Source organism: Delphinus delphis, chromosome X (assembly GCF_949987515.2).
Source record: "Delphinus delphis chromosome X, mDelDel1.2, whole genome shotgun sequence".
NCBI classification, from domain to species: domain Eukaryota; kingdom Metazoa; phylum Chordata; class Mammalia; order Artiodactyla; family Delphinidae; genus Delphinus; species Delphinus delphis.
The window spans coordinates 419,681-491,769 of record NC_082704.1 but is presented as its reverse complement, the minus strand read 5'-3'; the positions used below and the strand labels follow the sequence as shown (position 1 = coordinate 491,769).

The 72,089-nt window shown below is 38.0% G+C and overlaps 1 protein-coding gene across 1 annotated transcript; it reads left to right on the top strand.

Annotated features, from left to right (window-relative positions):
- The first annotated feature begins 37,215 nt into the window (after positions 1–37,215).
- SPRY3 (sprouty RTK signaling antagonist 3) lies at positions 37,216–47,047 on the top strand. The gene is made up of 2 exons (XM_060001707.1): positions 37,216–37,565; positions 43,094–47,047. Exon 2 carries the CDS (start codon positions 43,197–43,199, stop codon positions 44,061–44,063), a length of 867 nt encoding a protein of 288 aa, XP_059857690.1. The 5' UTR covers positions 37,216–37,565; positions 43,094–43,196; the 3' UTR covers positions 44,064–47,047.
- The last annotated feature ends 25,042 nt before the right edge of the window (positions 47,048–72,089 follow it).

The following is a 72,089-nucleotide window of genomic DNA, read 5'->3' as shown; positions in this document are numbered from 1 at the left end:
CATTTGAAAAGAAACTGAAATTATTTTGATTATCTGAAGTCTCCACTATCTTCTTTTTTTTTTTGCGGTACGTGGGCCTCTCACTGTTGTGGCCTCTCCCGTTGCGGAGCACAGGCTCTGGACGCGCAGGCTCAGGGGCCATGGCTCATGGGCCCAGCCGCTCCATGGCATGTGGGATCCTTCCGGACTGGGACATGAACCCGCGTCCCCTGTATCGGCAGGCGGACTCTCAACCACTGCGCCACCAGGGAAGCCCTCCACTATGTTCTTTTAATCTAGTTTAGTGAGGCTTTCGAACTTCCTGTTTCTGCCTTTGTCTCTATCTTTTTTTTTTAATATTTGAACTTTATTTTATTAAATTTTATACAGCAGGTTCTTATTAGTTATCCATTTTATGCATATTAGTGTACATATGTCAGTCCCAATCTCCCAATTCATCACACCACCACCCCCCTGCCACTTTCCCCCCTTGGTGTCCATACGTTTGTTCTCTACACCTGTGTCTCAATTTCTGCCCTGAAAACCAGTTCATCTGTACCATTTTTCTAGGTTCCACATATATGCGTTAATATACGGTATTTGTTTTTCTCTTCGAACTTACTTTACTCTGTATGACAGTCTCTAGATCCATTCACATCTCTACAAATGACCCAATTTTGTTCCTTTTTATGGCTGAGTAATATTCCATTGTATATATGTACCAATCTCCTTTATCCATTCATCTGTCGATGGGCATTTAGGTTGCTTCCATGACCTGGCTATTGTAAATAGTGCTGCAATGAACATTGGGGTGCATGTGACTTTTGGAATTATGGTTATCTCTGGGTATATGCCCAGTAATGGGATTGCTGGGTCATAGAGTAATTCTATTTTTAGTTTTTTGAGGAACCTCTGTACTGTTCTCCATAGTGGCTGTACCAATTTACATTCCCACCAACAGTGCCAGAGGGTTCCCTTTTCTCCACACCCTCTCCAGAACTGTTTGTAGATTTTCTGATGATGCCCATTCTAAGTGGTGTGAGGTGATACCTCATTGTAGTTTTGATTTGCATTTCTCTAATAATTAGTGACGTTGAGCAGCTTTTCATGTGCTCCTTGGCCATCTGTATGTCTTCTTTGGAGAAATGTCTATTTAGGTCTTTTGCCCATTTTTGGATTGAGTTTTTTGTTTTTTAATATTGAGCTGCATGAGCTGTTTATATATTTTGGAGATTAATCCTTTGTCTGTTGATTAGTTTGCAAATATTTTCTCCTATTCTGAGGATTGTCTTTTCATGTTGTTTGTAGTTTCCTTTGCTTTGGAAAAGCTTTTAAGTTTCATTAGTTCCCATTTGTTTATTTTTGCTTTTATTTCCATTACTCTCGGTGGTGGATCAAAAAAGATCTTGCTGTGATTTATGTCAACGAGTATTCTTCCTATGTTTTCCTCTAAGTGTTTTATAGTGTCTGGCCTTATATTTAAGTCTCTAATCCATTTGGAGTTTATTTTTGTGTATGGTGTTAGGGACTGTTCTACTTTCATTCTTTTACATGTAGCTGTCCAGTTTTCCCAGCACCACTTATTGAAGAGATTGTCTTTTCTCCACTGTTAATCCTTGCATCCTTTGTCATAGATTAGTTGACCATAGGTGCATGGGTTTATCTCTAGGCTTTCTATTCGGTTCCCTTGATCTATATTTCTGTTTTTGTGCCACTACCATAATATCATGATTACTGTAGCTTTGTAGTATAGTCTGAAGTCAGGGAGTCTGATTCCTCCAGCTCTGTTTTTTTCCCTCAAGACTGCTTTGGCTATTCGGGGTCTTTTGTGTCTCCATACAAATTTTAAGATTTTTTGTTCTAGTTCTGTAAAAAATGCCATCGGGAATTTGATAGGGATTGCATTTAATCTGTAGATTGCTTTGGGTAGTAGAGTCATTTTCACAATATTGACTCTTCCAATCCAAGAACATGATATATCTCTCCATCTGTTGGTATCATCTTTAATTTTTTTCATCAGTGTCTTATAGTTTTCTGCATACAGGTCGTTTGTCTCCCTAGGTAGGCTTATTCCTAGGTATTTTATTCTTTTTGTTGCAGTGGTAAATGGGAGTGTTTCCTTAATTTCTCTTTCAGATTTTTCATCATTAGTGTATAGGAATGCAAGAGATTTCTGTGCATTAATTTGTATCCTGCAACTTTACCAAATTCATTGATTAGCTCTAGTAGTTTTCTGGTGGCATCTTTAGGATTCTCTATGTATAGTATCATGTCATCTGCAAACAGTGACAGTTTTACTTCTTGTTTCCCAATTTGTATTCCTTTTATTTCTTTTTCTCCTCTGATTTCCATGGCTAGGACTTCCAAAACTATGTTGAATAATAGTGGCTTGAGTGGACATCCTTGTCTTGTTCCTGATCTTAGAGGAAACGCTTTCAGTTTTTCACCATTGAGAATGATGTTTGCTTTGGGTTTGTCGTATAAGGCCTTTATTATGTTGAGGTAAGTTCCCTCTATGCCCACTTTCTGGAGAGTTTTTATCATAAATGGGTGTTGAATTTTGTCAAAAGATTTTTCCGCATCTATTGAGATGATCATATGATTTTTATTCTTCAATTTGTTAATATGGTGTATCACATTGATTGATTTGCGTATATTGAAGAATTGGATAAATCCCACTTGATCATGGTGTATGATCCTTTTGATGTGTTGTTGGAGTCTGTTGGCTAGTATTTTGTTGAGTATTTTTGCATCTATATTCATCAGTGAAACTGGGCTGTAATTTTCATTTTTTGTAGTATCTTTGTCTAGTTTTGGTATCAGGGTGACACTGGCCTCATAGAACGAGTTTGGGAGTGTTCCTTCCTCTGCAAATTTTTGGAAGAGTTTGAGAAGGATGGGTGTTAGCTCTTCTCTAAATATTTGATAGAATTCACCTGTGAAGCCACCTGGTCCTGGACTTTTGTTTGTTGGAAGATTTTTTTTTTGCGGTACATGGGGCTCTCACTGTGGTGGCCTCTCCCATTGCAGAGCACAGGCTCTGGACACACAGCCTCAGTGGCCATGGCTTATGGGCCCAGCTGCTCCACGACCTGTGGCATCTTCCTGGACCAGGGCACGAACCCGTGTCCCCTGCATTGGCAGGTGGACTCTCAACCACTGCACCACCAGGGAAGCCCTGTTGGAAGATTTTTAATCACAGTTTCAATTTCATGACTTGTGATTGGTCTGTTCATATTTTCTTCCTGGCTCAGTTTTAGAATGTTATACCTTTCTAAGAATTTGTCCATTTCTTCCAGGTTGTCCATTTCTTCCAGGTTGTCCATTTTTTTGGCATAGAGTTGCTTGTAGTGGTCTCTTAGGATGCCTTGTATTTCTGCAGTGTCTGTTGTAACTTCTCCTTTTTCATTTCTAATTTTATTGATTTGAGTCGTCTCCCTCTTTTTCTTGATGAGCCTGGCTAATGGTTTATCAATTTTGTTTGTGTTTGTTACGTTTTTTCCCTGTAATTGATTTCTTATCTCATAGCATTGTGGTCAGAAAAGATGCTTGATATGATTTCAATTTTCTTAAATTTACTGAGGGTTGATTTGTGACCCAAGATGTGATCTATCCTGGAGAATGTTCCATGAGCACTTGAGAAGAAAGTGTAGTCTGCTATTTTTGGATGGAATGTCCTAAAAATATCAATTAAATCTATCTGGTCTATTGTGTCATTTAAAGCTTGTGTTTCCTTATTAATTTTCTGTTTGGAAGACCTGTCCATTGGTGTAAGTGAGGTGTTAAAGTCCCCCACTATTATTGTGTTACTGTCAATTTCCTCTTTTATATCTATTAGCATGTATTGAGGTGCTCCTATGTTGGGTGCATATATATTTATAAATGTTATATCTTCTTCTTAGATTGATCCCTTGATCATTATGCAGTGTCCTTCCTTGTCTCTTGTAACATTGTTTATTTTAAAGTCTATTTTATCTGATATGAGTATTGCTACTCCAGCTTTCTTTTGATTTCCATTTGCATGGAATATCTTTTTCCATCCCCTCACTTTCAGTCTGTATGTGTCACTAGGTCTGAAGTGGGTCTCCCATAGACAGCATATGTATGGGTCTTGTTTTTGTATCCATTCTGCGAGCCTGTGTCTTTTGGTTGGAGCATTTAATCCATTCACGTTTAAGGTAATTATCGATATGTATGTTCCTATGACCATTTTCTTAATTGTTTGGGTTTGTTTTTGTAGGTCCTTTTCTTCTCTTGTGTTTCCCACTTAGAGAACTTCCTTTAGAATTTGTTGTAGAGCTGGTTTGGTGGTGTGAATTCTCTTAGCTCTTGCTTGTCTGTAAAGCTTTTGATCTCTCCATCGAATCTGAATGAGATCCTTGCTGGGTAGAGTGATCTTGGTTGTAGGTTCTTCCTTTTCATCACTTTAAATATGTCATGCCACTCCCTTCTGGCTTATAGAGTTTCTGCTGAGAAATCAGCTGTTAACCTTATGAGTATTCCTTTGTATATTGTCATTTTTCCCTTGCTGATTTCAATAATTTTTGCTTATCTTTAATTTTTGCCAATTTGATTACTATGTGTCTTGGCTTGTTTCTCCTTGTGTTTATCCTGTATGGGACTTGCTGCACTTTCTGGACTTGGGTGGCTATTTCCTTTCCCATGTTAGGGAAGTTTTCGACTATAATCTCTTCAAATATTTTCTTGGGTCCTTTCTCTCTCTCTTATTCTTCTGGGACCCCTATAGTGTGAATGTTGTTGTGTTTAATGTTGTCCCAGAGGTCTTTTTAGCTGTCTTAATTTCTTTTCATTCTTTCTTCTGTCCTGCAGCAGTGAATTCTGCCATTCTGTCTTCCAGGTCACTTATCCGTTCTTCTGCCTCAGTTATTCTGCTATTGATTCCTTCTAGTGTATTTTTCATCTCAGTTATTGTATTGTTCATCTCTGTTTGTTCTTTAATTCTTCTAGGTCTTTGTTAAACATTTCTTGCATCCTCTCGGTCTGTGCCTCCATTGTTTTTCTGAGGCCTTGGATCATCTTCACTGTCTTTATTCTGAATCCTTTCCCTGGAAGGTTGCCTATCTCCACTTCATTTAGTTGCTTTCCTGTGGTTTTATTTTGTTCCTTCATCTGATACATAGCCCTCTGCCTTTTCATCTTGTCTCTCTGTGAATGTGGTTTTTGTTCCACAGGCTGCCGGATTGTAATTCTTCTTGCTTCTGCTGTCTGCCCTCTAGTGGATGAGGCTATCTAATAGGCTTGTGCAAGTTTCCTGATGGAAGGGACTTGTGGTGGGTAGAGTTGGGTGTTCCTCTGGTGGGCAGAGCTCAGTAAAACTTTAATCTGCTTGCCTGCAGATGGGTGGGGCTGGGTTCCCTCCCTGTTGGTTGTTTGGCCTGAGGTGACCCAACACTGGAGCCTACCTGGGCTCTTTGGTTGGGCTAATGGCAGACTCTGGGAGGGCTCACACCAAGGAGTACTTCCCTGAACTTCTGCTGCCAGTGTCCTTGTCCTCACAGTGAGACACAGCCACCCCCTGCCTCTGCAGGAGACCCTCCAACACTAGTAGGTAGGTCTGGTTCAGTCTCCTATGGGGTCACTGCTCCTTCCCCTGGGTCCCAATGCACACACTGCTTTGTGTGTGCCCTCCAAGAGTGGAGTCTCTGTTTGCCCCAGTCCTGTTGAAGTCCTGCAATCAAATCCTGCTTGCCTTCAAAGTCTGATTCTCTAGGAATTCCTCCTCCCGTTGCCAGACCCCCAGGTTGGGATGCCTGACATGGGGCTCAGAACCTTCACTCCAGTGGGTGGACTTCTGTGGTATAAGTGTTCTCCACTTTGTGAGTCACCCACCCAGCAGTTATGGGGTTTGATTTTATTGTGATTGCGCCCCTCCTACCATCTCATTGTGGCTTCTCCTTTGTCTTTGGATGTGAGGTATCTTTTCTGGTGAGTTCCAGGGTCTTCCTTTCGATGATTGTTCAGCAGTTAGTTGTGATTCCAGTGCTCTCACAAGAGGGAGTGTCTCTGACTATCTTAAAGCAGATTATCTAGGAAGTTTTCTACCTTGATCCTCTTCTAATAGCAGGTATGTTTTTTATCCTTAGGGTAGTTTTTTTCCTCCTGGTTATCAATGAGTGCCTTAGATTTTCAGCAAGTCTTGTTTTATTCAAGTCGGTAATAGCTTCTAATATTTCTTTCATAATGTTTTCATTTTGGTCCATTCCTATTATATCCTCTCTCCTGACCACTTCATTAACAGGCTTCTGTAATTTAGTTCCATGGGTGTAATGTTTTCTTGAATATCGTTGATAATATTATTTAAAACCTTTTCTAAAATGTTCTGTTTTACAGTGATCTATTTCATAGAAATATGTTTATTTACAAGATCCCCTTCTTTTCAACTGTCAAAACTTTTCATATGTCCCTGTATTTCTGTTTTCTCAGCTTTACTATAGTAGGCTTATTCTTGCATAGAATTGGGATATAAGACAGGTTTATTCATATGTTAAAGGTAGCCCTTTAGAATCTTTTAAACACAAATGAGGAACAGAGGACATCTTTAGAGTTACAGGAATTTTATATTGTCAGTTCAGAGATCCAGAAGCCTGGAGTAAGATGAAATGGTTGTAAGATGGTCAAGTGGAGTTAAAGTTGATGGAAGTCACAGAGATCTGTGCTTTAAAATTTCTTTCCAGTGTTTGCTGTGATTGTTAGGTGATCGCTAGGAGCCAAGCTCTCATTGGGAGGTAAAGGAAGAAGTGCTCCCATGCTTCAGATTAAGTCTAGGCAAGTTGGAAGTAAGCTCTTCCATATAGACTTTGTTATATCGGTAGAATTATAAAGGAAACTTCTTTTATACATGAGACCTCACAAGTATATTAGTTTTACCTTAAGTTTATCTGACAAACTAAAAAATTTTCTGGTATATGAATGGCACTTTCTCCCAGTTTCTAGGTTTAGTGTTCCATTGATCATGTTAATGTATGAATAGTGGGGGGTAGGGTAAGAGGAGTCAGATTGTGTGCTGAAGTCACCCCCCACCATTCCTATTTCCAATTTTGAATAAGTTATTTGCTTAATCAGGTTTTTAATAGTGCTTATTATATTCAAATTTTATGGGTTTTTTTTCTCATTTTACATGTTAGTATATTTCTAACATAACTGAACTTGCACCCCTTTGATAAAATCTATTTGATTATAGTATATTATTATTTTTAATATACTGTTCAATTTAAATTGCTGGTATTTTATTTTTTTATAATTTTAACACATAGATTCATAAGTAAAATTGATCTACAGTAGCTTTATTTGTGGTATATTTCTTAATGTTTCATGTCAGGGTTTTGCTAGCTTCATAAAACGGATGAAATATCTTTCAATATTTTCCTGTGTTCTGGGATATTTTTCATAGACTTTGAATTAACTGCTCCTTTGACATTTTCTAAAACTAATCCATAAAGTTTGTAGGGCTCAGAGCCCCCTTTTCCTTTCTTGGTTATTGGTCTTTACACTTTTTGTATTTCTTTACTTAGTCTAGGTAATTTATATTTTTACAAAGTATTGTCCCTTTGAGATTTTCAAAAGTTCATATTTTATATATTGTAATTTCCCCTCTGCATCTACTATGTTGTCCTCCCTTCCAATCAATATTTGTTTTTTATTGATTACATTTGCCTGAGGTTTGTCTATTTAATTGCCTTTTTTCTAAGAACACCTTCTTGGAATTATTTATAAAATAACTATTTTTCTGTTTTCTAATTTATTTTACTTTTTATATTTTCTTATTTTTGCTTTATTGTGTTCTTTTTAAAGCCTTTGGAGTTGACTTTTACATTTTGACTTTATGTCCAAATAGAGCTTTTGCAGTATTTTATGAATTGTTTAATTTTTTTTTACATCTTTATTGGAGTATAATTGCTTTACAATGGTGTGTTAGTTTCTGCTTTATAACAAACTGAATCAGTTATACATATACATATGTTCCCATATCTCTTCCCTCTTGCATGTCCCTCCCTCCCACCCTCCCTATCCCACCCCTCTAGGTGGTCACAAAGCACCGAGCTGATCTCCCTTTGCTATGCGGCTGCTTCCCACTAGCTACCTAATGAGAAACTGTTTTTGTGTGTGTGTGTGTGTGTGTGTATTTGTGTGAAGGGGAAAATAAGAACCTTCTGTACTTTCTGTGCAGTTTCTCTAAAACTCCTCTAAAAACTAAAGTCTAATAAAATATTTTAAAATTAAACTAAATTAAATTATAATTTTCCCCTTCACACACACACACACACACACACACACACAAACAGTTCCTCCTATTATTAATATTTTGTATTAGTGTGGTACATTTGTTATAATTGATGAACAAATTCTGATACATTATTATTAATAAGGTCCATAGTTTACATTAATGTTCACTCTTTGTGCTGTATACTTCTATGGATTTTGACAAATGCATAATATCATGTATCCACCATCACAGTATCATACAGAATAGTTTCACTGCCCTAAAGAAAGCCCCTGTGATCCCCAATTCATCCCTCTGCTCTCCCCTTGAACCCCTGGCAACCACTGATCTTTTTACTATCGCCATAGTTTCTCCTTTTCAAGAATGTCTTATAGCTGAAATCATACAGTATGAAGCTTTTTTCAGACTGACTTCTTTCATTGCTCCATTGTCTGGATGTACCACGGTTTATTTATCCATTCCCCTATTGAAAGACATCTTGTTTACTTCTAATTTTTGGTGATTATGAATAAAGCTGCTATAAACATTCTTGTGAAGGTTTTTATGTGGATGTAAGTTTTCAACTCATCTGGGTAAATATCAAGGATGCAACTGCTGGATCATATGATGAGAGTATGCTTAGTTTTGTAAGAAATCACCAAACTGTCTCTCAAAGTGGTGGTACAATTTTGCATTCCCAGCAGCAATGAATGAGAGTTCCTGTTGCTTTTGGAGTTGTCAGAATTTTGGATTTCAGTCATTCTAATAGGCATGTAATGATATCTCATTGACATTTTAATTTGCAATTCCCTAATGACATATTATGTTGAGCATCTTTTCATATGCTTATTTGCCATCTGTATATTTTCTTTGTTGAGGGGTCTGTTCAGATCCTTTGCTTATCTTGTAATTGAGTTTTTCTTTATTGTTGAGTTTTAAGATTTCTTTATATATTTTGAACACAAGTCCTTTATAACATATGATGTGTTTTGCAAATATTTTCTCCAGTCTGTGGCTTGTCTTTTCATTCTCTTAACAGTATCTTTCACAGAGCAGAAGTTTTTAATTTTAATGATGTCTGACATCATTTTTTCTCTTTCATGGACCATGTTTTTGGTGTTGTATCTAAAAAGTTATCATCAACCCCAAGGTCACCAAGATTTTCTCCTGTTATCATCTAGAAGTTATATAGTTTTGCATTTTTATTTAGGACTATGATCCATTTGGGGTTAATTTTTGTGAAAGGTGTAAGTTCTGTGTAAACTTTAGAATCAGTTTGTCAGAATCCACAAAATAACCTGCTGGGATTTTGACTAGGGTTGTATTGAAGCTATAAATCAACATGGGAAGAATTGACACCTTACTAATTTTGTCTTCTTATCCATAAATATGGACTATCTCTTCATTTATTTAGATCTTTTTAATTTCTTTCATCAGAATTTTGTATTTTTTTTTCTCCCCAGCTTTATTGAAGTATAATTGACAAATAAAAATTATATATTTTTAAGACATAACAATGTGAGGTTTTGATATATGTATACATTGTGAAATGATTACCATGATCAAGCCAATTATCATATTCATCACCTCATATAGTTACCTTTTTTGTGTATGTGATAAGAACACTTAAGATCTACCTCTTTTAGCAAATTTCAAGTATACAATACAGTATTATTAACTTTAGCCACAATAATGTACATTAGATGTCTAGAACTTTTTCATCCTGCATAACTGAAACTTTGTATATTTTGACCAACATCTACCCATTTCTCCCACCCCCAGCCTGTGGCAACAACCATTCTACTCCCTGCTTCTAAAAGTTTGACTTTTTTAGATTCCACATATAAGTGAGATCATACAGCATTTGTCTTTCTGTGTCCTTATATAGATATTGTACATATTGTGTAAGGTTTATGCCTAAACATTTCTGTTTTTATGCTAATGTAGATGATGTAGTGTTTTAAATTTCAAATTCCAATTGTTCATTTCTGGCATATAAGAATGCAGCTGAATTTTGTATATTATTAACTTGGTATCCTGAAGCCTTGGTATAATCACTTATTAGTTTCAGGAGGTGGGTTTTTTTCGGGGGGGGGTCAATTTTTCTACATAGGAAGGCATATCATCATGTACAAACAAAGGCAGTTTTATTTCTTCCCAATATGTATACATTTTATCTCCCTTTCTTGTCTTATTGCATTAGCTATGACTTCCACTACAATGTTGAATAGGAGTAATGAGGGGGAACGTCTTTATCTTGTTCCCTATCTTGGGAGTAAAGCATGCAGTTCCTCATCATTAAGTGTGATGTGAGCTGTAGGATTTTGAAGATGTTCTTTATAAAGTTGAGAAAATTCCCCTTTATTCCTAGTTTGCTGAAAGTTCTTATCATGAATGGGTGCTGGACTTTGTCAAATGCTTTTTCTGAATTTACTGATATAATCATATAGTTTTTCTTCTTTAGCCTATTGATGATGAATATCATTGATTTTTGAATGTCAAACCAGTCTTCTATACATGGAATAAATTTCACTTGATTGTGGTGTATAATGCTTTCTATACAGTCTTGGATTGAATTTGCTAATATTTTGGGAGGATTTTTGCTAATATTTTGAGGGGATTTTTACATCTATGTTTTTACATCTATATTAGTTTATAATTTTCCTTCCTAGGGAGGAAAAGGTCTTTGTCTGGTTTTAATGTTAATACTAGCCTTATAGAATGAATTAGGAAGTGTTATCTCTATTCAATGTTTTGGAAGAGATTGTAGGAAAATGGTATCATTTCTTTAAATGTTTGGTAGAATTCACCAGTGAAATCATCTGAGACTGGTGCTTTCTGTTTTGGAAGGTTATTAACTGTTGATTCAATTTCTTTAATTAGATGTAAACCTATTCAGATAAGCTATTTCTCCTTGTGTGTTTTGGTAGATTGTGCCCTTCAAGGAATTGGTCTATTTCATTTAAGTTATCAAATTTGTGGGCTAATGTTGTTCATAATATTACTTTATTGTCCTTTTAATGTCCATGGGATCAATTGTGATGGCCCATCTTTCACTTCTGATATTAGTAATTGCTGTTTTCTCTCTTTATTCTTGGTTAGCCTGGCTAGAGTTTTATCTAGTTTATTGATTTTTTTCAAAGAACCAGCTTTGGTTTCATTGATTTTCTCTATTAGTGTCCTGTTTTCTATGTCATTGATTTCTGCCCTATTTTTATTACTTCATTTCTTCTGCATTATTTGCATTAAATTTGCTCTTCTTTTTTTACTTTCCTAAGTTAGAAGCTTAGATTATTGATTTTACATCTTCTCTTCTAGTATATGTGTTCAATGTTGTAAATTTCCCTCTAAGCACTACTTTTGCTGTATCCCACATATTTTGATAAGTTGTATTTTCATTTTCATTTAATTCAAAATATTTTTAAAATTTCTTTTGAGACTTCATCTTACACCCATGTGTTATTTTAAAATATGTTGTTTAATCTCCAAATACCTTGAAGTTTTCTAGTTATCTTTCTGTTTAATTCCATTGTGGTTTAAAAGCATACACTGTATGGTTTTTTAATTCTTTTGAATTTGTTAAGGTGTGTTTTATGGCCCCAAATGTGGTCAGTCGTGGTGAATATTCCATATGAGACTGAGAATGTGTATTGCTGTTGCTGGATGAAGCATTCTATAAATGTCAGCTAGATCCAGTTAATTAATGGTGCTATAAGTTCAATTATTTCCTTACTGATTTTCTGCCTTCTGGATCTGTTAATTTCTGAGAGAGGAGTGTTGACATCTCCAACTATAATAATGAATTTATCTATTTCTCCTTGCAGTTCTATCAGTTTTTGCCTCGTGTACTTTGATGTTCTGTTTTTATGCACATATATATTAAGGATTGTTGTGTCTTAGAGCATTGATCCCATTATGTAATGCTCCTCTTTATCCCTGAAACTTTTTCTTTCTCTGAAATCTGCTTTGTCTGAAATTCATATAGGTACTTTTCTTTTGATTGGTTTTAGCTGGGTATATCATTCTTCATCCATTTACTTTTAATATATCTGTGGCTTTAAAGTAGATTTCTTGTAGACAACATATTGTTGGGTCTTGGTTTTTATTCACTCTGATAGTCTCTGCCTTTAATTGGAGTATTTGGACCATTTACATTTAAAGTCAGTATTAATATAGTGGATTAATATCTACCTTATTTGTAACTGTTCTCTAATCATTGTCCTTTTTCTTTGTTTCTTTTTTGGTTTTCCACCCTTGTTTTACCTTCTTTGGTTTTAATTGTGCATTTTACGATTCCATTTTCTCTCCCCTCCTAGCATATTAATTACACTTTAAAACAAAAAGTTTACATGGTTACCCTAGAGTTTTCAATATACATTCACAACTAATCTAAATCCACTTTCATATAACACTATACTGCTTCACTGGTAGTGTGAGTACCTTATAATAAAAAAATAGTTCTAATTTCTCTCTTGCATGCCTTATAACATTGCTGTCATACATTTCACTTATTCATAAGCTATAATCATCCAATATATTGTTGATATTATTATTCTGAATAAACTTTTTTGTTAGGTCACTTAAGAATAATATGAAAGATTTTATTTTACTTTCATTTATGCATTCTTGAACAATCTTCCTTTCTTTATAAAGCTCCAAGTTTCTGACCTATATCTTTTCCCTTCTCCCTGAAGAACTTCTTTTAACATTTTTTGCAAAGCAGGTCTACCAGTGACACATTCCCTCAATTTTTGTTTTTTTGTTTATGTGAAAAATTATTTCTCTTTCACCTTTAAAGGAGAATTTCACTTGATATAGAATTCTAAGTTGGTGGGGATTTTTCTCTCGACACTTTAAAATTTCACTCCACTCTCTTCTTGTTTCCATGGTGTCTGACAAGAAATCTGTAATTTTTATCCTTGTTCTTCTAAAAGTAAGGTGTGTTTTCCTCTTGCTTCTTTCAAGATTTTCTCTTTGCCTTTGATCTTTTGCAGTTTGACTATGATATGCTCAGGTGTATTTTTTTTGGCATTTATCCTGCTTGCTGTTTACTGCACTTCCTGGGTCTGTGGTCTGATGTCTGTTAATAATTTTGGAATACTCTTAGCCTTTATTACTTCAAATATTTATTATATTCCTTTCTCTCTTTCTTCTCCTTCTGGTATTTCTGTTACATGTATGTTACACTTTTTGTAGTTGTCCCACAGTTCTTGTATTCTGCTTTCTTTTCAGTCATTTTTTCTCCTTGCTTTTTAGTTTGGGAAGTTTCTATTGCCGTAACTTTAAGCTCACTGATTTCTTTTCTCAGCTGTGTTCAGTCTACTGATGAGTCCATGAAAGACATTCTCTATTTATGTAATAGTTTTTTTAATTTCTAGCATTTCCTTTTGATTGTTTCTTAGAATTTCCACATCTCTGCTTATATTAACCATCTGTTCTTGCATGTTGTCTACTTTTTTTCATTAGAGCTTTTAGCATATTAATCATGGTTATTTTAAATTCCTGGCCTTCTCATTCCAAAATCTCTGCCATATCTGAGTCTGGTTCTGATGCTTGCCCTGTCTCTTCAGACTGTGTTTTTTTGCCTTTTAGCACGCTTAGTAATTGTTGAAAGATGAACGTGATATAGTAGATAAAAGGAGCTAAAGTAAATAGGCCTTTGATGTGAGATTTTAGTCTTATCTGTCAAGGAGTCAGGCTGTGTTTACTGTTTGATGTAGCTGTAGGCATCAGAGGCTAAAGTTTCCCCTAGTGTCCTTGTTTTTGTCTTTTTTCTTGTTTTGAGTTTTCCTAGAGATTTCTTTTTAAAGAGGGTCTGAGCCTTATAGTTCTTTTCATCTGCCATCCCCTGTTATTATACAGGAGCCAGATTGGTGTGGTGAAAAGGTAGGAATGAGGGGAAGGGTTCTGTAGTCCTATGATTATTTCTCAGTCTTTTAGTGAGTTTGTGCTTCTGGGCTGTGACCTTCACAAGTGCTATAGGCTGGAATTGGGTGTTTCTCTTCCCCCACCTGGAAGAATAGAGGAGTCTGGAGTTGGATATTTCCCTTCCCCCAAATTATTTAGGCTCTGGTAAAACTCATATTAGTTAGGCTCCGGTAGTTTCTCTTGAGGGTTGGGCTTTGTTAAGGAGAATAGAACAATCCGGGTGTATTTCAAAATAGTTACTTTTCCCCTCATCCTGCTGGAAGCATGAGAGTATTTTTCTCTGAGAACATGGTAGGGCTCTAAGAGGTAAAACTCATGCAAGTGTTGGGGCTCCCCTAAGGCTGGACCTCCAGGATTTTTTAATCTCTCCAGCTAATCCATGCTCAGGGTCAAACAACTAGCCAATTACCCTTTAAGTCTTTCTAGCCCATACTGGCTTCAGTACAGTTTCTGCCCCCACTGAGCTGTGATTCTGTATATCCACCAAATGTTCCAAATATATTTGAAGAACTGGAGGTGATAGGAACTTACAGAAGTTCACTGTGGCTGGATTGTGCAATGTGACTGGGGGTGGGGGTAGAGGGCAAAGTGGCAAAATGTGAAAGCTTTTGCTCTGAATTAAGGAGTTTGGAATTTATTCTAAGATAAATTAGGAGCCATTGAAGACATTTAAGCAGGTGAGCAACATGATATGAATTGTATTTTAGAAAAATTCTTTACCTTTAAAGTGGAGAATGAATTGGAATAGTGAAACATAGGAGTGAGTTTAACCTTATATTATTGCCACCTCTAATTTCTATTTTTAATTAAATTTGAATTATCCAAGTAATATATGAATCCATTCACCTAAAAAAAGAATGAGTATCTAAACCTCACCGCTTATACAAAAATTAATTCAAAATAGAGCATAGACTTAAATGTAAAGTGGAAAACTGTAAAAAGTTTTAGAAGTTAACATAGGATAAAATTTTTGAGACCTAGAGATATACAAAGTGTTTGTAGACATGACACAAAAAGTGAAATCCATAAAATAAAAAATTGATAAATTGGACCTCATCAAAAATGAAACTTTTGCACTGTGAAAATAATGTTAAGAGGATTAAAAAGCAAGGTGCAGATTAAGAGAATATATTTGCAAACCACATGTCTGATAAAGGACTTGTATGTATAATATATAAAGTGGGCTCAAAACTCAACAATAAAAATAACTAAAAAATCCAAATAGAAAATGGGCAAAAGACATGAACAGACATTTCACCAAAGAGGATGAATAATATACATATGGTTAATAAGTACATGAAAAGAGGTTCAACATCATTAGCCATTAAGGCAATGAAAATTAAAACCACAACGTGACTGTATCAATTTACATACAGCAGAAACTAACACAACATTATACTCCAATAAAGATGTAAAAAATAAATAATTAATTTAAACATTAAAAAAAATAAAGTTTTCCCTGAATCTCAAAAAAAAAAAAAAACCAACCACAATGTGATATCATCACAGACCTATTAGAAAAGTGCAGATGAAAAATAGTGATAATACTAGATGTTGTTGAGGATACACAGAAACTGGATGTTTAATACATTCCTGGTGGGAATGCCAAATAGTAAAGCCAGTTTGGAAAACATTGTTGCAGTTTCTTATAAAACTAAGCATGCAATTACCATAAAACCAAGCATTTACCTTCCTGGACATTAATCCAGAGAAATGAAGACTTGTGTTCATATAAAAACCTTTGTAAGAATGTTAATAGCAACTTTATTAATAATAGAAAAATACTGGTAACAATTCAAATGCTGTTCAACAGGTGAATGGTTGACCAAACTATTTTACATCCATACCATAGAATACTACTCAGCAATGAAAAGGAATGGACTATTGATACATACAACTAGCTTGATGGACTTCAGGGTTTTTATGCTTAATGAAAAAAGCCAATCTCCAAAAGTTACATACTGTATGCTTCCATTTATATAACATCCTCAAAATGACAAAACTATAGAAATGAAGGACAGATTAGTGGTTGCCAGGAGACAGGGAAGAAGGTGGTGTGTCATAGGAGGTGAATAAGAATACACAGAGGTAACACAAGGGAGTTCCTTTATGGTGCTGGAACAGCTCTGTATCTTGATTGTGGTGAGGATTACACAAAATTATACATGGGAAAAAATTACATAGAACCAACACACACACACACACACACACACACACACACACACTCACACACAGATACAAACTTAAAAATGATGAAGACAATAAAGTCTGTGGTCTACTTAACAGTAATGTACCAATGTCAAATTCCTGGTTTTGATAATTGTACTACACTATATAAGACGTCATCATTGAAAGAAGCTGGAGGAAGGGTTCACAGGATTTTATAGACTATTTTTGCAACTTCTTACTTCAAAATTAAAAGATTTTTTAAAAAAAGAATTAAGACATTACAGATGAGTCTAAAATCCCTTTTGGTCACTATCCCTGACTACATTCACTTCTTCCCCACCCTAGAAGCCACTAATGCTGTGAGTTTAGTATGTATCCTTCCATAATTCTTTTTTTATGCACACATATGTGTACTCATAAAAATATATGTAAATATATAGTATTTTGTGTGCTTTTTTCTACATAAATGTTATATGGTGTGTGTGATTCTGTAACCTGTTTTTTTTCACTGAATTTTACATTTTTAAGATATTTTCTTATTGATACATATAGCTTTAATTAATTTATTGTGACTGCTTTATGGCATTCTATTGAATATATAATTTTTTGTTTAACTATTTCTGTATTGTTGGACCTTCAAGCTGTTTTCAAATTTTTGCAGTGTTGTAGAAAATATTCTTGTACATGTCTCCCAATGTGTTTTCTCCAAGGAAGAAATGGAATTGGTGTGTCACAGGTTATTAACATTTTCAATTTTAATAGAACTGCCAGTTTATATATGCTGATTGGCTGTACCAATTTATACTCCCACCATTTTCCTATACTCTTGATAAAATTAGATCTTATCTTCAAAATATAACCTATATAAAATCAATCCACCTATGGCAGTCCCAGCATGGAGTCATGTCCAAATAAGCATTTGTCTAAAATCCAAAAAGAAATGTAAAAAAATTACCTTTGTGTGTTGCCTTTCAAAACACACGGCAAACTATCTTTTAAAAAATAATTTTCACCCATTTACTTCCCCAAATTCCCACTTATTATGGCATAGCAGATACTCTAATCTCTTTCTGCCTCCCTCAGAATTACCTAAAACAGTCATATCTAGCCCAGGTTAATATTTTCTTCTTTTAGTAATTGTCTACACTTTCCAATGTAAGTCAAACAAATCCTGGCATGTTTCATTTCTCTTAACCATTATCCTGATCTTTGGAACAAAGTCCAGGAACAGAGTGTGCAAGGACAAAATTCTCTTTGGTGGATGTATGAGAAGTAGAGGTTGTAAATATTTTTATTTTAAGTCTTTTCTTATCTTACACGCTTATGTAAAATGCAAGATTAGTTTTAAGTTTGAACTTTAAGCAAGAAGAATGTATTCCCACAAGTGGAGTTTAAAAATTCCTCCCCTATGTACACAGTACACAGAGAAAAAGAAAAAGAAAACAGCTTTCAGGGAGAAAACAGATAAGAAGTGCTCAGATCAGAACAGTTGCAGCAAGAAGTATTAATAAAACACTTTCTAGTTATGATTACTCTACTCATACAGTTTCTGTTTCAATTATTCTGAGCCCTTCAGCAGGGCTTTAAACATTCCCATGATTGGTTAACAGATATTTCTAGAGTTCCTGCTGTGTGCAAAGTCCAATATTGTCTAGTTTGTGAGAAAGGTGGAGCAAGTGAAGATTAGGAGATATGGTGTCTGCTCTTAGGGACTTTTTAATTTAGTTTCAGAGTGTCATTGTGGTTAAGACACACAAACTGAGGTCAAACTGCATGGGTGACATGACTTCACCACCTATTTGTGTGATCTTGGGTAAGTTGTTTTAGCTCTCTGAGTCTCAATTTCCTAATTTATTCAAGTAATAATCATACCTATCTCATAGATCTGTTCCTGATATATCTTACATGAAGGGAAAATAAAAACATATCTTTTCTCTGATTCTCACTCACTTCTCTATCAGGGACATGCAAGTCAAAACCACAGTGTGATACCACTTCACTTCCACTTGGATGGCCATAATGAATATTTTTAATGGAAAATAACAAGTGTTGGGAGTTCCCTGGTGGTGCAGTGGTTAAGAATCCGCCTGCCAATGAAGGGGACACGGGTTCTATCCCTGGACCAGGAAGATCCCACATGTCATGGAGAAACTAAGCCCATGCACCACAACTACTGAGCCTGCGTACAGCAACTACTGAAGCCCATGCACCTAGAGCCCGTGCTCTGCAACAAGAGAAGCCACTGCAATGAGAAGCCTGCGCACCACAACCAAGAGTAGCCCCTGCGCAGCAATGAAAGACCCAACGCAGCCAAAAATAAATAAGAAAAAAAAGAAAATAATAAGTGTTGGCAAGGCTATGGAGAAATTGGAACCGTTATACATTGCTGATGAGAACATAAAATGGTTCAGCTGCTGTGGAGAACAGTTTGACAATTCCTCAAAATGTTAAACATAGAATTGCCATATAGCACAGCAATTGCATTCCTAAGTATACACAAAAGAAGTGAAAACATGTTTTCAAACAAAAAGTTGTACATGAAAGTTCATAGGATTCTTTTCTAAATTTAATTAATTAACTAATTAATTTTGGCTGCGTTGGGTCTTCGTTGCTTGTACATATGTGTGTGTGTGTGTGTTTGTGTGTGTGTGTGTGTGTGTTCCATGGTAATCCTACAGTAGAAATTCCGGCTAAATGCTAAGAGTAAGTAAAAGTGTTGGAGAAACAAGAACAGCATGAACAGGTGACATCCTATGACAATATATGTTTTTGCAAGGGCAGTCAGACACAATGCTGTCCAGAAGCTCTCCTGAGGTAGTTTGTGGTTAAGCAGCAGAAAAATGTCCCCTGCTTCCTGGGGTGACTGGAGTGATGTTTCCTTGCAAAAATCCTGCCATCTATATCTCTGCAAAGTGTGCTGTTGGTTTCACTTTGGATTCCAAGGGAGAGGGGCTTTTCCTGGCAAATGCAACTTAAAATGTTTCTCTCAGTGTCATGTTATACAGAAAACACTAACCCCACAGAGAGGATTAGCCACACACACACAAACACACACACACACACAAACCAGAGGAAAAAAGTACTACATGAGCACAGGCCAGGACACTAAAGTCAAAGAGACAGAGCCACAGCCTCACACAACCATTGCTCACGTTGTACAGAGCATTACTAGAGGGAAACAAAGTCTTCCACAGAAACCTCCTGTACCACTTTTAGGAATGGCTTCCTTTGGCTTGGCCTGGGGCCACTCTACCAGTGGATTATTTCATAGTAGCCTTTATAGGTAATACCTAGATTTTCAGACTCCCCCAATTCATTGGATTGAGTCTTAGGAGCTCTTTCTGATGTGTGTCTGATTCAAATTGTGTTTTAGGAAAACATGGAATCAAGGAAGAGTATGATGGTAAAGTACCAAGTGCAAAGCTCCTTTACAAACTTCCGATAGTGTCAGAACTCATATCTAAGGAATATAGGAACACCTTTCAATTCCTAGTCCCTTCCCACCACTCAAACATTCCTTATGGAGAACAGAGACCCAGTGCGACTTCAGTCCCAGGAGCAGCTCTAGAGAAAACTAAGCTGGAGAAATTCACCTTATCTCAGACCAACTCTAACTCCCTGAATTTTGTTTAAATCAAAGCTAGTCAATTAGAAGGGGTAAGGTAGTTAGTGTTCCATAGTGTTTAAGGTTTTCCTTGAAGCAGTAGTAAAGGTCCTTGACTTATTACTTAACTGTTTATGTCAGTAAGGGTGCATCAGAGAACCCCCTGTTGTGATTAAATTACATCACTACTAAGGAGCCCATAAGACTGTGGGCTGGTTCAAGGACCATCATGAGGTGCAGATACTGAGAGCCACTGACAACTTTTTAGAAGTGCAGCTTAAAGCAACCAGCAGTAATAACAGACAAAAACTTCTGTTGATGGGAGTCACCTGTGAGGGCAGCAGCTAAATGTTCAGGCTTGGGTGATCTTACTGTTCTACAGTACCTGGCTTTGTCTTCTAAACAAAAATCATCCTTCACATCAGGAAAGAATATTGATATCTAAATAGTCTTGTAATTGAGCAAATAGAGTAATTTGACCTTGAGCAATTTTTTTAACCTCATTGAGGATCAATTTCCCCATTTGAACATAACAGTACTTACCTCATAGGTTTGTTGTGAGACTTAATTGAGACAAAATATGTAATTAACCTTGCATAATACTTAGTACATAGTAAGCACCAATAGTTATTAATATTATTATTTTCACTAGCAAATTTAGTAGGGCTGAAGGCTCTGGAACACTGGGTAGGAACTTGAGCCAGCCATAGAGACCTTGAATTGTAACCTGGCCTTCAGATTTCTCATCAAGAGGGTGGGACCAGGAATAAGAGCTACACTTGGCACAAATCCAAACTGCATGACTGCACAAACACTGTAACTGTTCTGTATTCAGACACATTTGAAAGGATTTTTCCAGCATAAATTTCTAAATGTGCTGCTTGTTTTGTAATTCAATCTAGGGCAGCAGCAGCAGCAGCATTGCTATCATTATTTACATTTCTGCCTCTCAGTCTTGGATCCAAGATATTTGGAGCAGTATGAATTGGTGCATAGCAAAACTCTTCTCTTTTCCTAAAAAAGTATTTCAGATTACTTTCATTTATACCCATACACAAATAAATATTAACAATATTTTACATTGATTTGTTCCAGGGACATTTGGTCAAAAATAATTTATAGAAATAAACTGTCTGATCCAGACACTATAAAGTAGTTTGACATTAAATTCTTCCTATTGCTTTGATTTTAAGAAATTTTTCAGTAGAGGAGAGCCTTGTTAGCAACACATTAACTTTCTAATATTATTATTTTTCTCCATCTTAATGAACAAAAGACAATACAAAGACCTTATAAACAACTGGAAAATCTCACCCTCGATTAGTTGTAAATTGGAGTAAAACAAATTTATTTATGTATTTGTTAAGTCTTAAGATGGTTCTAATAATGGCCAGTTACTTTTCACTCTTTGCTTTATCCTGGTTGTTTTTGGAGTCTTACATTCTCTAACATTAATAAATAACTGCACATCTGCATTAGTGTTTCTTCACTAGGGTACGTTCAAGTTCTGGAAGGACTAACCTGGCTGGTCTACAATGGACTGCTGCAACAACCCCGGTAAATGAATTCCTGCAGAATCTGCAACTAGCCTAGACTAAAAGCATGGGAATAAATAGTTTTTGAAAGATGAATGATTGAACAGTCAGGATTGTTCTATGTAAGAAGGCTACTGGGAGTCATTCTACATACAAGGTTTCCAGGGACTATATTTCAGTATTTCTGCCTATATTTCTAGTTACTCCTTCTTTGAATCTTTTAATGTCTCCTCTTGGCTCCAAACTGTGGATCTGGGACCATATATTTCTCCAAGTAAACTTTCAACCCTCAAGTGCCCTCAGTATTACATCATTTATGAAGGATAACAGAATTTTTTTCTAAATTAAGGGGGAATCACAAGGCCTCACACTTAATAGTTCCTGATTCAAAATTAAATTTTCTTCCTTAGATGCCTAAATTACACCAGCACACAATTACAGAATCTTGCTTTGAAAAGGACCCTAGAGCTTAATCTAATTTTCAACTCACTGCAGGATTCATTATTATAGAATCACGATAGTTTGTAAATCAGTCTCTGATTGAGTACTTACCTGATAAAGAATACTGCATTAGTTGTTAGAAAAGTATTTCTTAAAATTTTCTTTGAGTAAAGGTTCATGGGTTCCATGTAAGGAGAGATCTTTCTATTTTCATTTAAAATGTCATCCTATCAAATTATCTCTAAATAGATAAAACATAGCATATTTTAACAGGAAGTATTCCTAGTATTTCTATCTCCGTTAATCCATACTCCAATATGTTGTCCCCTCTTTCAAGCTATTGCAGCAACCTAAACATCAGTGTCAAAATCAGAAGTGCATTCTCCTATTACATTAATAATAATTTTACAGTATGGTGGCAGGAAATGCACTTTCAGTTCACTGGCTGTAGCTATTACACTATGCGGAAACGACTGCCTGGAAGGCAGCCAGGTCCCTTGGCTTAAAGGCCAACCCTGAGGAAGGCAGAAGGTAATACAAGAAGGAAAACTATGCCACCTGACCAAAAGCATTATTGAAACACTCTAGAGCAGGGCTTCTCAACTCTCTATGGTGAAGGAGCATTTTTTTTTTAAAAACCAATCTGCCATTGACTTTTGTAAAATAGGAAATCATGCACTTGGATGTAGCAGCAATGTCAAAATATGCTAAAAATTTTCTAAATACTTACACTTACTGTTTGTATATTTGATCAGTATACTTATACTTGTATGATTTGTATATTTATCATACTTATGTCATGAGGTTGGTAACAAACAGTTTTAAGACTGGTATTAGTCTGTGGAACACACACTGAATAAGAAAGGATGAGAATTATGTTCGGCAACCTAATCCTTTGAGTATAGTTCAAGTGATATGCTAGTTCAAGCTTCCCTGCTGCTGGTAAACACCAAATGTGTGTATGTTAAATACAAATTGATGGGCATATTTAAATAGATAGTAAACACCTGGTTATGCAGATCATATCAATGAAACCAACTGCCATTTATAAATCATGTTTAAAGTAGTTAAATAATGAAATCTTGGCTAATCAAATGCATATGGGGAAAATATGTTTGCCCAGTGGTAGATTGTATCAAATATCATTTTTTCATAGTTAGATAATTAACAGAAATTGAGTTTAAGAAGTGGCATGGCCACACAGGCAAAAGAGGGACATCACAATAAGTAATTTTGCCAGTAGAACCCTGAAATAACCCTAGGTCAGAGGTAGCAAGGAAGGAATGGGAATGGGCCATAGGATGACAGATGGTGTATTTAATTAAAGGACTGAGGAATAATTACATGAATTCCCCCCATTCTGTCACTGGTGTTTGCACCAGGATGAAGACTTTTAAATGAAGAATTCGGACATTGAAGGCTATCAGATTGGGCTGACCAAGAGGGCAGTACCTCATGGAACGTCTGCCTGCTACATGGAATCAGTAGACTGATTAGAAGGTAACCATCCACCATGAAGGGGCAACTTCTTGTTTTATCCCTGCTCCCATGTGCAATGAACTAGGGATGTACCAATCAGATTATGCATTAACTGCCAAGGGAACATGAATTTTCACATTTACAGAGGATATGAATTCCAGCCACAAATACCTTTCAATCTAGGTCTTCATGTGTAAATTATACACAGGCAACCAAGAACCACCAAATATTTCGTCAAAAGTAAAAACATTAAAGAGAGTCACCAGACTCAACAAACACAGTAACTAATTTCTAAGGAAATAGTAAATGATGAAAACAGAAAAGAACTATAAATATGTATAAAATAGTATTTAGAGAAAGATTCATCTTACTCATAGAATATATCATTAAATATCTCACATTCATAAAATAAAAATAAGCTCCTATTCAAAAAATAAAATAGTGTTCTTATTTGTAAACAATTTCATCCATGCAGGCTAGTCTAAGCATAAGGAAATATTTACTGAGTGGCTACTATGTGCTGGCTACTCTTTTAGACATTGCGGATACAGAAGTGAGTGAAAAACACAAAAGTCCCTGTCCTTAAGGAGATTATATTTCAGTGGGAGACTAGAGACAACAAAGAAGCACATGATTCAGGTAGTGATATCGAGTAAGGGAGACAGCAAATGACACACAGACACACATATGCATACCCCTGTCATTTGTAGATGGAGTGTTCAGAGAAGGCCTCTCTGATAAGGGTAATAGTTGATCTAGGAATTAAAGGATGTGATGAGGTGAGCCAGGAGAATAGAGGAAAAGTTTTCCAAGCAAAAGGAGTGTGTGGGTTTCTTGACTGATAGTAAGGAGATCAGTATGGCTTCAGAGGAGTGAGTAAGGAAGATTGCTAGACGTTGAAGTAAGAGCAACAAGAACAGGCCAAATTATAGATTCTGTAGACCATTGTATTTTGACTTTCACTATGAGCTATATGGAAAACCATTGTAGGGTTATGAGTAGAAGACTGACATAATCTGACTTACATTTTAGCATTTTCACTCTGGTGGCTATGTAGACAATAGCCTTCCAGGGGCAAGGGTAAAAGTAGGGAGACCAGTTTGCAGGTTATTACAGTGATGCAGGAATAAGATGACTGTGGCTTGAGGCAAGGTGTTAGCAGTGGGGATAACGCTGTATGGTCAGACTGGATACATTTAAAATGAAATATGGGTAGGATTTGCTGGTAGACTGAGTCTGGGGCATGAGAGAGATAAGACAAGCATAACTCCAAGATTTTTGCCTGAAGAACTAGAATAACTAAGGTACTATTTATTAATGGAGAAAATAGCAGAAGAAGCAGTTTATTTGTTGGAGAATGAAGAGCAGAGGTTTTGGAGATGTTAAGTAGAAGATATCTATTAAACATCCAAGTGGAGATGTTGAGTAGGCAGTGGGATATATTATTCTTGAGTTCAGGAGAGGGATCTTAGGCTATAGATATTAATTTGAGAGTCCTCTCTCTATATAAGGCATTTAAAATATTCATACTGGATGAGATCAGCTAAGGAACAAGTGTAGATAGAGAAGATAAGAAGAGCAAGGATTGAGTCTTGTGTTACTTCAACATTTTGCAGTTGGGACCTAAAATATCACCAGAGCATAGTGAGAAAAAATAACCAGTGAGACAGGAGGAGAAGAATAATGAGGTGTCCTGGAAGCCAAGTAAAGAAAGTGCTTCAAGAAGGAGAGAGTAATCGACCATGTAAATAATACTGACAGGTAAGATGAAGTAAGATCAAGTAACATGAAAACCGATAATTAACCTTTGAAATTAGCAATATGGGGTCATATTGCTAATATGCTAATATGGGTTATGAAACCGTTATAGCATTGCCAGGCAGCACTAAAGGCCCTCTGAGGTTAATGGTCATGAATTTGAAGCTAAAATGAAGATCAAACCAGTTAACATGGAAACAGAATAAGTGGAGAGTTGGATTTAAGCAGGTTTGGGTTTTTTATCAGGTGAGTATGATGAATGGAAAAAGAGACAAAGGAGTTAATGATATATACCTGGGAGTGATGGTAATGATGGACCATGAAATATAAAGTCAGGTAAGAAGGAACGTGGCAGTAAAAAGAAGCAGGGTCAATAGATTGGAAATCCCAGCAGGGTCAAGAAAATGTTGGTTTGGGGGCATTAGAAAGAGTGAGCAGACAAGATAGGAAGAAATAGTTTGAGAAGGGGATGCTGAGATTGAGATTATATGCATAGTGCAGTTATTTATTAAAAGAAGTCTTGGAAAACCAGTCTTGAGGCTCACTTTCCAGAAACAGTTGCCCAGGACAAATGCCACAGAACTGGCCTGATAAGAAAAACTGTTGCTCCTGAATTAGATGCCAAGAAATTGACTACTGCAACAGCTACTGCTGCCAGCACTGATGCTACTACTTTATTAAGAACTTAACCTTGCCATCTCTGCCATCCTTCAAAGCCGAGTTCCTTCACTACTACCTATTCCAGCAAAACAGAAACCATACAATACCACTGTATGCATGTCTTCAATTCCAAATCAAAGTCGCATATCAGGGCATCTGATTGGTAGAACCTGTCGTATTCCTACATCTTAGTTTCAACACAGACTAGAAGTTTGAGTTTTGACTTCTACATTTGAGATGTAAAAATTATAATGTAAGAATTTCCCAAATATAGAAAGGACATTCATGATATGTTGGTCAGACACAAATATAACAAATGTCTACTACAGAGGTTTTAGAAATTAAAAACATACTTGCCAAAAATTTACTCATTACTAAAGGGGTGACTAGCAGTATGCATGCAACTAAAACCAGAATTACTTAGTTGAACACAGAGATTCTCCCAGAATGCAACACAAAAACCAAAGAAAAGATAAGAAAAATGAAGAGACATACATATCTTTATGAGAATTCCAATATCTATTGAATGAGAGTTTCAGAAAGGAAAGGAAGGGAGGGGAAGAGAAGGAAGAGACAGAGAAAGAGAGATAGAAAGAAGAAAAAAGAGAGAGAAGGAGGGAGGGAGGGAAGAAGGGAGGAATGGAGGGGCAGGGAAGAGGAAGGAATCAAAGAAATACTGGATAAAAAATTCCTTAAACTGAAGAATGACTTAAGTCTTCAGATTTAGAGACCCCACCAAGTCTCAAGCCAGAATAATGGGAAGAATGACATGTGCCTAGATAGATTTTAGTAAAAAAATTAAACTCTAAAGCCAAAGAAAATATCTTCTCCCAGGCACTTTTGTGCAGTGCCTAAGTTACACATTCTTATGAGTTAGCTCTGCTGGATCGCTAACTCATCCCCACAGGAAAATAAACTCAAATGGATCAAAAATATATCAAAAAGTATAAAATCATCAAAATGTAAGATGTATTAGAAGAAAACATGAGGAGATGTGGCACAAAACCTAGATGTCATAATCCCTTAATGGAAAAGATTGATCAGTTTGACTACATAAAAATTTAAAACATTTGCCCATTTTTTTGATTGGGTTGTTTGTTTTTTTGATATTGAGCTGCATGAGCTGTTTATATATTTTGGAGATTAATCCTTTGTCAGTTGCTTTGTTTGCAAATATTTTCTCCCATTCTGAGGGTTGTCTTTTCGTTTGTTTATGGTTTCCTATGCTGTGCTTTTAAGTTTAATTAGGTCCCATTTGTTTTTTTTTTTTCCATTTGTTAATTTTTGTTTTTATTTTCACTATTCTAGGAGGTTTGAGGTATTATAAATGAAGTTAAAAGGCCAATGGCAAACTAATAAAAAATATAATATATAAAAAATATGTTTATACCAGAGATCATGCCTTAATATTTATATTAATATTGATATTTAAATGTATATATCAAATTCTTACAGGTCCAGAACAAAAAAAAAACTCAATAGAAAAATGAACAAAGAACATGAAAATACTGTTCTCAAAATGAGACATATAAGTAGCCAACATTTATGTGAAAAAATGTTGAATCTCACTCATATTTTAAAAACCCAAGATTTTTACTTTTCAGGTGGAAAAAGGTTGAGAAATTTGATAATATGCTAAGAATGTGAGAAAATGAGTATCCTTTTAAACTCTTGGTGGCAGTGTAAATTGGTGCATGTTTTTTGGAGAACAATTTGGTAATACTGAATATTAAGCAAAATTAAAATACATGTATTCTTTGTCCCTGCATTTTTACTTTAGAAATTTATCTTACAGATAGACTAGCACAAATATACAAAAATATATGTAAAAGATGTTTATTGCAGCATTGTTTGTAACACGAAAAACCTGAAAACATTCTAAATGTCCATCAGTCAGAGATTAGACTTAGGCACTCTGGCAAAGTGAAAAGGTCTACATGACAGAAGTCTATTTTCATGAGGACTAAAGAGTCTCCCAAATGTATTCTTTTCAAAAAAAAAAAAACAGCTTTCTGAGATATAATTCACACACAATAAAATCCACCCATTTAAAGTGAAAAATTCAATAGTTTGTAGTCTATTCGTAGAGTTTTGCAACCATCATTAACTAATACCAGAACTTTTTCATCACCCCAAAAAGAAACTCATTAGCAGTCACTTCCCATTTCCCCCTCTCCCCAGCCCCTGAATTCATTAATCTGCCTTCTGTCTTTATAGAATTTCCTATTCTGGAAATTTCATATAAATGGAATCATACAATATGTGGCCTTTTGCATGTGGCTTCTTTCACTTATTGTGATGTTTTCAAGGTTCATCCACGTGGTAGCATGAATCAGTACTTTATTCCTTTCCATGGCTGAATAATATTCTATTGTGTGGATAGACAACATTTTATTTATCCAGTCATTAGATTGATGGACATTTATGTTGTTTCTACCTTTTGGCTATTCTGGATAATGCTGCTGTGGATATTTTTATACAGGTTTTTGTGTGGAGCTATGTTTTCAGCTCTTGCCATATCAGTTGATAACTTCATGTTTAACATTTTGAGGAACTTTCAAACTGTTTTCCAGAGTGGCTGTATCATTTTTACAATATCACCAGCAGTGTGTGAGGCTTCCAATTTCTCCATATCCTTGTCAGCACTTCTTACTGTCTGTTGTTTTGACTTTAGCCATCCTAGTGGGTATGAAGTGGTATTTGTGTCTTGCTTTGCATTTTCCTAATAACTAATGATGTTGAGCATCTTTTCATACAGACATTGACCATTGGTATGTCTTCTTTGGAGAAATATCTATTCAAATCCTTTGCCCATTTTCAAGTCAGTTATTTATTTTTGTTTCTGTTGAGTTGAAAGCTTTTTTTATCTTCTGTGGATACAAGTTCTTATCAGATATATGATTTGTGAACATTTTTCTCCCATCACGTGGGTTGTATTTTCACTTTCTTGCTGACATGTTTAGTAGCAAAAAAGATTTTGATTCTGAGGAAGTGCAGTTTATTTTTTCTTTTGTCATTTGTGCTTTTGTTATTGTATCTAAGAAGGCTTTGCTTAATCCAAGGTCACAAAGATTTATTCCTATGCTTTCTTCTAAGAATTTTGTAGTTTTAGCTCATACAATGGGTCTGTGGTCCATTTTGAGTTAATTTGCATATATGGTTTGAAGTAGAGGTCCAACTTCTTTTTGCATTTAGCTCATACAATGGGTCTGTGGTCCATTTTGAGTTAACTTGCATATATGGTTTGAAGTAGAGGTCCAACTTCTTTTGCATGTAGCTATCCAGTTGTCTCAGCACCATTTGTTGAAAAGACTATTCTTTCACCCATTAAATTGTCCTGACAATGGACCATAAATATCAAAGGTTTATTTCTGGACTCTCAATTCTGTTGCATTGATATATATATATATATATATATATGGGAAAAACCCGAATGAACTTTTTGGCCAGCCCAATATATATATATCCTTTTGCCAGTACCACATTATCTTGACTACTGTAGTTTTGTGGTAAGTTTTGAAATCAGAAAGATTGAGTAGTCCTATTTTGTTCTTTCTTTTCAAGACTGTTTTAGCTATTCTGTGCCCCTTGTATTTCCATATAAATTTAGGATTAGCTCATTGATTTCTGCAAAAAATCCAACTAGGGTTTTGACAGGGATTGTGTTGAGTCTGTAGATTACTTTGGGGAGTATTGCCATCTTAACAATACTAAGTCTTCTGATCCATGAGCATATGGAATGTGTTTCCATTTATTTAGGTCTTCTTTAGTTTCTTTCAACAATATTTTGTACTTTTCAGTGTACAAGTTTTGTACTTCTTTTGTTAAATTTAATGCTAAGTATTTCATCTTTTATGATACTTTTGTAAATGAAATTGTTTTCTTAATTTCATTTTCAGGTTGTTCATAGCTAGTGTGAAGCAATACAATTTATTTTTTGTATATTAACCTTATACATTGCCATCTAATTGACTATGTTTGTGTGTTTGTGTGTGTGTGTGTGTGTGTGTGTGTATTTTAGACAGAGAAGTTGCTCAGGAAGTTTGTTACAAATAATAATCATGGGCTATTGGGTAACAGCAGTGGAGAAAAAGTCATTTGTATTGTTGAGTGGTAATTCATTGTATGGATATAACCACTCCACGTCTCATTCCCTGTAATGAGTGCAGAATTTGTAATATATCCGTAAAAATTGTTTGGGTCCTGATAAACTCACAGTCTAACTGGAGGGTAAAGAGATTATCAGTGCCTAAAACTCAGAATCATAATTCAAAACATGCAGAAAAATGAAAGCGAAATCCTTTCCAATTCTTTCATGTTTTACTCCAGTTTCTCTGAATTCCTTCACATTTTGCTTTAGAAAAGCAAAAGTTAACGAGGGTAGTCTTCTTGGTCAGCTGAAAGCTATTTTAGATGCAGTTACCCTTCCCATTGTAACTTCCCCTGTAACTGCTCCCTCGTTAGATGACATACCTACATTTACCTCTCTTGGCCTCTGTTGCCCCATACAAAACTAGGATGATTTTAGTGCCTTACTTGGAGGATTTTTATAAGGATTATATGTATAAAGTATTTAGAATTATACACCGTTAATGAGCAATAAATGCTGCCATGTCCTTAATATTACATGTCAGTCAGTTGGCACATAAGGAAAGAGACATAACTATCTTCAGCCTGTGAAGATTTAAAAATAAGCAAAGTATTTCATTTTAGACTTGGGACATCTGCATTCTCTTGACCTATCAGGAGAGGGGGTTCCTAAGAGATTTTCTTTTTAAAAATTGGAGACATCAAGAGGAAAGTGCCCAGAGGAGATAGTGAAGAATACCAAGAAAGCAGAGAAGAGAAATCGGAAAGAAAAGAAAGTTAGGAGAAGAAACCAAGGAAACCAAGGAGAAGAAAGTAGGTGGTTGGCAAGAGGGGGTATAAGAAGAATAAGGTTCATAAAGGCAGGAGAGAGAGAGAGAGAGGGAGATAGAAAGAGAGAGAGGGAGAGAGATGGAGGGAGGGGAGAGAGAGAGAGATCTTGTAATACAGAGCTAAGAGCTTTATTGAAGTTTAACAGAAAAGAAATCCTTGTTTGAAAGGAAGAGACTGGCTATATTTAGTACTGGGTAGGATGTCAGTTCTGAAAATAAACTGCTCCCAGAACCAAATGTAATCCTCTGTGGTGTTGTCACCTGCAGCAGGCTGGCCACCCTGGAACGTGGACACATCACCTACTTCAGAGCTCCTGACAATCACAAGGACTTGCCCCACTTTGTCCCCTTACCCCATTCCTAAGTTTTAAGACGTCTGATTAATGTGGAGAAAAAAAGTTACATAGCTGAAGAAAGTGAAGTGTATGTTGGTATATACGTGGAGCAGTGAAGTGTCCTGCTAAGTAAATACCAGAATATATATACATATGTCAATGAAAGAGACTTTCCATAACCACCATACATAAAATAGCAACCAACCTTACCCTCAATTACGTTTGATGGATAAAGGAAAATGATGGGTGGAGTTGTCTGATAGGCTGTTGGATATATGGGTGTAGAGTTCAGCTGGGAAGTCTGGACCAGAGATGTAGAACTGAGAGTTTCCATCAAGGACCATGTGGGACTTTTTGAAAATGCAGATTCTTTGGATCTCACCCAAGATCTCTTGAATAAGAATCTCTGGAGGTGAGGCTTATTTCTATTCCTGATTCATATCCACTTTTAAGCTCAAAACCCATGTATAATATTGCCTAGATTACCATTTAGATATTACATGGGCACCTTGTTAGATATGGCACAATCAGCATGCCATATCTAATGAGTCATTAAGTCTTACTTATTCTACGTTCTACCTATCATGCACTTTTCTTCATCTATACTGTCCCTACCTGGATTCAGGGCACAATCATGTCTTATCTGATTTAGTGACAGACTGTATTACAGTTTATCTGTTTACATGTCCATTTACTCTACTAGACTGTGAGTAATGAGAGGATAAGACCACTAATTTATTCATTCAACCAGTATGTAGTGAGGGCCTACTACATGGCACATTGTGTCACTTTCATCTCTGTGTCTTTCCCATCAAGTATACTGCCTAACATTAAGTAGGTACTCAGTATGCTTGTTTTATAGGATTACATTGAAACTTACTATGTTATAGATGAGAAAATAGGACCTAGAATGAAAAATGACCTGCCAAAGCCACACAGCAGGTTAGAATACTGGAGTTTACGTTTCCTTACTCTTAGTCCAGTTTTGTTTCCTCAGGACCACATTGTCTCTCCCTCCTACCTCTCCATACTCTCCCAGGTTATTTTTCTCTCTCTGACTTTTCTGTACCATTCTTTCGTGGCGATATTGCTCCTATACTTGTTTGCCAGCTTCTGTGGAAAAGAAAATAATCATGACCATCCTATAGGCTTCTTGGTTAAGAATCTCTATTTGCTTGGCATTGCTTGATTTATTCCGGCATCATCACTGCTGAATCAGGATGAACATAGGTCAGCTTTTCATCTGGCTCCTCTTGACTCCAGTAGAGTATGGATAGAGCTGGCTTCATACAGGAACTTGTAAGCTCTCAACAGGTTTGGGCTGTATTCCGGGAAAAACAGAATGAGGAAAGACTTTCAAAATTTGTGCAGAGTAGGTGTTTTATGCAGACAAAGTAAGAGAGAATGTGTTATATGCTGAGAGAACTTATTTGATTGGGTTTATGGATGAAGACTCTGAAAACGATTATTTTAGACACTGTATTGGACTATCATACCAAGCTTTTTTTATATATTATGTATTTCACTTGCTACAATTTAATAAAACCTAAATAAGCTCAGTACATTCTAGGAATATGAATAAAATATGTGGGTGGTACCTTCTAGAGAAAATTTCTGCTTTGAACTTCTTCAGGCTATGAGTGCAGGGGACCCTCTTAGAATAGCTTATAAACATGTTGTTTTCACATCTTTGTATCTTTGTTCATCCTGTTATCTCTGCTTGCAATGGTTTTTATTCATTCTCTTATTTATAAACTATTTTCTGAGCATCTACTCTATGCCAGACACTCTGCTGAGTTTGGGAGATTCGGTGACAGTTCTTTATGCAGGCCATCCTCTTGGCTTTTGCACATGCTATTCCCTCTGGCTGTAATGTCCTTCTCATCCATCGAATTCATATTTAAACATTACCTGTTTTAGGGAGCATTCCACAACCCCCTCAATACTGGATTATGTGTATTTCTTCTCTGCTCCCTTCCATAGCACTTATCATCCTTTATTACATTTGTGTATTTGATAGCTTTCCTACTAAATTACGAGCCACTTGAGAGTAGGGATTCATTTATTAATTATATATTAATTAATAATATATGATCATTATATACAACTTAATATCTATATTAATACTATATAATTAATTCATTTATTTTATATATTAATTTATTACTATATCTTTACTCTGTGGTCCTATATTAAGGTAACAATGGAAACAACTGAGATTATTCAACCTTCTCACCTCTTAAGATGATACCTGTCAAAAATAATAATCATGTTAATGATCATTCATTGGTTCAACAATGCCTGCTATGAGCCACTCACTATCTAAGTGCTGGTGATTCAACAACTAAATTTCCTTCTTTCATGGACTTGTCATTCAAGTAGTAGGGAGAGATGTTTACTCTGTGCCAGATACTGTTCTGAGCATTTTACATGTTTTAATTCACTTAATTCTCACAACAACCCTATGAGGTATATTGATAAATTGTACTGATTTTACAGTGAGAAACCGAGGCCCAAAGTGATTAAGTAACTTGGCCAAGGTTATACAACTGGTGAGTTGCAGACCTGATATTTGACTCAGGTCAACTCACTCCAGAACTTACACTCTTAACCACAGAACCCTTTTCTCATCTGCAAATCCCTTCAAGGATTTTTGCTCTAACTATTCTAAATTACTTAATATGCCTGAATATTCCATGTTGTTATATATTCCCTTGCCTTTGAATATCTTGTTCACACTTCCTGAAATGCCTCCCTAACCTATATCCTCTAGACCTTAGCCTAGAAGTCACTCGTTCTAGGAAAAACCTTGCTGAATCACTTCTCTCCCCAAAAGACCACTTTAGGTATCTGTCCTCTTCTTTATCATCCTTTATTATAATTTACTGTCTCCCATTCTAGAAAGTGATTTCTAGAAATTTTATTTGTGCTTTAGGCTGTTATGTTTCTAAAAGACTACTTGCAATTTCTTGATTTTTGATAGTATATCAGGATAGTACAATTATATACAGAAATTGATGTTGAGACATTACAAAATTCACTATATGATACCTGACAACTTGTTTTACAAACTTGTTAGATTCAGTGTATTTCAGAAAATATGCTTTCTTAACTCTTTAGTTAATGGTGTGCTTGTTAGGAAATATATTTTGACAGATTCATTGAGTTGTCCAAGATCATACAGCTAGTTAGTGAGAGTGTTGGGCGCAGAAGTGAACACAGGTCTGCTGTTTCCCAATCCCAGGCCTTTTTTCTTTTTATAGGCACCTTGCTGACATTAATTCAATTCCAATTAAATTTGGAGATACTGTCTCAGCACAGATCAACCCATCTCTTCTAAAAGCCAGTGATTTCCAAAAAATAAATGAGTAACCTTAAAGGACACCAGAAAAATCACTCTTCCCTCCAAATATTGTCCTTACTAGTATGTTTTAGAAATATCTAAATTATAGTTTTATAGTGAATTAACCACATCATTCTACACTTTATAGCAACTAGTTGTTCAGATTATTTGTAACATGACAGTTAACTCAAAAAAGCTTTTGAAAGAAGGGAGAGTATATGTAACAGAGTATACTGAATAAGGAGGACAGGACATAGTTGAAAATGTAGAAATAAATTAGGGGATCAGTGAAAACTATCATAGGGCTTTAGAACATAAAGGAGTCTTCGTCGGGGAAGGATTTACAGAGAAATTAGGACCTGAAGGTAGAAAATGAATAAATATATGTAATTTATGTGGAGGATGCACATGGTAAGCTGGACTGGTAGCCATGTGCATTGGTATCTGAAAAGAGTGAAACATTCAACTTGTCTTATGTTGAGGAGAGAAGTGGCATGTATATAGTTGGAGAACAACTTGATTGACAGGCAAAGTAATTTAGACTTAGTGCTCTAGGAATTAGAAATAAGTTTTTGAACAAAGGAATAAAGTGTGAAAATAAGCCACATTTAAGGAAGGTATATATTTGGCGCATATCTGTTCAAATTTAAAGCTGGACTTAAAAAAATAAAAGGATTAAAATCATCTCTTCCTTCTCCTACAGGCTACATTAGAGTGAGAACAATTTCTTAATACTCATATCTACTGTTCTTTGAGCACTTACTATATGCCAGACACATGATAAAACTTTTAAATGCAAGACCTTATTTAATGTATGAGAAATATCACAGTCCTGTGAAGTAGGTACTCTTGCTACCTCCAGTTTAAAGATGAAGAAACAGGATCCCGAGAGGTGAATTGATTTTCCCAAAGTCAGATAGCTCACAGATTGAGGAGAAAAAATGTGACCCCTGATCTGTTTGACCTGAATCTAGTTAGTACAGCTATTGCACTTAGCTGACATGCAACAAACACCTGTTGGATAAATGGGTGAATGAATGTATCAGTAAATCTATCCTCTTCTGCAGATGACCCTACATATTAGCTTTAATGGTTTTCATGATCTTGATAAGCTTAGGTCAGTGTTAAAAGTAAGGAAGAGGTTTGAGCTACAAAAGAGAAGAGTTTACATAGGAAAATCTCTTGACTGGAATTTCTGATTGCATAGAGATATGGTTTTGGTTAGAACTTATGTGTATATATATATATATGTACACACAAACACACAGATATGCATGTATATGTGTATGTGTATGTGAGTGTGTGTGTAACACGTACACACATACACTTCAACAGAACGGTTTGGATCACCTTTGACACACACGGACATGCACATGCAGACCCACATGCTTTCTTTTGTTTTCTTAACCCTCCTGAAAGGGTGTAAATAATAGAATGTCAGAGCTAGAAGGGACTTTAGCAATTGCCCAATCAGATGCCCTCATGTGAATGTAGAGATTGAGGCACTAGAGGGAAAGTAAATTGCAAAGGTCACACAAGGAGTTAGAGTAGATTAAGAATTTGAGTTTCCTAACTCACAGGTTGGTTTTACTTTGAACTGTCACCATTTACCATCTCAGTTTTATAGATGGGGTAACCAAAGTATCCTAAGAATGTTGATGGTCAAGCTCCTGCTACTTGTCCGTTGAAGCAGGACTTGAAATCAGATCTCTTTTATTTTAAATATGAGGCTTGTTTTCATTCAAGTGCTTCTGTCTGGATGCCCAGAAGGAAGACCTTTTCCTATTGAATTAAATAGTGGACTGAAGATAATTTCCAGAAACCTTTGTCCTTCACTTTAAGAGAAAATGGCCAAAGCTGCTTTATTTTCAGAAGGCTGGCAGTCCCAAGGAGGCTCCATGAAGGCAGGGATTTTGTCTTCCTGACTGAATCCACAATACCTAGCACAAAAGAAGGCACTCAAAAATATTTGTTGAATATATAACATACTTTCCCACGAAGGGAAAGTAATGGTCCCCCAATGGATGACGGATGGATAATCATTATTAGTGCTGAAAAAATGGGAATGACTGTGGAAGAGAGGAGGGAGAAACCGTTAAACAAAGGAGAAGCTCGGTGTCTCTTTAGCTGATTGAAGCTGCAATCACTCAGCAAGGGCTGAGTGGCTTGGTAGGACTGCGATTGGCAGAGATATTTAAATGAGGCCTCCTTAAAATTGTTACTCTCCACCCCACCCCCACTCCTCTTTAAATTCTGTTTCAGTCATTACCCAGGGACCGGATACAGAGATTCCTATGGGGAGTTCTAATGGGTCGATTCAATTTCAACGGGATGACGCCACTTAGCCAAGCATTAAGAGCTATAGCTCCGGGAAAGCAAACGAGGCGGGGGGGAGAAAGAGAGGCAGAAAGAGAGACTGTAACAAGGAGCAATAAATCCCTTCCCTCCCCTATAACCCATTCACAAGACCTCTAGAAAACGTCTACATTCACAAAACAGCTGGCTAGCTGAGCTGAACACACTGCAATCTCATCCCCCTTCCTCCCCCCACCACCGCGGCCCGCTCTCTGCAGATTATATACCAACACACCCTAAGCTATATAAATAATCACACACTAGCGGTATCTATTGCTCTGTTGAGATACCCTGTGTCTACAACTGCAGTTTCTGCTGCTTCGGTTCATCTGTCAGATTGGAGGAGGGGGGAGGAGGGAAGGGGGAGGGGAAGAGAAGGGGAAGGAAAACGCTGGAGGAGGGGAAAAAGAAGGAGGAGGAGAAGGGGGAGGAGAAAGAGGCGGAGGAGGAGGGGGAGGAGAAATAGGAGAAGGAGGAGGAGAAAGAAGAGGAGGAGGAGGAGGTGAACAACTTACCCCGCTGAGCTTTCTTTGGGGAATACGTGCATCAAGGTTTAGATCTGCATGTAAAATCCATACAAAGTATCTGCCACTACAAGTCTGACTCTCCTCCCTACCCCGTTTGTTTGTTTTTTTTTTCTTTCCCTTTTCTCTGCTGTCAGAAAGACTGAAACAGAACTATCTCTGTTTCTGGCTCCACTGCCAGTGAAGGAGTTTTCATTCAGACTTTCCGAAGAGAGGTGGAGAAACCTAAAGACTCAGGAGAAGAAGAGGTCCTTTGAGCCAGATGGGGCATTAGTTCTTCTGCTTTTCTCAGCATGGATAAGCCCTTTCTTCAAGGTAAGCTTAGAGATTAGCTCCTAAAGACCTCAGAATTCTTTCTATGAAATGCACAGATTGCCATTCATTCCAGTCATCGTGTGTGTGTGTGTGTGTGTGTGTGTGTGTGTCTGTGTGTGTGTCTGTGTGTGTTTGAGAGCGCGCGCGTGTCTGTGCACGCGCACAAGCGCAAGCGCATGGGTAGAATAAAATGAAAACCGTTTAACTGAGATTTAAATGAATCAGCTCTTGCAGAAAACTATCCGTATCGGAAATTTCTAAATCAAAGGAGAACTTCAAAATAACTCTTTTGTAGCCAAATGTCAATGCAATTTCTAGCCTGTTGACCTTTAAATGAATTTTGGTGCTTGCCTAAGCCCCTTATAGCGCAGCCTAACCACCCAAGCTGAGAACGTACGGAGAGCCCGTGCTGAGGCCAGTCTGGCTGCCCAGCGGGCATCCTGTCAGTGTACGGCTAGTCTGCTATTGGCTCACAAGTCTGGGCTGTGCATCGTTCAGATTTCATCACATCACCTTGCCCTGGGTAGAAATGGCGCAAGCTGACACGGCATAACCCCCTACTTACATTGAGTCAGAGCAATGATTTAGAAATCTCTGGATCCATGCCTGGGTGTGTGTGCACATGTCTCTGTGTGGCATATGGAAATTTTGTCAAAAGTGAGAACCTGTGAGCATGTCTAGTTAGCCAATAGACATCTGATAGGACCTAGGGCAGTGGTTCACAGTCCCTTCCATTCGTGTAATTATAGTTACCACTCGCCTCTGTATGCTGCAAACCATGTTGGATGAACAGAAAACAGACCTTGAACTCTTAGACAGAAAATCTATTTTGAAACGCAAACCATTGTTGCTTTTCTGGGTACGTTAAAACCTCACTGTAACATAATGTGCTATCACATGAGTTTGGATATACCAGGTGTTAAGTGATGTTCCCAACAAGTCAACTGCGTACATACATACAAAGAAGGCACAGGCTAGCTTTTTATCCACAAGGAAGTATTAATCTTGTTCCCTAAACCTCTAAATAAACATTTCGAAGACTTTATTGTAACACTGTATACATTTTGGCTTTTTTGTTCTGTTTTTAGGTCTCTCTAGCTGGGAAACAATCTAGTTAGTGATCTGAGTGACTTGGATTCAGAGTTGAGAAGTTGAGTTGTGAGGAAGTAAGGAACCTGAAGGAAAGGACACCAATTCTTCATGAAAGACATTTGAGGCCGAGGAACGCAACCAACAAACCCAGCATAAAAATTTAGAGCATAAGGACAAGAAGGGGATTTAAAAACCTTCCTTTCATACCCCCCTCATTTTGCAGATGAAGAAACGGGCCTGGAACAGAAGTCACTTGCCCACAGTCACACAGAACTTAAGTTTCCTGTCTCTTATAAAAGGATTTGGGGTTTAAAGAAAGATTCCTACTTCTTAAATGAACAACTAGCATTTTCTTCAGGCTTAGAAGTATGTGAATTCATTTGATATTACAATTTTTCCTTGTATTGCTCATTACTAAAACACCTATATCTTTAAAAACGCAGGCTCTTAAAACTGCAAGACTCTCTGGTTTGAAATAAACCGCTGTTGAGTCTTAATGAAACTATGAAGGTAATGAATAGGACTAGGGTAACAAAGTGACAAGTTAAGAGTTAAATGTGGTGAGAACCTGGCAGCTCCAACAAGATGTATGTGGTAGGACGGAGGCCCAGTCAGTGGCTGAGAGGTTAGTAATGTAAACTATATACAACTTGGTATTTGTAAGGGGGGGAGTGCTTTGATAGAGATGCAAATGCTCTTGCACAGAGAGGGATTTTTAGCGAGCAGACTTTGGAACAGTAGAACTAAGAAAACACATAAAGCCATAGCAGAAATGCCCCCTATGTTTGCTTTCAGTTATTCTGAGAACGAGTGTATAGAACAGCAGAGCACAGAAAAAAGCAACACACCCCAGAGCCGTTACACAGTAAGGTACAAAACAGCATTGAACCCATGGGACTAGGAGAAAACAGGAGCCAGGCTCTCCTTCTCTTCTCCCCTCTTCTTTGAAATCAAGATTGAGTCACGCTGTATCGGAAAGGATTTATCATAAAAATCAGAACACTCTTAAGGTGTTAGCATAGAAGGGCTTTAGATAGGAAAGTTTTCAACTTTAGTCTCAACATGGCAGATTTTAGGTTCCAGGGAGAAAATACATTTTTCTTTCATTAGCAAACAGCATTTCTTGAATGGATTTACCTTTCTAGTCCCTAAGTTGGCATAAGAAAAGAAATTTCTGTTTAGGTTGAACATAGCAAATTTCAGGGCTACAGAAAAACTGTTGAGAAAGCTATGAGCACCTGGCCAGAGGGACTGAGATGGGAGTGGGTTTACAATGCATCATTCATTACTGCACAGGCACTACGTGACAGAAATCACTAGATCCCATCAACGTGCAGCCAAGACTTGTAATCACCTCGGCTCCTATTTAATAATATATGATATGTATATTCTCTCTCTCACTTAATAGAATATGGAATTCACCAGCAGCACAGTCAGTTTCTTAACTGTTGCTGCTCACAATGAATGGCCCTTTAATGAGTGGATTTCTGAATCATAAACGTGCTTGCAGTAGTAGTTTTTCGTCTAATCTATGTGCTGCAGCAGTCTCTTGTCTATTTGTTTCTCAACTTTTTTTCCCCTCTTACCTTCCCCTACAGTATCTATTTCAGTTCATCCTGTTAGCCAGATCGGAGTCAGCACATCCGGAATGGCAAACAATTTATTGTCATTCAATCCTGTTTTATCCTACTCAACACCCTGATTTTACCCAGGTCCTACTGCCCACCGTATTGCAGATCTTCCACAGTCCATTCTAGTAAAGATTTTACAGGGCAGGAAGAAACCTTCTGAGTTCATCCTGTTAATCCCCTTACCTGTAAGCAAAACAGTAGTACTTCATCATCCCAGACTGATGCCCAAAGCCTCATTTAATCATCCAAGCATCTCAACTCTTCAGTCTTGCAGCACTCTAATCAATATCCAAATACACCTTCTCAACCTAAACACCATATACCCTTCTGCTGCCAAGACAGGATCCCCTCGTGCCTCTGAGTTATTTGTATTATGACCTAGATTCCTCCAAGCATAGCTTTCAACCTTCTGGGCAAGTCCCTGAGATATCTAGTGACATCCTTGGGATCCCATATGATTATCTCCTGTAACATTAAGACCTAGTATGCCTTCCTTTGAGTCCTTGAGCTTTTGAATTTCCAGTCTGTTTGAATCTAATTTCCTTTGGGAAATCAGTGAGTCTAAAATGCATCTAGCATGTACGTTATTGTTTTTACAGTGTAAATGACTTGAAGAGCCCCACACATTATTTATCTGATCAATGGGGAATAAATTCATTTCTTATAAAATTATCAAAAGATTCTTCCCAATCCAAAGCTCCTACATCCACATACCCTGCAAGCCAGCTGAACAATGTGTCCTTGTTTATTTGGGTGTCCAGATGAAAACTACCTGTTTCTTTCTAATGCTGGGACTATGAGTCTTAACAAAGATACAGCAAAGGTGGAGGTGTAAGGCTTCAGGGGATTGTGAGTCCAAGTAGATAAAAGAGACAAACATGTTGCTTTTGAATGCCCAAGTAAACAAGGGCATGTTGCCCAGTTTACCCTCAAGGGCTGAAGATGTAGAAGGTATGGACGAAGAGAATTATTTTGTCAAATTGTTTAGGTATGTAATTACAGACCATAATAGGGAAGAGTCCCTCAAAATCACCTAGTCCATTCCTATAATTATATAGATACCGGAACTGAGGCCCAAACAAAGTAAGTGATTTGCCAAAGGTTACATGTCTGAGTCTTAGAATCTCCATAGTCTTTATCTGCGTTCTCTTGTGCTGCATTAAATGACACTGAAACAAGTAGCTAAAAAGTGAAATCATAGTCAAACTGGTTCTTTGATGTGATGCGCCAGAAAAGTTATTTTTAACTAAATTAAATCTTCTTTTCAAAAAATGAACAGATGTAAATTCAACTAAATAAGTTTGCATGGGGATATAGCCTCGAAAGGCAATGAGTCTGATCATATTATTAGCCACTGAGTCCTTTATGAACTACGTCTTTTTTTTTTTTCTTGCTATTGAACTTGGGGCACATTTCAGTGTCATGTTTGCTTGCTTATGGAAATCTAATCAAGCACTATCCTCTTTCACTTGTTCCTTTCTATTACTCATTCAAGCTTTCCATCCCATACAGTAGTGTGAGTAATCGATCTATTTTGAGGAGGCCTGAAGTCTGATGGATTTCAAATATACACTTTATTCATGCTAGTGTTTCCTAGGTCCTAATGCCCCCATGGTGACTCTTAGATTTTTGTTTAACTTTCCTTAGGCACACCTCTTTCGGCCGTTCAGTCTTCCAGGTGGTGCAATACAGTAATCTACTGCTGGAAAAATATTTTCCTCATGGTCACCGTTATCAGTACTAGGCTCAATCAAATGCTTCAGGGAATGACCACCGAGCGCTTCCTGATTGTGGTACGATGAAGGCACAAGCATATATTTTCTAGATATTCAACTTGTCTGAAATTTGGTATAAAAACTGCTGCTCGTTAAGAAAGCCAGTTTATTGTCTAAGGTAAAGACAGAGAAAAGCAGTCCAAGCAGATTCTGCCTCATAAACCCCATCAATATAGACTTGACTTAGGGCGGTAAAGAGTACAATTATAGGTGATACTTGAAATAATTCAGGGCTCATCTTCTGTGGTTCCCCCATCCCCAGGTTATTCCTATGTATACAAAAGTTTGATTCTGAAGCCATGCTGCCATTTAGAAAGAATTACCTCCTCAGTAAGTTAAAGCAGCTTATAAACTGAGGAGAACAGCAAGATGATTAGTCTTGACTTTCTTACGCCCTTGGGAAGCCTTTTCTCCTATTATTCTACAGATAGCCTAATTTCTGCCATCTGTGTCTCTGCTATTACTGCAACTTGCTTGCTTGCCTGTATTCATTGAATCAAGCTTGTCCTTTATCATCTGTTTATTTATGCTTATAAATTTCACTGAAAGGAAACTTTTGCTTGAGAATATATATATACATATATATATACACACATATATGTATATGTATATATGCAACTTCTCATGGAAGGCTTTTGGGCTTTCTCTTTTACATCAGTGTTGCTTTAGGAAGTGACCTCTGCATTTGAAATTAGGTTCCATTTTTATAAGAACTTTGATGCTGAAGGCCTAGATTTCTTGGTTAGCAGAGCTCTGAATGAGCGAAATGCTCCTGTGACCCTAGCCGTATGATGGGCTACTACAGGAATCCGTAATCAGATCTTTGCTCCCAACGTGCTTTATAGTCCGGATGAGATAACCAGACTTGCCTGTAAAGAAGTAGGTGAGGTCAGTTACAGAATAGAGGAGTAACATGAAGACTAAAGTGATTTAAGGTAGGGGTGGTGATGGGGCCCGAGGTTTGTTGGTTCCCTGCAAAGTACTCATGCCTGTGTGTTCTCATTCATTGTTTCTATTCCCTCTCTCCTAGGATTTTCTGATGCGCCCTAAGATCCGTGTAACTACAAGGGCTCTTTATCACCACAAGTGCCACCCTGACCCAAAACCACTCAGAACTCAAGAATCAAGGCAAAATGGATGCCGCAGTGACAGATGATTTCCAACAAATCCTGCCTATTGAACAGCTGCGCTCTACTCACGCGAGCAATGATTATGTGGACCGTCCTCCAGTCCCCTGTAAACAGGCCCTCTCCAGCCCTTCCCTTATCGTGCAGACCCACAAATCTGATTGGTCCCTGGCTACCATGCCTACTGCTCTCCCACGCAGTCTCAGCCAGTGCCATCAATTGCAGCCCTTGCCTCAGCATCTGAGCCAATCTAGCATTGCCAGCTCAATGTCCCATAGCACCACTGCCTCTGATCAAAGGCTCTTGGCCAGCATTACGCCCTCACCTTCAGGCCAGTCCATCATCCGAACCCAGCCTGGAACAGGAGCCCACCCAAAGGCTGATGGTGCTCTGAAGGGAGAAGCTGAGCAATCTGCCGTGCACCCCAGTGAGCACCTCTTCATCTGCGAGGAGTGTGGGCGGTGCAAATGTGTCCTCTGTACGGCAGCTCGCCCTCTCCCCTCCTTCTGGCTGTGCAACCAGCGTTGCCTTTGCTCCGCTGAGAGCCTCCTCGATTATGGCACTTGTCTCTGCTGTGTTAAGGGCCTCTTCTACCACTGTTCTACTGATGATGAAGACAACTGCGCTGACGAGCCCTGCTCCTGTGGGCCTGGCTCTTGCTTCGTCCGCTGGGCAGCCATGAGCCTCATCTCCCTCTTCTTACCCTGCCTGTGCTGCTACCCGCCTACCCGTGGATGCCTCCATCTGTGCCAGCAGGGCTATGATAGTCTTAGGCGACCAGGCTGCCGCTGTAAAAGGCACACCAACACTGTGTGCAGAAAAATCTCTTCTGGTAGCGCGCCCTTCCCCAAGGCCCAGGAGAAGTCTGTATGACCTTCCCACAAGAGGGATCCAGTGCTTTCTCCTTCTAGGCCCCATCAATAAAGCATAGGCCTCATCTTTGAAGAAGGGGAGGAGGAGAAAAGTAGCCAAGCCAAAGTTAGGGCTCACCAATTTCGTTCCTGCAGTGTCAGGGGAATGGTCAAGTACATCCTGGTGCAGGATGCCTTGCTCTTTCTCACAGTATCTATCCCACTCCGCCTCAGTCTTTTTACACCCACCATCTCAGCCCTTATGGCTGTCATGGCATATTCAGGTGATATATAAGCATGAGATTTGGACACTGAGGGCTGACAGAGCCAGCAACGTGGAGGTTTAGGGGCTCCCCAACGTAGTACCTCTCGATGCAGGCTCTGAGTGTCACTCTGCTTTCCACAGTGCCTTTGGAAGCTTTCTTCTTAGATGGTTTTCACAGGTCCACGTGGAACAGTGTTCAGTATTCCAGGGAATCTGACCCCTTCTCCGTCCACCGCCCCTCTGGTCTTCAGTCTTTTTCTCATTTTCTCCTCTTCTTGCATCACTCTGTTCTGTTCTCATTCCCACTCCATTCTCACCCTCTCTACTTTTACTTTTCCTCGCTTTTCTTTCTCTCTCTCTGCTTTCTTCTCCTTCCCTCCCTTTCTCTCAGACTAATCCTTTCTCTGCCTGTATTTCTGTCTTGTTTGAGCTAATCTTTGTCTCCTTCTACCTGTCCCTCTTTCTCTCTCTAACACGTCAAAAAGTGCTGTTTTTCCGTAGGTGTTTCCTTTGACGCCAAACTTTGCTGTTATACTATTTACTAATTTTTATTGAGGGAAATTGATTACTGTAATGAACTTATCACTAGCAATAGTGTGTGTGCACTCATAACCACACTCGCCAGTTTATGAGCATATGAGGCAAACTTATCTTACATTTCCAGGTTTAATTAGTTGAAGTTTTACTCCCGTTCCCAATAATCAACTTACAGTACTGACAGATTCCACTAGCATGCTGAGTAGGATAGTAAATCAGGATGCTCATAACTTTGTATGTCTGACCCAAGTGCCAAAGGCAGACGTGCTTTATAGCTAAATGAACAAAGCAAAGGATATTACAGAGGTCTGTTCTCTCTTAGAAGCTAACTGCCCTGAGACTGCATGGCTCAGGCCTTAATAATGGACATAAAAAGTCATAAAACTTTAGAGCTGGAAGGATCTTAACTGTTAATCTAGTTCAATGCCCTTATTTTACAGATGGGAAAACTGAGGCCTGGAAATAGGAAGGGATCTGCCCAAGGCTACACACTGAGTTAATAGAGTTGGGCCTGGCATACAGGTCTTGTGACTCTTGGTGCAGTATTCTCTATTAACAATGACAGAAAGCCATTCCCATTCAATTTTCAGGAATCATGCCAAGCTAGTGTGGTGGTCTTTATGTGGGGCACAGTGGGTAGCTAACTTTCAGGTGTCAAGGCTGCCCCCAGTGGACATCACCTTTGGCTCTGTCACCTTGTAGAAGCTCAAGTGTGCAAAAGAAAAGCTTAAGGAAGCCCTAATCAAGCTGTGTCTTCGCCATTGCACCTACCCTTTGCCACACACTGTGCTTGCTCCTGGCCTTGTCTGCAGTGGCAGTTGCCTGAGAACCTAAATTTCAGCAACAGTGGAAAACTGAGATGAAAGATGTATAATGCAGAGAACTGACTTCTCTCTTACGAAATACCAAGAGCTTGTGCTGTGAATCCCCTTCAATGGGAAAAGGCTGCAGTGGTGATAGCAGGCTCCCAAGGACTGCTGCTGAAAGATGCAACAATTAGATACAGTTTCCCTCTGTAAGTGAATCCAAAATTCACTACAGAATTCAAAGATTGAGGGCACTTGCTTGAAATCAAGGTGCTCCGACTTAGTTTAAGACTTCCAGACTCTAGCTTTATAGATCATCATCTCTTTTAAAGTGTGCATGGGTATGTATTACAGGGTGGAAAGGTGGGGAGACATGTACAGTCATACACAGGGGGAAGAAGAAGGGAACATCCACGTCCCCTCGTCGGCTATATACTATAGGAATACGTGCCACTCAGTCTTTGTTGGTTCTGAATCTCCCTGAAGTGTACTGACATTTGGGCTGCAGAGACCCTCACCTTCCCTTTCACCTCCTCTTCTAGAATTGCTTTGCTCTATTTTTGTATATATAAATATGTCATGATGATTATTAATAATGTTAATGATATCGCTGCAAATGGTGCCACATGCAAGGTTTGGCTTCTTGGAACATTTATAACCCGAACCAGTACCTGCCACCTCTCATGTTGCTTTCAAGTCCTTCCATTTAAGTAACTTCTTTTTACCTTACAAGTCTGCCTGACTGACCTTTGAACTTAGCCACCCCTAAAAGCTGTGCCCGGTTTTCTGGGTCAAGCTGGATGGTGATGAGTAGCAACACACACTTCTCTTCGCTTCTGCCTGAAATTTGCTTAAAGCTGAGATAAGTAAGGATTCTGACACTAGTGCATTGTTCCTGGAGCTAAAGTTATTCTATGGATGTTTGCTGATTAGTTTCAGGACCCAAAACAACACAAGTCCCTCCTCCTTGATAGCTCCTTCATATCTCAATCCTGCAGTCCTTACTCAGGCAAATTGCGCACTGCCAGAGGCTCTGGGCTCTGCCCTGGGCTCTGCCACACACCCAAAGGAGCTCTTCTCAGTGTATTTCTAAATGGCCTTACACTTGGTAGAAGAAACTGAACGGTTACGCCAATGCAGTTGCAGTCTGCAATCTGCTGAGTCGGGGCTCTCATTTGTGTCCAAGTTGGCCTGATACGGACTGCATCCGGTTTACGTATAGGTGGGTCCTGTTGGGGTATGCGCACAGACATGTGAGTGTGCATATATATCCCCTCTGTGAGATAGATATATATATATATATTTACATATATATATGTAAATATATATCCACACATCTCTATATATTTTAATGTATTGCACATGTATATTTAAAATATATATGAAAGAACTCTAAATCCTGCAGAGAGGCTCTGTTTTCATTATTTTTCTACTTTGTGTCATGTACTGTATAAACAAGAATATTTAGAGGATGTTTCCTGCTTAGCATTTTTTTGCAGTTAAATCATCTGTTACCCCCTAAATCTACCGCTTTCCACATATTGGTCCCTTGCTACATTTCATATGGCTTTAGCCAAAAGTTTGTTGTTGTTGTTGTTCCAGCCCATCTTTCCTCATCACAACAGCTATAATAAATGTAGTGAGCACTTACATAGTGCTTACTATGTGCTAAGCACTATTTTAAGCACATCACCTATATTAGCTCATTTAATCCTCACGGCAACTCTGCAATGTATGCACTATTATGATTGCCATGTTACAAATGAGAAAACCGAAGTACAGAGGGGCTAAGTGACTTGTCAAAGGTAACAAAGCTTGTAAATGCTGGAACTAAGATTTGAACCTAGGCTGTGTGACTCCAGAGTCCATGGTCCAGAGTCAGGTATAGAAGTCCAGAGCATAATATAAACCCCTGCGGTATAACAAGCCTCAAACGGTGAACGGTTCTGTCCCTAACTCCAGTCCACCTGCAGCCTGAGAGTTGAAACAAACATGCTACTATGTTAGGAGTGAAGCAATAGTTACAGACATCATATTATTAGCTGTCTTGCTTCCCAAGATGGTGGCATTACACACTTCTCCACTTTTCCCTTTGAAAACATGTTTGCAGCCAGTTACCGTTTCTCAATCAGCTTATGGTATGGAGCCAGCAGAGAAATTTTTTTACTTTGCCAGAGAGGGTAAGAGTTTACTTGGCCTTCTCTTTAAGGGCCCAGGAAATCTAATTCAATTTCTTTCTGAAGAAAGTAGAACTAAATCTATGTTTGGCACTTGAGATTGGTTGGAGCTGTTAACATTCAAGCTCATTGATTATATTGAGTGCATTTTGCTGATTCAGATGTAAGTAATCCACTGATGTCCATTGGTCAGTATACCACCTTACCTCTTCCCATCACCTACTTCACACAGACGTTATTTCAGCGCCAGAAAGACCCTTAAAGAACATCTATTCCAACATCAGCATTTTATAGTTGGAGGAAAAGATGCACAAAGAGAGAAAATAACCTGCCAAAGTCACACCGTTATACGTTAGGGTGGAATTATGACAATTCCAGATTTCCTAGTTGCCAGATTCCCTGGTCTGAGTTTCTTAGAAAATAGAGCTTGAAGCAAGAGCTTATGTGAAATCCCAAGGAAGTAGGAGCAAGGAAAAAGAGGTAGGGAAGGAGGGAGAATAACCTGTTTCATGACAAGCTAACTTCTCAATCTCTTACGATAGGCCATACCGTATCTCAGCCCATCTGCGTGAGGAAAGGGGAAGCATTCAACTCCTATCGCCCATCTCATTAGTCAAATACCTTCCCTGTGGAAAATTAGCTCCCCTGCACTTTTGGGCAACGCATGTGCGGGTGCCCAAGCATGTGCCTTGGCACCTTAAGCCTCAGCAGCAGTGGGGTAGCATTACGGACAGCAAGGCAAGTGTGCGTATAAAGGGAGACATAGGAACTTAAACTGGTACACTAGGCTGGTGCGTTTCCCTTACATCTTTATTCACTTTCATTCAAAGTGAGTTAGAGATAGCCTACAATTTTTAAAGTACGTAAGGCTTTATTGTGGTGCTCAGAAACATACTAAATTTGCCTTCCTAAACCTATATATTCCCCGACTTGTTTTTAAGGACTTCTTTCTGCATGGAAATGAAGTTCCTAGTTCAACTAGAGAAGTAACAATCTAGGCCCATATCCTTATCTTGACCCTTAAAGCAGTGTTGCTGCTTTCAAAGGCCAGAATGAACAAGACACACAGCTTTCAAGGAAAGACATCTTGCGAGTGACGCTGCTCATTGTTGTTTAGGGATCTTTCTGTCATTACAATCAAAGCGATGTACGTTGCTCCCGCATATATTTGCTGGCCAGTTCCCTGTAAAAGAAGGGGGTAATCCTGACACACAAGTTGTCATTCTCCAACTATTAAAGCAATCCTTTTGGCTGTACTAGATAATGGTCATGTCTCTGATAATAAAAGACACAGATGACAAGGATTAGGAAACCCCCAAGTCCTTGAAGAACTGACCAACACTGCTGTTGCCAGTCACTAAGGAAAGAAAACAGAGATAATCCTTCAGGTGAACACCCTAGTTTTATTAATACAGGGCTTTAACCTCAAGTCACCTGTATGTTCTATTGTGATAAGATGAGGTGACCCGCAAATGCATCCTAAGGGCTCATTTTGAACCTATGTCCTAAGGCCTAAACTACGGGAGACTGAATGACGCCCTTGGCCCCTTCCTCCTAGTCCACACTTTAATCTTAGCCCTCAAAGTCTTACCACTCTGGTGACAAAAAGAAACACTAAAAGGGAAAGGAACACTAATTTTTATAATATCAGAAATTAGTTGGCTTAATTTTACTCTGTAAAAGTTTTAAAGGATCCCCTTCCAATGGGTGTTAAGGCCTCCCAATAAGGAGAAGGCTCCAGGCCCATCGTAATACATAAGGTATACTGAAGGAAAAAGAGAAAAAAGTAGTGTGAAGTAATACTGTATGTAGGTCCAGAAAGAAAAACAAATGTTAAGAAAAAGCTATGTGAAAGAAAAAAGCTCTGTAATCAGTTTGTTTCTCTCATCCAAAACTCCATTTTATTAACCTCTTGGCTCTGTTGTATATTTAAACTCCTTTTTGTCCTTGACTTGTAGCAGCATTCGTTTTTTTTTCAAACTCCTACAACACTTCCACTGGAATGATTGTGTGTGTGTGTGTGTGTGTGTGAGAGAGAGAGAGAGAGAGAGAGAGAGAGAGAGAGAGAGAGAGAGAGAGAGAGAGAGAGAGAGAGAGAGAGAGGGATAGAGCCTTGAGCTCTCCCCTAGAGGTTCAGAGTTAGGGTATGTACTCTAAAACTTTCAGCCTCTCAAACTCCCTTCCAGGACATGTCCCCATAGTACTTGGATCTTATACTAAATGACAAAGTTTCTCTCCTTTAGAGAGAAATACCAGACTGGATTTGTGGCTTTACCTGGATTGGCTTCTTGGTGGTGTGGAAATTACAGTAACCTGAAACCAATTAAATCAGGATCTTTGGAGGTGAGGCTGAGGAATGGATTTTTTGAAAAAGCTTCCAGGTGTTTATAATACACAAACAGGGTTGAGAAAGCTCAGTCACCTCGTTCTATAAATTCAGATACTGAGGTTCAGAGAGGGGAAACGACTCACTCATAAATACACAGTGAGTTAGGGACAAAGTTAGGAATGTGAGAATCCAGGTCTGCTGACTCCTAGGCCAAAGTTTTTGTCTTTATATTATGCTGCTTTTCTCTACCCTGTGCCCTCTCTGGATCTTTGCTTTCCTCATCTGTAAAATGAAGATGATAAAGCCTAGAGATTTTGTGAGAGTCATTAAAGTAGAAGCATCTTTTAATGTACAAGGTTCTGCACAAATGCAAAGGAATGTTATACTTGAGGGAATTAATGTACAACACATACGTGAGGCTGAATGTCTAAAACAACATAATGAAAGTTTTAAAAAAAGTTTAATCCATCAATCATTTGGGTGTTGTGACTACCTGATAACGTGTATGAAGACTGAACACTTGTGTAGCTTTTCTGTACCTTTAAACTAAACTTGGCCTCAGTGACAATCAAAGAAATTAGGAGCTGAGGACAGAGGTCATTCTTTTATTTCTCTTTCCCTCACTGGGATAGGGATTAAAAGAAATATAAAAGCAAAGGGATATTTGGACTTCTCATACTTGGTCAATTACAATGTGACCTTAGAACTGAACTGGCCTAGGGTTTCTATGGGACTTGTAGATCCCATTCCTGGGGTCTTTCAGGGGTTGGAGGGAAGGGGGTCAAAAAAAGGACATCTCTTCTGAAAGGCAGTATGCATAAAAAGCCAGCAGGGAGGGCTGCCCATTAGGAGGAGCTACTGCTATAGAAGCCAGAAAGGAGGGAAGTGGCTTTCTGATTTGGCTCATTTGAGGAAGTAGATTATTTGGGGATCTAGTATCCCCAGAATGATCTATAACCGCAAGGAACATGTTTCCTGAACTCCAGGGCCCCGGAACAGAGTATCCAGACCCATTCCTGTCCTTTCCATTCCAGATATTAGGAATTTCCAGAGGGGGCCACTTCTGTTCTCCTAGGAGTCATATATCTGGCTACTTGTTTATTTGGTAAAAATGGAATTCTGTACCATTTATAGAATGGACTTCTTGTGTCTTCCTCGTTTTGAAAGTATAATACACATTCTTAATTCATCATTAATTTTTGCCAATGCCTTTTAAGTATTTATTTGAAAGTTATTTTAAAATATGAAAATATATTTATTTAACAAAGCACTCCTTTATCCTTAGTTGAGCCATGCTAACAAATTAAAAACAAGCCATGATCAAACTGTTTCTATGTGTCACATTACAAGCTAAATTTAAAAACCTATTTAGTAAATATATCCTCATTTCATCTTGAAATGCCTCCTTTTTAAGCGGGAGGTAGGCATGGAATTAGTGGGAAGCAAGAGGCCTTAAAAGTATAGTGATGGGCACTTATAATCTAGACCTGCCTTAGGCAGGGCTTACCTTTCAGGTAGTTAAGAGGTGATGAGCTATACTCAATCAGGAAAAACTGAGTCGTTAGAGGCCATGTTTCAGTAGTCTATGATTTCCTGGAAAATATCATCCAAAAAACTCCTTGCTAATAACTACACTGCCAATAAAGTGCTTGTACTTTGCCTGATAACAATTAACACAAGAGCCTAAGATGAGCTGCATAAAATAGCATGTGGACCAAATGAGAAAGCAGACTGTAGTTCTAAAGGAAGGATCAAATTTGGTTGTGGTGTCAGCCATAGGCATTAATTGTAGGGACACTGAAATCTATTTCAACAGAACTTCAAATAAACATAATGGAGACTGGACCTGAGAAGGTGAAAAAGGGTAATTACTGCATAAGAGGTTAGAGCACAGCCTGAAGTTCAGAAGCAACACTGAATTTACAATCAGAAGATAAATGTAATAACACACAAGACAGTATGCGATGGAGGAGCCAGTCTTGATGAGTTTCATCCAAAAGATTTATAGACGGCTCCACCATGTGCTAGGCGTCTTTAGTAAGTTACTTAGGCTTTCTGTGCCTGGTTTGAAACTCAGGAAACATGACTCTGAACACTGTGCTCTTAACTACTACGATCTACTTCTTATAGTATAAAAATGGCTATATGAGTAGAGTCATACTATGTCCCAATTTGCCCAGGACAGTCTCAGTTAATACCTGTGTCTCAGAATATTTAATAGTGTCCTCTTACATTCTGAGAACTTATCTTGACATGACTTGTATATAATACATAACGGTATATTTCATTTGCTAACTTTGATAAAATCATTGCATGAAAAGAGATGAGGATAATTTTAGTGTTGGCCCTTCTCTCATATTATCCTCAAGCACCATCCAAAATTGAGCCCTCCCACAATTTTTAAATTTGTCACCACCCACCTCAAGTCCTTTTTGCCCAGCTTACATTCCCTGGTCTTTCACAACAACAACGCTGACCCTCTCTCCCCCTAGCACACCCCTAGCCTAACAAAATCTGAATCTTAGTTAAATATAACCACCTATTCCACATTTTAATCTAAACAGATGAATGTAGTTGGAGAAAAACACACAATCACAAATTTCAAGTGGGCCCTCAGTACCACCAGACAACTTCTACTTTGTTTCTCCCTTCAGTTTATTTTCCAACTCTTAAAAAAGGCTATCTCACCCTTCTCTTTCATCATCCCTCCAATACCTCCACCTCCTCCATACTTCCACTCCCAGCTTGTGACCTTGCCACATATCATTGAGAAAATAGGGTATTCCCTCTTGAACCCACTCCAGCCAGCCTTCTGAACCCACCTTGCACTGAAATAACTCTTGTCAATGTCACCAATGATTCTACCTTGCTAAATCCAATGGTCAATTCTCAGTCTTCATCTTATTCACCCAATCAGCAGCATTTGTCCCACCTGATCATGCACTCTGACTTAGCTCCTCCTCCCCCAAATCCTAGCAGAGCCTGAGGCAAGGACTTACATGTAGTTTATTGGGGGAGGTGATTCAGGAAACAAGAGAAGAGGACTAAGAATGAACCAAGTAGGGATGGGTATGTTCAAGGGTATGTTATTAATGTGTTTACTACTGAAGGCAACTGTGGATTATTCCCACTGAGGACTCTCTTTGGTGCTGTGTGGAATGTGCCTCAGAATTTTCCACCAGACACAGAAGAGTGTTTATCCATCAGATTTCATCTCCCATTGACCAAGGGTCATCCTAGAGGGTGTTAACTCACTGGCACTTGCAGGTTTGTTCATGACCTAGGATCACTGAGCAGGCTCCTGCAGATGTCCGTCCCATCTGGTGGTAGCAGAGAAGCCCCAAGGCAGGAAGCAATAGTGTGAGATACAGCTGAATGAGGTAGCGTCAAGCTACCCCTGCATACAGCAGCTGCAATACTGTCCTGAACAAAAGGTGGTCCAGGAGAATGTGAAATGAGGCACAAAAGATGTTTGACACACTCTCTTTTTTGGGGGGGTGGGGTACGCGGGCCTCTCACCGTTGTGGCCCCTTCCATTGCGGAGCACAGGCTCCAGACGTGCAGGCTCAGCGGCTATGGCTCACGGGCCCAGTTGCTCCGCGGCACGTGGGATCCTCCCGAACCGGGGCACGAACCCACGTCCCCTGCATGGGCAGGTGGACTCTCAACCACTGCGCCACCAGGGAAGCCCCACGCGCTCTCTTTCTTGAAACACATTCTTTACTGGCATCCAGCACACCACACTCTCCTAATTCTCTTCTTACCGCATTGATCTCTCCTTCTCCAAGTTCTTTAATGGTTCTTTCTCAACTCCCTGAACTCTAAATATTAGAGTGCCTAAGGTTTCAGTTCTTAGTCCTCTTCTCTTCTCTATCTAGACTCACTCTCTTGGTGATCTCATCTACTCTCCTGGATTTAAACACCACTCATATACTCATATGTATCTTTTTAGTTAGTGATTTCATTTCCTTCGGATAAAAACCCAGGAGTGGTATTGCTGGATCATATGGTAGTTCTATGTTTAATTTTTTGAGGAACCTCCATACTGTTTTCCATAATGGCTGTGCCAACTTACATAGCCACCAACAATATACAAGGATTCCCATACTGCACATCCTTGCAACACTTGTTATCTTTTGTGATTTTGATAATAGGCATTCTAACAGGTGTGAGATGATATTTCATTGTGGTTTTATTTGTGTTTCCCTTATTGTTAGTGATGTTAAGTACCTGTTCATATACCCGTTGGTCATTTGTATGTCTTCTTTTGAGAAATGTCTATTCAGGTTCTTGGCCCATTTTTTAATTGGGTTATTGGGGGTGATTTTGCTATTGAGTAGTGAGCGCCTTATATTTTTTGGATTTTAACTGCTTATCAGATGTATGTTTTGCAAATATTTTCTCCCATTCCACTTCTCCCCTCTCTTCACTCTGTTGATTGATTCCTTTGCTGGGCAGAAGATTTTTGGTCTGATGCAATCCCACTTGTCTGTTTTTGCTTTTGTTGCCTGTGCTTTTGATGTCATATTCCCAAAAAATCATATTAAATTTCTGGCTGCTTTGCTTGCCACAGCCAGTATCAAGATCTCAAGCTAGCTGTTATATTGGACTTCCCTGATAGTTTTCCATGTTCAGTTCTAAATCAGGACTACTTCCTCCAGCAGTGAAGCTGCTGTTCCTTATGACCTGCCTCATCTCTGGAGAATTACCATGGCCTGGAGCTGCAGGTGGGTATGGGAGTATCCCCAGCCTGAAATGCCTCAGGCTCCCATTGTTCTTACTGAGGTTTAGCAATTTTTCTTGAATAGACTCTTCTCAATTTGTTTTATGCCTTTGGCTAATTTACAGGGTTCTGTAATGGTAGTTTTTGAAAATTTTGTCCAATTTTATTTTTTTTAGGGGAATTGTCAAGGTCCTCACTCAGAATTTCCAGAAGTCCCGCCCCAAATCATTGATTTTTTTACCTTTCTTCTTTTTTAATATAATCATTGAAGTTTTAAATTTCCAAATAAGTACTGCTGTAGCTGTAGACCTATGAATTTTGATGTGTTGCATTTATCAATCAGTTCTAAATATTTTATAATATCTTCTTTGACTCATGGGTCATTTAGAAGTGTGTTGATTCATATCCAAGTAACTGAGGTTTTTCTAGATATCTTTAAATTATTGTTTTGTAATTTAATGTTGTTTTGGTCAAAGAATGATCTCTATGCTTTCAATTTCTTACCATTTATTGAGACTGACTTATTTTATGGCCCACCATATGGACTTATTTTATGGCCCACCATATGGTTCTTCTTTATGAATACTTTCACATGTAGTTGAAATAATGTGTATTTTGCTGTTTTGGGATGGAATGTTCTATAAATATAAATATAAATTGGATCAAACTGGCAATTAGTGTTGTTCAGGTGTTTCATATACTTCCTAATTTTCTGTCTGTATGTTCTATCAATTACTGAAAGAAGTATGTTGACATTTCTAACACTAATTATAACTTAACTATTTCTCCTTTCATTTATGTCAGATTTTGCTTTATGTTTATTCAGTCTCTGTTTTTAGGTGCATATACATTTAGGATTGTTATGTCTTCTTGGAGAATTGACCCCTTTATCATTATGTAGTATCACGTTCAACCTGAAAATGTACCTTGTTATGAAGTCTACATCATCTGATGTTAGTATAGCTACTTGATCTTTCTTTTGTATAGTATTTTACTTTTAACCAATGTCTTTATATTTAAGGTTGTTTTCTTTTGTGCACATATAGTTTCTTATATATGCATATTTTTATTCTACCTGACAATTTCTTTTTGTTGTAATTTTTAGGCCATTTACATTTAATGTAATAATTAAGGCTGTTGATGTAATTCTACTTTCTTGCTGTTTGTTTTCAATTTGTTGCATCAATTGTTTGTTCCTTTTTGTCTCTCTCTCTGTTTTGCCTTTGGTGATGAGGATTTTTTAAAAATTTGCAATACATCTCCTTTATTGGCTTATTAACTTTACCTCTTAATTTATTAATATTATTATTTTTTACCATTTTCCCTAGGGTTGACAATATACATCTTTGACTAATCAGTGTCTGCCTTCAAGTACATTAAACTTTCAGGTTCAGCATAAGAGTCTTACCACAGTATACTTCCATTTTCGTCCTTCCATTCTTTGTGTTATTGTTGTTATAGGTTATAATTTCAAAATACATTGCTATTGTTTCAATTATCTTTTAAAATTTATTTTTAATCTACACAAGTAAAATTTATACTTTTTGATGTATAATTCTTTGAGTTGTGACAAATGCATAAAATCATATAACCACCAGAGTTCCAACTGCTCTAAATCCTTATTAACTTGGTATTGTTACTTATTAACTTGGTATTGTTACTTAAAAATGTTTTTAGCCACTCAAACAGGTATATTAATGGTATCTCATTGTGGTTTTCATTGTGTCCATGTTTTACTTTAAATTATTGAGCATATTTTAATATTTATAATACTTGTTTAAGGTATTTGTCTACTGATTACATCATCTCTATCATCTCTATCATTTCTGCATCTATTTCTATTCCACCATTTTCCTCCTTGCATGAGTAACATTTGCATGCCTGGTAATTTTTCATTGTACGTTATACTATGTGCATTAATATTTTTGGACAATGGACTTTGTTGTCTTTTTTAGAGTGCTAAAGTTTGGTGAACAGTTATTATTTTTGTATCAAGGTGATTTCTTTGAGATTTATTAAATTCTTCTAGGGAAGGTTTTCTGATTTTCTTTATGACTAATTTAGTAAGATGTGACACTTGGGGTCTCTACAGAATGTCCCAACATTTATCTGAGGTATCGTTACTCTGGCTTGACAGAACTCAAATAGCTCTCAGCTTTGTGTGAGTTCTGGGTAGTTGTTATTGAATTTGCTTAATGGGGTTTCATCGTATATGTGCATGGATTAATATCCAGCCAAAGGCTTAAGAAAACCCCTATGCAGATTTTTGGGGATCTTTTTCTGACTAGTTCTCCCCTCTTCAGTTATCCAACCCCAAAATTCCAGCATCCCAAGTATCCTCAAACTCAATTCTCTGTCTTAACTCAGAAAGACAGATGTGCTCTGCTTGGGATTCTTCTCTCAGCACCATGGTCCAGAAGGTGTCTCCAAACACAAAACAATCATAGGGCCTACCTCATTTGTTTTCCTTCCCTCAGGGGTCACAATCTTTGCTCCTCCTTTCTAATGTCTGAAAAATGTCATTGCATATATGTTGTCCACCTATATTTTTAACATCTTTATTGGAGTATAATTGCTTTACAATGGTGTGTTAGTTTCTGCTTTATAACAAAGTGAATCAGTTATACATATACATATGTTCCCATATCTCTTCCCTCTTGCATCTCCCTCCCTCCCACCCTCCCTATCCCACCCCTCTAGGTGGTCACAAAGCACCGAGCTGATCTCCCTGTGCTATGCGGCTGCTTCCCACTAGCTATCTATTTTACGTTTGGTAGTGTATATATGTCCATGCCACTCTCTCACTTTGTCACAGCTTACCCTTCCCCCTCCCCATATCCTCAAGTCCATTCTCTAGTAGGTCTGTGTCTTTATTCCCTTCTTACCCCTAGGTTCTTCATGATTTTTTAAATTTTTTTTCTTAAATTCCATATATATGTGTTAGCATACAGTATTTGTTTTTCTCTTTCTTACTTACTTCACTCTGTATGACAGACTCTAGGTCCATCCACCTCACTACAAATAACTCAATTTTGTTTCTTTTTATGGCTGAGTAATATTCCATTGTATATATGTGCCACATCTTCTTTATCCATTCATCCGATGATGGACACTTAGGTTGCTTCCATCTCCTGGCTATTGTAAATAGAGCTGCAATGAACATTTTGGTACATGACTCTTTTTGAATTATGGTTTTCTCAGGGTATATGCCCAGTAGTGGGATTGCTGGGTCGTATGGTAGTTCTATTTGTAGTTTTTTAAGGAACCTCCATACTGTTCTCCATAGTGGCTGTATCAACTTACATTCCCACCAGCAGTGCAAGAGGGTTCCGTTTTCTCCACACTCTCTCCAGCATTCAGTGTTTCTAGATTTTTTGATGATGGCCATTCTGACCAGTGTGAGATGATATCTCCTTGTAGTTTTTTTTTTTTTTTTCGGTACGCAGGACTCTCACCGTTGCAGCCTCTCCCGTTGTGGCCTCTCCCATTGCGGAGCACAGGCTTCGGACACACAGGCTCAGCGGCCATGGCTCACGGGCCCAGCTGCTCTGCGGCATGTGGGATCTTCCCGGACCGGGGCACGAACCCGTGTCCCCTGCGTCGGCAGGCGGACTCTCAACCACTGCGCCACCAGGGAAGCCCTCTCCTTGTAGTTTTGATTTGCATTTCTCTAATGATTAATGATGTTGAGCATTCTTTCATGTGTTTGTTGGCAGTCTGTAAATCTTCTTTGGAGAAATGTCTATTTAGGTCTCCTGCCCATTTTTGGATTGTGTTGTTTGTTTTTTTGTTATTGAGCTGCATTTTTCCACCTTTTAAATTGTTTATGGTGGAAAGACAATTTCAAAATTAAGGTTAGAGTTTAGACCTCAGACATTTTCTTTTTTCCATGCTTGCACCCTAGGTGATCTTATCTAATCCCATTATTTTAAATATTTGCATCTTGACATCTCCAAAATTTATTTCTCCAGCCTGGAACTCTCTCCTCAACTCCAGATGTATACAGTCAAGTGCCATATTCACTTGGATGTTTAATGGATATCTGAAGCTTCACATATTTAAAACCAAAGTCTTCATTTCTTCCTTCCAAACCTTCTACCCAATGTTCTCCATTTAGGTAAGTGACAACTCTATTTTTCTAGTTGTTCAGTCCATCCGTGACTCTTTCTCTAACACCTCACATCTAATCTATCAAAAAATTCTTTTGGCTATACCACTCAAATTATATATAAAATCTAACCCTCTTTTACTACCTCCACTGCTACTATCCTATCGAAGCTCACATTATATCTTACCTATATTACCTTAATAGCCTCCTAACAGATCTTCCTGCTTCTATAACTGTATCCCATAGAGAGTTCTATCTCCTCAGAAAGGCCAGAGTGATTCTGTTAAACTATAAGTCAAATAATGTCATATCTGTTCTCAAAATCTGCCATGGCCTGGGTACTTCATGTTTGATGTACCCACTACTTTGAACACTCTTCTCCCTGGTACCTGCGCATTTTGTTCATGTTCTTCATTCAGGTTGTTACTAAGTCCAAGCTCGCTCTGCTCACTGCACGACAGGCCAATAAATCAAAGACGAGATGTTGAGGCAAGGAATACGACTTTATTCAGAAAGCTGGCAGACGGGGCAGACTGAGAAGATGACAGACTAGGGCCTCAAAATAACCATCTTATTGGGGTTTGGATGCCAGTTTCTTTTACAGCACAGAGAGGGGGAGGAGATGAGGAAGTAAAGTAAATAAGCAAATAAAGTAAAGTAAAGTAAAAAGGCCATAAGTTTTGCAAATATCACCTGGAATGTCCAGCCTCAGGGAGGGGATGTGTTAATTTCTTCTTTCTTGCGGCCATTCACAGGTGGGCGGGGTCAGGATGCTTCCCTGAACAAAGGTACTTTGGTTTAACATTCGGGCAGAGGGGCAGGGTTCCCTGAGGCAGGCCATCAGGTATAGACAGTATACATTTAGTGAACAAATCAGCGGAAAGCAAAGGTTAAAGCAAAAGAAACAGATCCAACCTGTAGTCACATTTGGCTCTTCCCTGTTACAAGGTTTCTGTGGAAATGTCACCTTATCAATGAGGCTTTCCCTCAAACTCTCACTCTGTCATTCTGTCCCTTTACCCTGATCTAATTTTCTTCTTAGCTCTTACCACCACCTAATATACTATGTATTTGTTTGTTTGTTACCTACATCAACTATGAGAATGTAAGCAGAAATTTTGTTTTAATTTGTGCTGTGTCCCCAGTAACTGGAATAGTGCCTGGCCCATAGTAAGCATTCCATAAATTATTTGTTCAATGAATGAACACACACAGCCTCTTATTGTCTACTTATTTTTATTTTACTTCTTTCTTGGAAAAAGCATATGCTTAATTTATTTTTTACCAATTTCATACGATCTATCTTTTAAAGAGATAATTGAGATCATCCACATTTTGTATGTTTCATATGCTTTATTTAATTACTTACATGTTATTTAATACACATTATTTAATAAACATATTATTTATTTTACATTGTTGTTCCCTATTTTCCTTTTCCCAAGTGTGCTGATTTTATCAAGTATTCAGTTTTCCTTTTGTTAACTTGTGAGCTCTAATATGCTTTACCATTTCATTAATGGTTAACTCAACTTTCAGACACATGTGCCTCCACTGTTATTTGAAAACATGCCTTTTTTCCCCCTCTTAGGATTCACTGCTCCTCCGATATTTTTATTTAGAATATTTTCTTATTTATTTAGTATAGTTTCACTTTTCTCCCTCTTCTAAATTCATGCCTTCCCAGATAAGACCTTTAGAACGTGTTTATTTCTCTGTACTCATTCCTTTGCTATCCATAAGTCTGATTTTTCATAAATGACGTGGTACTTTTAGTTCTAGACGTTAGAGTTTCCCTAGAAATATGGACCTTCTGTTTTTAAGAATCCTTATTTAAGTTATGTTACCCATTCCCGGACAGTCTATTATCACTCACTTACATTTAACTGTTGTATTTCACATGCAGACTTTTTTTTTTTCAACTCAAGGATTGTTCTTCTATTGTTTGATTAATTTTGTCATTTTCCACATGTTTTATTTTCTCTGTTTGGAGCTGAAATTATTTAAATATTTGGCCTCCTGTATCTATATATCAGTGAAGATCCATACCATTAGAGCTCTTAGATATCAGTCTCTAGGTACTTGCTTAGCTCATCGTGTAAAAAGCCCAGCGCCAATTGTTTTTATTATAATTATCACAGTATCAAAAAGTTCATTTGTCTCCAGGCTACAGATGCCATTTGACCCAGGTGAGGTAGATAGTTTGGAGTTCTTACTGGAGGGAATGGTGAGCCTTGTTCAGATATTCATCTTTCCAGAGGATAAGAACTCAGGAATGTTTTCTTACTCCTAAAAGTGTGGAGAGGTAACTTATTTTTCTTCTGTTTCCCTACATCTTCTTCATGTTTGTTTGAAATGGTAACAGTACTTTCACCTGGGTGTGCTCAGAAACTCTGGCCTTCTTTCCTGCTACTTCTTTTGTAGGCTCTTACTCCCAAGATCATGAAAAAATAAAGTGTGGCTTGAGGTATGCTCTTCTTTAGAAGAAGCTTAGCTAGTTATACTTCTTTTTTCACGTAACCATCCGTTCACTCAAAAATATTGAGTACCTACTCTGTGCCAAGTGCTGTTCTAAGTGACTAAGGCAGATACTGTCCTTACCCTCATGAAGCTTACATTCTATTGGGAAGAAAGAATCAAAACTTAATTTTACACAGCTATAAATGATATAAGAAAACTGTGGGATGACTGTAGGGAGTGCTGAGATAAAAGTGTGAGTCAATAAAATCTTAGGAGACTGAGGATGTGAGTAGGAAGACTGGGGAAAATCAAGGGAAAGCTCTTGATAGTAGAAAACTTTGTCTACCACTACACAAATGCAGCAAAAACAAACACAGGGCTTGCTATTTTGCCGAACTCCATGTCAAATTGTAAGAATAACTAAAGATATTTAATTAAGGAAAAGTTATGCTCCTGACCAGGTGGAGTAAACTCTCATACCAACATTTAACAAATTTCAGAAGAAAGAACACAATTGCTCCAACTAAGGCTGTGCATATATCTTAGCTGAGCTTTCTGCTTGTACCCTCTGCCCAAACTTAGAAATGAAAGTTCATGGGCCCCTCCTCAGAATTATTGAATTGGAATCTTGGGATGAGTCCCAGGAATTTGTATTTTAACTAAAAGCCCTCTCTCCAGGTGACTCATATGGAAGTTAAAGCTTGACAACCACTAATTTAGAACATGATATTGTGTATAGGTGGAGAGATCTTTAAGTTGCCAACATTATATTAGTGAAAAAAGGTCTAAAATAGGTAGAATAGTCTATGTTTAAACAAGCAAGGTAAAAAGAAGTAGCACAGCAAATATTCAAACACACTGGAGGGGGAAAGTAGTCATAAAAACTAAATGTGGAAGAAAATAAGTGATGAATACTGAAAGTCATCTCCTCATTTCCCTTGAATAATTAATAAAAATCCTGTGCATATGGTTGCACAGTTAGAAAACTACATTTATTGGCCTTTGTTACAGCTAGACATGGTCATATTATTAAGTTCTGGCCAAGGGGATATGAGCAGAAGTGATATGGTTCACTTTAAGGTCATCCTCTTGGAAGGAATAAATGTGTGCCCCGTATCCATTCTGCCTTCTCACTGGCTATAGATAGTAGTAACTGGAGAAGCCAGTTGAGACACATACGTGGAAGCTACACAATTTGTCCTACCAACCCCACACTACCCTCCCTCTGGACTGCAACGCAAAATAGTATAAACTTCTATTTTGTTTAAGCTAATGTATGTTGAGGTCTCTTTGTGACAGCAGTTTTAGTATACACCCTAATGAATACATTGAATGAATCCAATAAAACAAGGACTCAAAGACAAATGATAAAACAACAGAATTAGATGAAAAGGCAGACTGCAGAACTCAGGAAGGGTCAAAACGATATTACTGCAGAATTAATTACTAGGAAGCTGAAAAGAATAGAAAAAAGATGGGTTAAAATATAATTATTAATATAGAGAAAGACCTGAGATATATTCACTCAACAAATACTTGTCTAGCAGCCACTTTCTTCCAGACACTGTTCTAGGTACAGGTAATTGAGGGAAAGAGATTACAGGTTGTATTTCAGACAAAGGAAACAGTATGAGTGAAAAGCTTGAGGCAGAAAAGAAGTGGGTGTTTTTATTCACAATAGAAGTTAATTTGGTGTAGCTAAAGCTGCATGAGCAAGGCTGGAAGAATTTTATGGGATTAGGTTGGAAAATTTGGGAGGGACCAGATTATGCAGGGTCTCTATGGACCATGGTAAGAACTTTGATTTTATTCTAGGATAATTGGGAAGCTACTGGGATGTTTTAGGTGGGAAAGAAGCATGATCTAATTTTGCATTTTATTTTAAGAGATCATTTTAGCTGTTACATGAAGGATAGATTACAAAGGGACAAGAGTGGAAGCAGGGAAACCTACTGCTCACTTTCCCTCCACTAACAACCCCAAAGCAAGTAATCATGATGACCTAAACTGATAGAGAGAACCATATGGTTTTCAGAGATATTTTCATGGTGCAATGGATAATATTTAGTGAAAGTGTATGAAGGGAGTAAAAGAGAAAGAAGTCAAGGATGATTCTCAGGTATATGACCTAAGCAGACTGATAAGTGCTGTTTATTGAAATGGGGGAAGACTGGAAGAGGAACATTTTGGGAAGGGGGAGAATACCAATATTTCAATTGTGTATATGTAAAGTTTGAAATGCCTATAAAGAAATATCTAAGTGATGTCTCACAAAAATTGTGTATGTAGATATGAAGCTCAGAGGAAAGGTTTGATCTGAAGATATAAAATTGGGAGTCCTCAGCACGTATTTGGTAGTTGAAGGCATAGGACCAAATGAGATCAGCTGGGGTGGAAATGTGGCATGAGAAGATAAAAGAATTCAAGACCAAGCTCTGTTGAGGTCTCAACATTTACAGTGTAGAAGGGGATACACTTCCAAACAAGGTTGAAAGGAGGGAGATCCACAGAAGTAGGAGGAAAGCTAGAGGAGTGTCATGTTATGGAAGGTGGAAGAAGAGAGTTTGCTTCACTAAGTAAAATGCTGCATGGAGAAGTCAAATGAGATGAGGACTGGACAGTGTTCATTGAATTTAGCTATAAAGAAGTCTTTACTGGGAGCTGTTTTAGATTGTAGATGGCTACAGACTAGGAGACAGGTATATAAGTACTTTTAATGGTAAGATGGCTCAGAGCCTGCACCCCTTAGGAGAAGACCTAGCTCTTTCTCTCCTGTCCACTTTCTCATTTTATACATGATACCTGGCCCTAGGGAAAGCAGTCTAGGTCAGCTTAGCTCTAGGTACTGAACAATGTTTTTCTTCCTTGATCCATTTCTCTGGCATTAGAAGATGTGGCCTTAATGTTACTGGAAGGTAATATCAGAGGTTCAGGTTTGGGCTTTGAAGAAAGTCACTTAAGCCTTTAGATTAAAAGGAGAGAATTTTTCCATGTGACTCAAACCAGCCTACTAGACTCTTTATTTAAGATTAGGATCCAAGTTATCAGCTGACAAGTAAGTATTTTTTGTTTTTTCTTTGTCTTTGTGGCTGTATCTACCTCAGAGACCTCATAGAAAGGAAGGATAGTTGGGGGATACGTCAGGATTCATATATTCCTGGGACTTCCTATCAAAATACCTCCTTAATAGACCTTCTTAACAAATCCACATTTCAGCTCCTTACATAACCAAGCTACCAATTGAATTACAGATCTCTTGAAAGTCCCTGTCTTGTTCAAACCTGTGCTTATAGTCTTATATTGAAAACCTTCCTTGTATTCATATACCTCTCCTCTACAGTAGTACAGTCATACATTAAACTTCAACCTTTTTTATTGAGATATATTTGAGGTACAATATTATATAAGTTCCAGGTGTACAACACAGTGATTCACAATTTTAAAAGGTTATTCTCCATTTATAGTCATAAAATATTGGCTATATTCCCTATGTTGTACAATATATCTTTGTAGCTTATTTATTTTATACGTAGTAGTTTGTACCTCTTAATCCCCTACCCCTATCTTGTCCCTCCCCCAATTTTCTCTCCCCACACGTAACCAGTAGTTTGTTCTCTATATCTGTATGTTTCTTTTTCTTATTATATTCCCTAGTTTGTTTTATGTTTTAGATTCCACATGTATCATATCATACAGTATTTGTCATTTCTATCTGACTTAAGTCCATCCCTGTTGTTGCAAATGGCAAAGTTTCATTCCTTTTTAAGGCTGAGTAGTATTCCATTGTATATAATATATACCTCATCTTCGTTATCCATTCATCTGTTGACAGACAGTTAGGTTGCTTCTGTACCTTGGCAATTGTAAATAGTGCTGCTATGAACATTGGGGTCCATATATCTTTTCAAATTAGTGTTTTTGTTTCTTTACTCCCACTCCCAGGAGTGGGATTGCTGAGTCATATAGTAGTTCTATTTTTATTTTTTTGAGGAAACTCCATACTGTTTTCCATAGTGGCTACACCAATTTACATTCCCACCAACAGTGTACAAAGGGTTGTTTTTCTTCACATCCCCACCAACATTTGTTATTTGTGGTCTTTTTGATGATAGCCATGCTGAAAGGTGTGAGGTGATATCTCATTGTTGTTTTAACTTGCTTTTCTCTGATGATTAAAGATGTTGAGCATCTTTTCATGTACCTCTCGGCCATCTGTATGTCTTCTTTGTAAAAATGTCTATTCAGGCCTTCTGCCCAATTTTTAATCAGGTTTTTCACTTTTTGTTGTTGAATTGTATTAGCTATTAATATATTTTTGATATTAGCCTTATTGGTCATATCATTTGCAAATATTTTCTCCCATTCACTAGGCTGTCTTTTCATTTTGTTGATGGTTTCCTTTGCTGTGTAAAAACTTTTAAGTTTAATTAGGTACCACTTGTTTATTTTTGCTTTTATTTCCTTTGCTTTAGGAGAAGGATCCCAAAAAATATTGCTTTGATTTAAGTCAAAGACTGTTTTGCCTATGTTTTTTCTCGGAGTTTTACGGTTTCCAGGCTTACATTTAGGTCTTTAATCCATTTTGACTTTAGTTTTGCATATGGTATTATAGCATGTTCTAATTTTATTCTATTACATGCAGCTGTCCAGTTTTCCCAGCAGCACTTACTGGAGAGACTGTCTTTTCTCCATTGTATATTCTTGCCTCCTTTGTCATAGATTGATTGACCATATATGCATGGGTTTATTTCCGGGCTCTCTATTCTGTTCCATGGATCTATTTGTCTGTTTTTGAGACAGTACCATACTGTTTTGATTATTATAGCTTCATAGTATAGTTTGAAAACAGGGAGTGTGATCCAGCGTTGTTCTTCTTTCTCAAGATTGTTTCGGCTACTTGGGGTCTTTTGTGTCTCCATACAAATTTTAGAATTATTTGTTCCAGTTCTGTAAAAAATGTCATTGATATTTTGGTAGGGATTGCATTGAATCTGTAAATTGCGTTGGGTAGTATGCTCATTTTAACAATACTGATTCTTCTAATCCATGAACATGGTATATCGTTTCATCTGTTTGTGTTGTCTTCAATTTCTTTCACCAGTTCATTATTGTTTTCCAAGTAAAGATCTTTTACCTCCCTAGGTAGGGTTATTCCTAGTTATTTCATTCAGGATGCAATGGTAAATGGAACTGTTTCCTTAATTTCTCTCTTAAAAAAAAACAATATAGATTTATTATTGTACAGTCAGAAGTCAGATACAGGTCTCACTGGGCTGAAATCAAGGTTGGCAAGCCTGTGTTCCTTTCTGAGGCTGTAGAGGATAATCTGTTTCCTTGCGTTTTCTAACTCTGACAGGCTCCCAGCATTCCTTGGCTCATGGCACCCTTTCTCCATCTTCAAAATCAGAAACTCTGACTCTTTTTTTTTTGGGGGGGGCTATGCCACACAGCTTGTGGGATCTTAGTTCCCTGACCAGGACCCTCAGCAATGAAAGCACAGAGTCCTAACCACTGGACCACCAGGGAATTCCCCTTAATTTCTCTTTTAAATAGTTCATTGTTAAGGAATAGGAATGCAACAGATTTCTGTATATTAATTTTATATCCTGTAACTTTACTGAATTCATTCATGAGCACTAGTATGTTTTTTTGTGGTGTCTTTAGGATTTTCTTGGATTGGAAGAATCAATATTGTGAAAATGACTATACTACCCAAAGCAATCTACAGATTCAATACAATCCCTTTCAAATTACCAATGGCATTTTTCACAGAATTAGAACAAAAAAATGTACAATTTGTATGGAAACACAAAAGACCCTGAATAGCCAAAACACTTTGAGAAAGAAAAACGGACCTGGAGGAATCAGGCTCCCTGACTTCAGACTATACTACAAAGCTACAGTAATCAAGACAGTATGGTACTGGCACAAAAACAGAAATATAGATAGCATCATGTCATCTGCAAACAGTAACAGTTTTACTTCTTCCTTTTGAATTTGGATTCCTTTTATTTCTTTTTTTCTCTGATTGCTGTGACCAGGAATTCCAATACAATTTTGTCTTTTTTTAAATTGGAGTATATTTGCTTTACAATGTTGTGTGTGTCTGCTGTACAGTGAAGTGAATCAGCTTTATGTATAAATACATCCCCTCCCTCTTGGACCTCCCTCCCACACCCCCCGCATCCCACCTATCTAGGCCATCAGAGACCACCAAGCTAAGCTCCCTGTACAATAGAGCACGTTCCCACTAGCTATCTATTTTACACAGGGTAGTGTATATATGTCAATCCTAATCTTCCAAATCATACCACCCTCCCCTTCACCCACTGTGTCCACCCATCTGTTCTCTATGTCTGGATCACTATTCCTGTCCTGAAGATAGGTTCATCAGTACCATTTTTCTAGATTCCACATATACGTGTTAATATATGGCATTTGTTTTTCTCTTTCCGACTTACTCACTCTGTATGACACACACTAGGTCCAACCACATCTCTACAAATGACCCAATTTCATTCCATTTTATGGCTGAGTAACATTCCACTGTATACATGTACCACATCTTTATCCATCATCTGTCAATGGACATTTAGGTTGCTTCCATGTCCTGGCTATTGTAAATGGTGCTGCAATGTACATTGGGGTACATGTGTCTTTTTGAATTATGGTTTCCTCAGGGTATATGCCCAGTAGTGGGGTTGCTGGGTCATATGGTAGTTTTATTCTTAGTTTTTTAAGGAACCTCCATACTGTTCTCCATTGTGGCTATATCAACTTACGTTCCCACCAACAGTGCAAGAGGGTTCCCTTTTCTCCACACCCTCTCCAGTATTTATTGTTTGTAGATTTTTTGATGATGGCCATTCTGACTGGTATGAGGTGATACCTCACTGTAGCTTTGATTTGCATTTCTCTAATAATTAGTGATGTTGAGCATCTTTTCATGTGCCTCTTGGCCATCTGTATGTCTTCTTTGGAGAAATGTCTATTTAGGTTTTCTGCCCCTTTTTGATTGGGTATTTTTTTTTAACATCTTTATTGGAGTATAATTGCTTTACAATGGTGTGTTAGTTTCTGCTTTATAACAAAGTGAATCAGTTATACATATACATATGTTCCCATATCTCTTCCCTCTTGCATGTCCCTCCCTCCCACCCTCCCTATCCCACCCCTCTAGGTGGTCACAAAGCACTGAGCTGATCTCCCTGTGCTATGCGGCTGCTTCCCACTAGCTATCTATTTTATGTTTGGTAGTGTATATATGTCCATGCCACTCTCTCACTTTGTCCCAGCTTACCCTTCCCCCTCCCCGTATCCTCAAGTCCATTCTCTAGTAGGTCTGTGTCTTTATTCCCTTCTTACCCCTAGGTTCTTCATTACCCTTTTTTTCCCCTTAGATTCCACATACATGTGTTAGCATATGGTATTTGTTTTTCTCTTTCTGACTTACTTCACTCTGTATGACAGACTCTAGGTCCATTCACCTCATTACAAATAGCTCAATTTCGTTTCTTTTTCTAGCTGAGTAATATTCCATTGTATATATGTGCCACATCTTCTTTATCCATTCATCCAATGATGGACAGTTAGGTTGCTTCCATCTCCTGGCTATTGTAAATAGAGCTGCAATGAACATTTTGGTACATGACTCTTTTTGAATTGTGGTTTTCTCAGGGCATATGCCCAGTAGTGGGATTTCTGGGTCATATGGTAGTTCTATTTTTAGTTTTTTAAGGAACCTCCATAATGTTCTCCATAGTGGCTGTATCAATTTACATTCCCACCAACAGTGCAAGAGGGTTCCCTTTCCTCCACACCCTCTCCAGCATTTATTGTTTGTAGATATTTTGATGATGGCCATTCTGACTGGTGTGAAATGATATCTCATTGTAGTTTTGATTTGCATTTCTCTAATGATTAATGATGTTGAGCATTCTTTCATGTGTTTGATGGCAATCTGTATATCTTCTTTGGAGAAATGTCTATTTATGGTCTTCTGCCCATTTTTGGATTGGGTTGTTTGTTTTTTTGTTATTGAGCTGCATGAGCTGCTTATAAATTTTGGAGATTAATCCTTTGTCACTTGCTTCATTGGCAAATATTTTCTCCCATTCTGAGGGATGTCTTTTGGTCTTGTTTATGGTTTCCTTTTCTGTGCAAAAGCTTTTAAGTTTCATTAGGTACCATTTGTTTATTTTTGTTTTTATTTCCATTTCTCTAGGAGGTGGGTCAAAAAGGATCTTCCTGTGATTTATGTCATAGAGTGTTCTGCCTATATTTTCCTCTAAGAGTGTGACAGTGTCTGGCCTTACATTTAGGTCTTTAATCCATTTTGAGTTTATTTTTGTGTATGGTGTTAGGGAGTGTGCTAATTTCATACTTTTACATGTAGCTGTCCCGTTTTCCCAGCACCACGTATTGAAGAGGCTGTCTTTTCTCCACTGTATATTCTTGCCTCTTTTATCAAAGATAAGGTGACCATATGTGCGTGGGTTTATCTCTGGGCTTTCTATCCTGTTCCATTGATCTATATTTCTGTTTTTCTGCCAGTACCATACTGTCTTGATTACTGTAGCTTTGTACTATAGTCGGAAGTCAGGGAGCCTGATTCCTCCAGCTCCATTTTTCGTTCTCAAGATTGCTTTGGCTATTCGGGGCCTTTTGTGTTTCCATACAAATTGTGAAAATTTTTGTTCTAGTTCAGTGAAAAATGCCAGTGGTAGTTTGATAGGGGATTGCATTGAATGTGTAGATTGCTTTGGGTAGTAGAGTCATTTTCACAATGTTGATTCTTCCAATCCAAGAGCATGGTATATCTCTCCATCTATTTGTATCATGTGTAATTTCTTTCATCCGTGTCTTATAATTTTATGCATACAGGTCTTTTGTCTCCTTAGGTAGGTTTATTCCTAGATATTTTATTCTTTATGTTGCAGTGGTAAATGGGTGTGTTTTCTTAATTTCACTTTCAGATTTTTCATCACTATTGTATAAGAATGCCAGAGATTCCTGTGCATTAATTTTGTATCCTGCTACTTTACCAAATTCATTGATTAGCTCTAGTTGTTTTCTGGTAGCATCTTTAGGATTCTCTATGTATAGTATCATGTCATCTGCAAACAGTGACAGCTTTACTTTCTCTTTTCCGATTTGGATTCCATTTATTTCTTTTTCTTCTCTGATGGCGCTGGCCAAAATTTCCAAAACTATGTTGAATAAAAGTGGTGAGAGTGGGCAACCTTGTCTTGTTCCTGATCTTAGTGGGAATGGTTTCAGTTTTTCACCATTGAGGATGATGTTGCCTGTAGGTTTGTCATATACGGCCTTTATTATGTTGAGGAAAGTTCCCTCTATGCCTACTTTTTGAAGAGTTTTTATCATAAATGGGTGTTGAATTTTCTCGAAAGCTTTCTCTGCATCTATTGAGATGATCATATTGTTTTTTTCCTTCAATTTTTTAATATGGTGTATCACGTTGATTGATTTGCGTATATTGAAGAATCCTTGCATTCCTGGGATAAGCCCCACTTGATCATGGTGTATGATCCTTTCAATGTGCTGTTGGATTCTGTTTGCTAGTATTTTGTTGAGGATTTTTGCATCTATGTTCATCAGTGATATTGGTCTGTAGTTTTCTTTCCTTGTGACATCTTTGTCTGGTTTTGGTATCAGGGTGATGGTGGCCTTGTAGAATGAGTTTGGGAGTGTTCCTCCATCTGCTATATTTTGGAAGAGTTTGAGAAGTATAGGTGTTAGCTCTTCTCTAAGTGTTTGATAGAATTCGCCTCTGAAGCCATCTGGTCCTGGACTTCTAGGGCTAGTGCTGTGTTAATGGTGGGTGGAGTCAGGGTCCAAAAGACCATGGGCCTGTTACTCATCCAATGGTGGGCAATGCCAGGGGATAGTGCCAGCCTACTGGCAGTCAGAGCTGAATCCTGGGGTCTTGTTGCAGGGCCCAGGGGTATCAGAGCTGGTGTCAGATCACTGGTGGGTGGAACCAGTTCCTAACACTGTTGTCTGTGGGGCCTGGGTGTCTTTAAGCTTGTGTTGGTTTACTAGTGAGAGGCCCATGGCCCAGCTGGTCCCAGGGCAGAATTTGGCCTCTTTGTGGGCAAGTTGGGTCCACACACTATGAGGCTGCAGTTTTCTTGTAGTTGGTGTCTGCCTGCTGGTAGGCGGACCTGGGTCCTGGGGTCTCTTCTGGGCTAGGCCCTGTCCAGGGGCAGCTGGGGGCTCAAGAGGTTTTAAGGCAGCCTGTCTGCTGGTAGTGGAGCTGTGTCCATGCCCAGTTAGTTGCTTGGACTGAGTCATCCCAGCACTGGCTCCTGGGGCTGGGTCCTGGAGCTAATAAGCTGGAGGGAGGATTCTACAATGGCATTTGCCAGCACCAGTGTCCATGTAGCTGAACCACCTCCCCCAAATGGCTGCCACCAGTGTCTATGTCCCCAAGGTGAGCTGAAGTTGCCTCCTTCCTTTCCAGGAGACTCTCTAAGATCAGCAGGTAAGTCCGACCCAGGCTCCTGAAGTTACTGCTTCTACTGTGGATCCTGGAGCATGTGAGATTTTGTGTGTGCCCTTTAAGAGTAAAGTGTCTATTTCTCCCAGTCCTCTGGGACTCCCAAAAGTAAGCCCCACTGTCC

Bases quoted from the DNA above. Each gene is read 5' to 3' on its own strand.
- SPRY3 (XM_060001707.1), top strand. From the start codon at position 43,197: ATGGATGCCGCAGTGACAGATGATTTCCAACAAATCCTGCCTATTGAA.